This window comes from Quercus suber, unplaced genomic scaffold, assembly GCF_002906115.3.
Source record: "Quercus suber isolate HL8 unplaced genomic scaffold, Cork oak 2.0 scaffold_252, whole genome shotgun sequence".
NCBI classification, from domain to species: Eukaryota; Viridiplantae; Streptophyta; class Magnoliopsida; order Fagales; family Fagaceae; genus Quercus; species Quercus suber.
In genome coordinates this window covers 131,683-201,578 of record NW_027069708.1, presented here as the reverse complement: position 1 = coordinate 201,578, position 69,896 = coordinate 131,683, and the positions used below count along the sequence as shown (strand labels likewise).

Here is a 69,896-nt window from a genome sequence, read left to right as displayed (position 1 = left end):
AAATTCAATTTTTTTTTTTTTTTTTTTTTTTTTTTTTTTTTTTTTTTTTTTTGAAACCGGAACCAAATGAATATTGTGGGGGGAAAAAGGCCCAATCTAACATAGTGGGCCTAGAGCCCCATGTGAGGATTACTATGCATCCGAAGAGAAGGAGATGGTAAGGGCAAGGACCATCTGGAAGAAGGAACCCGGAAAGAAGGATGGTTGCCGTCCGAGGAGACTGCCTTTCGTCCGGAGATTATATTCCTCTGACGCGAATAGTATGTATCAATTGAACGTATAAAATGTCAAAATGATCTTTCGAGGACTCCTCCTGATCAAGATAAGCTCTGAGTATACTTGGAGACGATAAGGATGAAGAAATATCTAAAGAGAAAGCTGCTACCACCGTATTTAATGCTCTGCAGCAACTTTTCTGGCGCATTTATGTAGAGAAGACCCCTGAACAGTATACCTCACCTACCACCACTCACACAGAGCTAAAAGAGATGCTTGACATGACATATATTCAAGTAGGCTCACGGATGAAGTACAAGTGGACGATGGAGATGAGGAGAATGGAGGTTATATAAAGGAAAGAAGCTCCTAAAAAAAAAAAAAAAAAACTTTATTGTAATACTAAGATCTATATTCACCACATAATCAATAATATACCTTTTCGGACACCAAAAAAAAAAAAAAAAAAAAGGAGAAGAAAACAAAAAAGCTTTATTGTAACCCTAAGATCTGTATTCACCACATAATCAATAATATACCTCTTCGGACACCAATTCTTTATGTGTAAATTCATGTTGGTTTATGCTTGAGGGTTGTAATTAATTGTTGTCGATTCCATAATCAACCTAGCTCTTTCATCCATTCTCTACAAATTCATTGTTTTGGGCTTGGGCCACAAATCCTAACCCTACAAATATCATTAATGAAGAATACTAGAATCCAAATACAGAGCATCAACTGCTGGTGGAGGATCCTCCTCTAACCATACAATTTCATTATCAGATAATCTAGCAAATCTAGCCAACGCATGAGCAACACTATTGGCACTACGCCTAACACAATTGACTGAAAATGATCTAAAACCTGCAATCAAGTACCAAATATCTTCATAAATAAACCCAAGCCAAGCTAGATCTGGTTGAGCCTGTGCCACTGTCTTCAACACCCTTGCGTTGTCACCTTCCAAAATCACCTCTGTAAACCCAGCATCTATAGCAAATTCAAGAGCTTTACGGCAAGCCAATACCTCCACCTCTTCACTATCCCTTACAGCCCCACCCTGAAACCGGAACTGTCATAGGTACATTCAGATGCTCCTGTGCCTCATGAAACTCGCTCAAATAATCCAAAGCACCCTGGTATGACCGTGATGGATGTTGAAAAGCACCCCCATGCAAGACCGAGTTTTGCTGAAGCCAAATTTGCCAACAGATCACCCAAAATAAATCCAACTCCTCATGTGACAACCTTGGTATGAGACTAGCAACCAACTGCCCAAAACCCACTTGCACCGTACCAAAATTTTGACATAATTATCTCATAATTAGTATAAATATATTATTAATCTCAAATCTTCAGTCGCTCTAAATATTGCTACCCTTTGTGGTCACAACACTTAAAATTTGTTTTACTTGAAAAATCTATATCTTTCTTCTCTTGCGTGTCTCATGGTTTTAAAAAAAAAAAGTACCATTGTTTTCTTTGCTCTCTCACCAAGGTTTTCAGACTCGGACTGTTCATTGAACCGTAAAAGAGAGAGATTCAAGGTTTTTGAGGTTGAACCGAGGTCAAACCTGAGTCGAACCGTGATGACGTCATAATTAATTTAATAATTAATTAAAGCCTAAATATAGATATTAAATTTATAAAACTAGTAAAATTGACTAATATATCTATATATGTGAGGGAAATTTAATGATTTTCAAGCATATATTTAATAATTAAAGTCATAATTAATTTAATAATTAATTAAAGCCTAAATATAGATATTAAATTTATAAAACTAGTAAAATTGACTAATATATCTATATATGTGAGGGAAATTTAATGATTTTCAAGCATATATTTAATAATTAAATAAGAAAGTTAATAAAATAAAATAATAACCATGAAAACATTAAAATTTATGATTAATTTTTGAAGCAAAGTTGAATATCTTTGAAGGATTTTAATTATAATTTTTTTTTATTCCTTGTAAGAGATGGATAATTTAATTAAGTAGAATAAAATTATGTTAAGTTGTTTTTATAAAAAAAAAAAAAAAAATTAAAAAAAAATGCTAAGGGGTTGGACCACACGGTTCTTGCCACCGGTTCGTGCGGTCCAACCCCAATTTTAGGGGTTCACGGAATTAACTAAAAATCTGGTTCTTTATGCTTAAAAAATCAGTTTTCATCTCGATTCCCGGTTTTCACAGTTCGACCTCCCGGTCCGGTCCGGTTCTGAAAACCTTGTCTCTCACACACAAGACTTTTCTTTTTCTCCTCATTTGTTTGCATTAATCCAAACCTCACAATTTCTCATTGATTGATTCCTGCACTTTATATTAACCTCAGAGAAAACCCAAAACTGTCTCTCTCCTTGCATTATCTCCCAATCAAAAATCTATTTTTTGTCTTTTGGCTTCACACTCAATTTCAAGATTCTTCACCCCTCCCCATAGAGGATGCCTTTTGCAAGACCATCAAATGATTTGCATTATTTTCTATATATAATGCTTTAATTCCTATTTCTTTAGGAACAATGAATACATTAGTTTAAAAATATTATATATATATATATATAAATATAAACAAAGAATACATATTATTTATTTAGCATGAAAAAGACTTTCCTTTTCATATCAAGAAATAAAATTTCTTCTACATCAAGTAAATTCCAAAAATAACCAAATTAATTTTCCTTCTTCACCAAAAATACCCAAGTATTGTAGGTTCCAGTTAGCTTAAAATAGCAATCATCAGGAATTTGAAGCCATTTCTTAGTAAGTATGAAGTTTAAAAACTATGAGAGTTTGGTCCAAAACTTGAGAGATCAACATCTCATATTACCAATATTCAAGGAATTGACCCAAGATTCTAGGAAGTTTCCTAAAATTGTGCTATATGGTAAATTTGGCCTGAATTTCATCCTACTTATATATATATATATATATACATATAAGTTTTTATAATTAATGTAAGTCTGTTTTGGACATGTGCCTCCCCTGAAGAGAAAGCATACCTATATTCATTTTTTTTCCCAGAAAACAAGACAATTGGCATGCTCTCTTTTCTCTCACTCAGAGCAAGAGCAGAGTCATGAAGGATTGGTTGATTCATAGAGATCCTTTTGTTTTTAAAAACCACCTACGTAGGTGGTTTTTGTGAACAAAAGGATCTCTATGAATTGCAGAGAAAGAAAATTGCAACAAAAGAAAGAAAAGAAAATTGCAACAAAAGAAGAGAAGTAAAACCAAAAACCCATTAGTGTACCTATAGACAAGATGGAACAAGAAAAGAAAAGACAACAATGGGAGTGTAAGAAGATTATGGAGTAGGATAATTATAGTAAATAGTTAAGGACGTATATTGTAAAGGACACATAGAAGATAACATGTATATGAGGGATATAACACAACATAAGATACAACAAACCGAAGGATATTATTAGATTTAACAACCTTTTTACATCAGACATATGACACTCAGAGGAACTCAGAAGAACTTATAATAGCTATGAAGGCTTTCTTCACTCCCTCTTGCCTTCGCAGGCTTACAAGGACTCTACTTATAGACCATACAAGATACATTATACATTCCAGAAAGGCAGGGGCCTAATTCATGGATTTACAAGTGGCAAAAAGATAGAGAGCTGAGCTAGAGAAGTGTTCTCTGTCTGGTCGCGTTCTGCCATGGATAATAATGCTCATGTCAAGAAAAAATTCTGATGCTTGAAGAGGCCCTGGTGAGCAAACGCTGGAACTGATCAACAGGTGTTAAATTGAATAGGAGCTAGATCACATGGATGGATTGCCTTAGATACACTTCTGACAAATGGATAGATATGGGATTATTGAGGATAAGGGGTTACGTCTGAAGACGTTTCTAGGACTTTTTTTTTTTTTTTTAAATATAAAAGATGTCTAGTCTCATCCATCTCTTCCTTGGAACCATTCTTCATCAACATCATCATCTAGATCATGGTTATGATAGTGAGGGTCATCATATCCAATAAGGGGATTGGGCATTTCCCAATGATCTTCATGTGGCTATTATTGTCTGCAAACATCTGGATTAGTTGGTATTATTTTAGGAAAGATCACTCTTAAGGGATTCTGCCATTGTGAGAGCATGGAAACAGGATACTCAAGAAACATCCAAGTGTGTATGGAGGGTCCCATCTGAATTAGTAACCCAATGCATCTCTGCTGGGTGGAAAATTCCATCTGCCTGGATATCATTTTTGGAATTAAGTTTGGCTACTAAACACGCTGAAGTGATTTTATGACCAAATCTTAGGTGTTCTATTTTTTGGATACTTTATCCATTCACCATCTTGGGCATCATTTTTCAAAATCTCAAAATAGAATTTGTGAAAATATTTATTTCCATGAGGGAAAATATATCTGTAAAACGCTGGTTCAAAATGAAGACATAGGTAATACTCATTGAGTAAATACCACATGTAGAGGTAATGTGCAACATTCCAGTTGGTTATCCAAAAGGCAAAAAGGCTTTTCAATGGTTGGTCTATATCAGAGAAAATAGCAAGGAAGTGGCACTGGTGCTTTTTGAGTTAATCATGGAGAACTCTAATAATTCTTTTGGTTCTGGCTTCAAGGGTCGAAGTTTTTATTTGGTCTTTTATGTCTGCTGGAAGGATTTCTACCATTTTAAGAATATCATTAGGATTTGAATGAGAAGAGCCTGAAGAGGATGATGGGTCAGTAATTTTATATACACACAGGGGTGGAGGAATAATGGTGCTATTAAGGATTGGAAGTTTTCTAGAAAGGTAATCAGTGACAAGGTTATCTTTGCCTTTAATGTGTTTTACATGGAAAGACCATTGTAAAAACCAATTTGACCATCTAAGTAGCTGAGGATGTGAGAGCATTTTCCTTTTGAACTTGAGCATCTTGGGAAAGGAAGACATATCCATTTCTACTTAAAAATTACGCCTAAGGAGATAAAATTGGAATTTTTCAATCCCATGTTTAACTGCTAGGATCTCTTTGAAAGTGGAGTGGTAATGAAGTTCTGAAGGCTTGAATGCACCACTTTTATAACCACAAGTACTCCTCTTGCCATTAACTTCTTCAAAAAGAGCTGCTGCCCAGTATTCATCACTTGCATCTGTCTGTAGTATCTGTTTGCCCGATCCAAGAATCTGCAAAAGGGGGAGCCTTTCAGCTAATTTTTTCAGTTGTTGAACAGCTTCTATATGAACAGTATTCCATTCTGGAGGTGATTTCTTTAGCAATTGAGCCAAACAATTCCTGTATTTAGATATTTTTGGGATAAAGTCTGACATATAATTGACAATTCCAAGAAACTATTGTATTTGTTTAGCATTTATGAGCTTATCTGGGAATTCACCAAGAGAAACGGCTATGTGAGGCTGCAAAGTATACTTTCCATTTGAAATGTATACTCCCAAAAAATCTATGGAAGATTGTCCTATGACCATTTTCTTTTCCGAAAGCATTATCCCTTGAGATTTTACCAACTTATAAAATTCAGTGAGCAATTGTTGATGAGACTTTTCATCTTTTGAGAACAAGAGGATATCATCCACATATATCAATGCATTGGTTAAGAGGGGTTGGAACAATGTTACGATTGCTTTTTGGAATTGGGATGGAGCATTTTTAAGACCAAAAGGCATGACAGTCCATTGGTAATGTTGGTCTGGGATACAAAATGTCGTCTTGTACCTTTCTTCTGGATGAATTCCTAATTGCCAAAATTCTGCTTTAAGATCAAACTTTGAGAATACTCTGGCATTTGAAAGATGCTGAAAAAGAGCACTCTTATTTGGCAAAGGGAACTTATCATCTGCAAGGAAATGATTGAGATCCTAATAATTAATTACCAATCTGAGCTTTCCTCAGATTTGCTCAGCTTGCTTATTAACATAAAAGGCTTCACATGCCCATGGAGAGGTTATGGGTTCAATGAGGCCTTTTGAAAGGAGAGTAGATAGTTCTTGTTTGGCCAAGGTTAAGTGTTTTGGATTCATTCCTCTGTGACTGACTTTTGTGGGTTTAACATCTTCATTCTTCTTAAAGGGTAGATGGATGAAAAATTTTGGGTTTTTCCACAAAGGATTTAGGTTTTTAAGGAGGAATTCAGAGTGGCTGCTTGCACAACATTCATTGATAATCTGGAAAAGTGAGAAGATGTTGTTTATGCAAAAGTCCTTTTGAGGACCATCTGAGACTAGGTATTTGATGAAGGAGGTCAAATCCTATAAGAAGGTCTCTTCCTGTAAGAGGGGATCCAAGGACTTGATGTTTAATGGTGAGGGTTGGAAAAATTTTGATGAGGATAGGCTTGCTTTTCAGGGTGATCAGAAATGTTTCTCCATTTGCTGCCCTGAACATCTCGTGATGGGGTAGCCAAAATTCTCTAGGTAATATTTTAGGATGGAGAATTGTTGCTGCTGCTCCTATATCAAACAAGGCTATTACTGGAATAGGTCTGGCATATGTATCAAGGAGAATATTTACTTGGGCTATGGGTGTGGGACTGGTAAGAGGGGCTATGATGGGTTGGGATGTATTTATGGTTTGGATTTCTAGGTCTGAGTCTTCATCACTGTCTAGGTCTGAATCTTCATCAGAAGTAGAATAGGCCATAACTGCCAAGGCTTGGGGGGAATAATCATCATCTAGTGAAAAGAGTGACTTTACGTCTGAAAATGGAGTGTCATCTGCATGGATTTGGGCTTGCTCCAGGACTTTTGCTGCTTTTTCTTTTTTTGGACAATTTTTTGCAAAGTGGCCCGGTCTTCTGCATACAAAACAAACTTTTAAAGTTTTTCCTTTGAATTGCTTTCTTCTAAGGAACTTCCTTTTTTTCCTTCTGAAAGATTTCTTCTTTTGGGTTGCATAATGCTTTTTCTTCCAGGAATATTTCTTGAAGTGAGGTCTTCTTTTTGTTGGACAGGTACAATTCTTGTCATAGCACTTAATTTGCAAATCTTTTCTTTTACAGTTATCCTTGAGTTTGCTATGAATCTTGTCAATCTTTGAAAGAAATTTCCTCTTGTTGCAAAGTTTCTCCAAAGCAATAAGCACATGCTAATAAATTTCTCCCAAGGAAGTTTGCTGCAGTGTTATTTTTTGGAGATTCATCATGCAGAGAGTTTCGTCTCCCAATGGTTCTGGAAGGGAATTGAGAAAAGTGTGCTTGGAATTAACATCATCTGTACCATTAAAAGAGTAGTATCACCTTGACATTCTATCAAAATGTTTCTCCAAATCTTTTCTTTCAAATGAACAGCATTTCATTTGTAGAAATTCTTCCCGTGCTACTTCCGTGTAATGAGTCGCCAAGCCAAGAAATTCATTATGGACAACCATGAAAAAGTCTTCCAGTGTATTACATTGAGCTGCTTGTCTTTGCCTATATTCTCCTAAATTAATCTACCATTCTCTTAATCTTCCTGTAATCCTTGCAACAAATTTGGCAATAATCTGGAAGACAGTGGCATTTGGGGCCTGAAGTTCAGTTATGCACCACGAGTTTATATTAAAAAACTCTTCATGCCATCTAGAAGGAGGAACATTATCGAGAGTAAACAAATGTTTGGAGTCAATGGTTGATGAGTAAGTCAACCTTGTTTGGTTTTACTTCTCTTCTTTTGTTGCAATTTTCTTTTCTTTCTTTAATGAAAAAATAAAAAGCAAAAACAAAACGAAACTTGCCAAAAGAAATTGATAAGTAGGGGTTGAGATTGAGATGGGTGCGATGTCTAAGGAAAGAATAGGAAGAGATGGGAGTGAAAGAGATATTAAACAATGGAGACCATAATAATAGGATATTATTTTACTATTTATTTTAGGTTATTGAAATTATTCTATTTTATTTTTGGAGACATTACGATTGGATATGGATCTAATATTATGAAATAGGTGAATTCTTTTCTCAAAAAAAAAAAAGAAAAATTTAGGTGAATTTTTTTTTTCTCTAGTGATACATACTATATAAATTTATGCATTTGTTTATTAATAATTGGTCTTTATTATCAAACTAATATACTAGTCAGTTTTTTATGTATGTGAGATTTGAATTCTATATTTCTTATTCAATGACAAAAAACTTAGGCAATCTAACTAGAACTTACAAACATTGTAAAATTGTGAATTTTTAGTCCATTGTGTTGGTTGCTAAATTACTGGTCATTTTATTTTGGAGTATAAAGGAAGAGCAAAGCCATGCCTATAGAATTTTTTCTAAGCGTGTTTTTAAGCTTTTCTTGAAGTCACAAACACACACTAGAACATGTATTTTGGACAAGAAGTCATTTTTTAATGAATGTTTCCTTCAAAACAAACGCCGCCTAAGCTTGTTATGCATTATTCATTGGTCTATGTTCTCTTAATTTAGATTATACCAAATCTTTGATCATTGAACGCATAAATCAAGAGCACACGTTCTCAATCTCATTCAAGCCAAAATTATTATACAGATTCAAAAATATTTTATGAGTTATTTTAGGACTACAATCACTTTCACACCTATTTTTACAATTATTTTATGTGATAGACTGTAACTAGCTGTTTGTTACTTTCGCATATGAATTTATCATTTTTTTAACTATTCATAATCAGCTACATCAAATAATTGAGAAAATGGGTGTAAAATTGATTATGATCCTAGGATTTTTCATATTTTACCCTATGAACACAATGAAAGTGGGGGAGGTGCGATTAAGGGGATTAAATAATGTCATGCAACAACAGACAATTTTGCAGTCATAGACCCCAGCTAGGACTCACCTAAGATTTGACAAAGGGATCATCTAGTTCTGCATGAGGTCAAGTACAAGGCATATGGTTGATGGTGAACCAGCTTTCTAACATGTCTCGTACTGCTTGTCAATTAGGAAACCTAATGTTTTTTTGCAACATCTTCCATATGCATGTGGACATGTTGAATGGATGTGTCAAAAACTAGCTTGGTGGCCCTTGTGGAAGTGTAAAATCACTTCTTTCAAAATGACCCACATCTGCCCCAAGATGTTCTCGATTTCGATCGATATGACTCACTCAACCCATGTTCTCTACAAAGAGGCCATTCAAATGGGTCCAAAACTACTTTCATTTCATGGAATTGATGCTGTCATTGTGCGCTATATGAGGCCAACCTGTGATATTTGGAAGGTTATACGTAAAATTCCAAATTATTTTAACATATGCTTCCAATCATAGCACGCTACATTTTCCATTTTCTAACCAATGTGGAAGCTTATGAAAAAGAAAGACAATTTTTGTCAAATTTGACAAAGTTATGGAACATCAAATGTAATATGCAATTAACATTCTAATTATTTAGATATATTCTTCAATCAGTGTCATTAGTTATTATTTGCATCATTGGACTCACATTCCACATTATTGTTTTGTTATTTCTTTGGTCTGTTTTACCAACCAGAAGCATGTAATAGTAATAGACATTTGTGAAGTTCCAAAAGGAAAATAAAATGCACTCCTATATAATTCTTGAAATGACTGTCTGATTATTGTCAGAGGGGGCTGTATGTAGGTGGATCGTATACAGTGAGTCCTACGTGATAGATATGAGTCTAAGGAAAAGGATGATCATTAACAATCATTTACATTTTTTTTAATGCATCAGATGTAACCTATTAGAGACTATCAGTTAGGCAAATATACTGTCCTCAGAAGAAGCAATTTCATAAACTTCTCAACTTCTTCGGATATGTCAAAAGTGTGTACCATCAATTATATGAATGATTGATTCCAAATTTGACTATTGGAACTAGCATTTATTTCTATTATGTTGGTGATAAATTCAAGCTTGAAGTTACGTAAATTCCTCACCAGAATTATTCCAGGTTCCTTATATATTTTTTCATAGAGATATAATCGATGTGTTTGAATCCACTCACTGTATTAATGTTTCTATGACCACATATATGCTGCTATAGTACTATCAACTATCAAGTATCAACCTCAGAAGATGGCTTGAACAAAAACCAAATAGAAAAAGTACGTAATTGCCAGACATTGACTTTGAAATCACATTGATCTTGATCAACAACCTAGCTAGTAATTTTCGTAGATAGTCCCAACTCAAAGCCCTATATATATTAAAGGCTGAACATAAAAAGACTGGCTAGAGGGCCAAGTGGGCCTACGTAAGAAGGCATAGGCTTGTGACTCTAAAGAAAGCCCATACATGAGCTCATGTAGAGCATTGTGATATTTATGGCACCACGCATTAAATGTGTATAAAAGGAGGGAATAGAGAATAATTAGGCATATAGATGATGATACATCTATATCATAAAAATATCCCACAAATAAATTGAAAAATCCAAGTGGCTATACGACAAATTGCATTATTATGCTTATAAGGTCTTTGCTTAAGATAATGAGATATAGAACATAGCCAAACAAAACCAAACCTCAACTTTGGTGGGCAATGTTGTCATATCCAATGTATTTTACTGTTGACACACTTGAAGCTTTAAAAAACATAAAGATGACAAAAAGATGAAATTAGGAGTACGAAATTTGATAATATTTGTTTCTTAACAAAACCAATGGCATCAACTTACCTGAATCATTCTTGACATGCGTGTAATAAAATTGGAACATCCACCTATATTCCAAAAATTAACAAGTTTGATTTACAAGTCATTATGCAGACCGCACAAGAGATAATCAAAGGGAGGTAACAGTTGTCATACGAATTCTCTCCACATAATTAAATCTTTGAATTTGGCTCTTTGTTCACAACCCCATTTTTTCTATTCCATTAGGATTAAATAAACCAATTAGACAAAACTGACAAATCACACCTTAAAATCCTGAATGTGATGACCTAGATTGATTGGATATTAAATTGAATTAGTTGCATGTGTGTTTGCTAAGTCCCACATTGGGCATATAATAGATTGATAAATGCTTTATAAAGAACTACAGGGAGCTCAATTGTGACTTAGATTAGTTCATTTGAGGTTTAACATAGGTGTGACTTTTTTAACTCGAGAATATTTTGATGCTCCAAATTGATTGAATAATAAATTAAATTAGCTAAGCATGCCCTAATTTTCAAAATTAATTTCTCAAAGCATATATTCAAGGAGTACATATGAAGCACACTCTCAGGCACACGTTTTTTTTTTTTTTTTTTTTTTTTTTGAGAAATAATTACAACATGCTGCTAACCTCGCAGCTCGAATCATTTCCCCCTTAAACCTCCAAATACTTTCTACATGGGAATGTACCAATTCAACTATAAGGCCTTTGACTCAGGCACACATATTTAAGCCTCCAGTTGAATGTATCACAATTTTCTTACAAAACTCATTATATTGTAGCTATATTAGATACACAATTTAAATACAAAAATTTCTTTACTAGCAACTACAATATTGTCATTGTGAGTCGTGATAGTCAATACATTGGATAAGAGTTTTGAAGTTATATAATAATTATTCTTTTATCTATTTTTTATCAAGTAAAGTAGGCTAAAATATTGTTTTCATCTCTAAAGTTTGCATGAATTTTCTTTTTTATTCCTAAACTTTGTAAAAATATTTTTTCAATAGTTTAGCGGCAAAAATAGGAACAAGAAAGAACTTTTTTCAAAAGTTATGGGATAAAAAATATTTTCAAAATTTTAAGGATAGAAATTGAAACACTTTCAATAGTTTAGGGATGAAAAACAAAATTCATTCAAAATTTAAAGACAAATACAATATTTTAGTCAATAAATTAAATATATTATAAGTTCATGACCAAAATTGTGCAACACATGAGATTTCATCTAGTGAATATATAAAAATAACAATGTCATTCATAATAATACTAATTTCTAATTTGTAATAGTTATTTGGAGAAACTGCATAAAAGGTCTAGAATTTATATCAAGTTTTAGATTAGGTCTCAGGTTTTTAATATTGTCAATTAAAACTCTAAACTTTAGAAATCATTTCAATTTGGAGCTTTTGCCTATCTTCATTATTTTGGGCAGTAATGAAGTAGAGATAGTGTGAAAGTGTTGATAAAATATTGTGTTTCACTTAAGACTTGTTCAAAAATCAATTCGGCAGCTATTAAACCTCAAAGTCATAGAGAGAGAGAGAAAAAAAATCATTCAGAGAGATAAATTTTTGCTTCGAATGAAAATTTTTTTAAAAGAATATTCTATACCAAAAATCAAAGTTGTTTACCAAGTGTGGATTCATCAATGGTTTGTCCAAAATAATGAAAATGGATTGAGACTTCAAATTAAACGGTTTCATATAAGCATGATATCTAATATAAAATACACTTTTGTATTTCTATATATACCATGTTAAATTTTTAATTCAGCTTGGGAAACTTTACCCACCATGCATTGATAGTATTATTTTTCTTTAAACTTAACTTCAATGTAAAAACTTAGAGCTAGAAGTCACTTTCTCCAATGAAACATTAAAGAGAAAAACTGGAGGACCCGCATGATTCTAAAACTTATAGTTAGTCCAAGGAAGCACATTCATCCCACTTCCACCTTCATACAAATAAAATTTTCTCTCTCTCTTTCTAAATGATTGAGCCCAATTGCCGTCTCTGTTGACAAGCTTAATGAGTTCTGTAATTAATTTTCTTGATCAATGGGGATGCTTAGTTCTAATCAAAATCTTGGACTGTTGTGTTAGTCAGCTACTTCCAAGATCCACAAGAAAATATATTCTATAGACAAATGCTTTTTCAGTCCAATCACCCTTGATCATAAAAAGGAAAACTTTACCTATATTTGTGACCTTATAAAAATGCCTCAAATAGCAAAATTACGAGAACACGAGTGTCTTGGTTGAAACTAAAGGCCTTTCTTCCAAAAGCAGCAACTTTAACTATGTCTTAAATGATGGCATTGAGAATCAAGTTGACCCTTGTTCCAAAACACAGAAATGAAACCAAAAAAATGAAAAAAAGAATCTTGTTTGATTCCCTAAGCTGTTTATTTTTCACTTTTGCATTTGCTTTTTAACCAAAAGGAACATAGAACCAAACTCAGAACTCGATCACTTTGCTATGAAAGCGGTCTGCCATGAACAAACTTTAATTAAAATTTTCCATGCACAGCAAATGTACGGGATACGGGAAGCGCGTATTTACATATTTATATACTTCAAAAATGAAAAAGTTGAAGGAAAAAAAAAATCTTCCTGTAATGACTAATGGGACAAAATGATTTAGCTTCACATGGTATTGCTTTGAGTTTTGCTAATCCAAGGAACTTTTAAAGCTACTTGTTTCAGTTTATGTGCAGTAGCTAATTCCTTGGGACTCAAACCCTATAAGAATGTCCTCCAATTTTTTTGCCATTGAACTTTGCTATTGAGTATTTTCCTTCAACCAGTGGACCAGTGGATCTACTCGACCTATATGCTTCGGTTAAACTTAAATGAAAATAAAGAGAAGAAGTCAAAATATGTTTGGGGCTCGCATTAATAATCACTAATCCACTAAATTTTTATGCAAGGAGTGTATGAACCTTTAGCTCGGGTATTCCTTATATCTAGGATGGTAAATGGATCAAGTTACTTTTGAATAATTTAAGTTTAATTCGTAAATAATTTTATTTGTATTAGTTTATTTAACAAAATAGTCAAGCTAAACTCCAAGTTTAAACTTGACTATTACATGAGTCAAGTTCAATCATCATAATACATGTTTATGAACAGACTACTTGATTTAATATAATATATGTTATAACGTGTTTATGTACATACATGTATAAAAAAATTATTTATGTAAACTTTATATTAGATGGTGTAAGTTTGTAAATAAGTTCATATAATATCAAATTATTATTTTTAATTTATTGATAATATAAATAATCAATGTTGTAAATTATATATAAATTTGAACAATATAAAGTTGCTAAATATAATTTGTATATATAAGTTAATTAACAAAAATCATTATATCTAATTAAATTAAACAATAATTTTAACTATAATTTATTATGTATCATTCTCTTTGCTGACATAGTGAAAATCAATGCAACTCCTTAAATGTAGCCCTTGTGGTGAACCATGTAATTTTTGTTTTTTGCTAAAAAAAAAAAGGGTAGAGGATGGCAACTAGTGTGACTTCCTTATCTAAGCATGATCATAGTAGTACCTTACCCGCTGCCAGGAAAAACCTCATACTCTTGGTTTGTGTGAAAAACTCACTTATTTTTTAGGTCGACTGTTTGTGATAAAATGGGATATAAGGAGCACTAACATAGATGTAATTTTTTGAGACTCGAATCTAAGTCTTGAGACTTGTTGGCCCGGTATCTTACCAACTAAGCCACCCGAACGCTGGTGAACTATGTAAATTTTTTGTATCATGTTATTGTTATTTGTGTGTTCTTATATATTTTTGCTTCTCGCAATTTTTGGGAGTTAAAGCAAATTCCCTTCAAGAATTACATTAGAAATTACTTTTTTTTTTTATTATTATTATAGAAACATTAGAAATTACTTAATAATTATAATAAGGTAAAATTTCTTTAAAAAAAAAAAAAAAACTTAAAATTTGCCACTTGTAAGTTGTAACAAATCAAACAAACTTTTTAATTTTGTCATTTTGAACTCTAAACTTTTTAGGCAATGACAATCTAAACGCCTTATCCAATATCCACATGTGATGAAAGCTACTTTGGTACTCGTCTCCTTATTGATATTGTCCTACACCTTTGTTGTGGTTTACACTTTCTTCCACTCACAGAGTTTTTCTATTGTCCTATACGGCTATACCTTTATTGTGGTTTAAACTTTCTTCCACTCCCAAATTTTTTTCTCTGTAATGTGTGGACGAGAAGACTAATCCATAGCAAAGCTGTGGTTTGCGTGTAATAGGCACCAGTCAAAATTTTGCACCAAATAAGTTAAGCGCGGGATTTGAATAACAGAAATAAGACACCACCAAATATATCATTACTTCTGAATCATGACTTGAACTTTGAAAAGTGCTAATATTACTCAAATTTAAATATAAACGTGTAAATAAAAAAATGAAATAAAAACAGTGCTCATGGCATTACAATAATATATATATATATATATATTTTTTTTGATGAACACATTACAATAATATGTTGTGCTGGGCAGTGGGCACGCACATGCTACGGTGCTACGGCTACCTCAAGTAACGCCGTAACAAAAAATAATAATAATAATAAGAAAATTAGCTATAGCTAGCAATTGTAAGCATGCTAATGATTTTTTAGGCCTACATGGGTAGCCCGCAATCTGATTTATAAATTATTGCACCATAAAGGTGGTGTTTTACGGGTGTCTTTTATGAATATGACATAAGATGTATATAGTTTTAACTTTTTTTAATTATAATATGGTTGTTGTAATAGAACTAGACAGAAAACAAATTATGAATAATCGTCCTTTCTTTGAAATATGGATAAGGAATGTTGAATGTCCTTGTACAGTGCTGCGTTGATTGAAAACAAAGCAAAATTAAAATATAAGTGAAGCTAGCATGCCCAAATTTTCTATCTTCTGTGCCCAGATCAAGAATAAGGTAATGGAAATAAACAAATGGTTTAATGTCATCCACTTTGTTGTTAAGACTCATGAACCTTTTTTTTGTACCCTTGGCTTTATGTTCGATACTAAAATGGCTAAAATACCCCGTCTTTTAATTGAGAAGGAGAATTAAAAAAATGATTCAATAGTTAAGAGGGGAATTGCAATAGATCGACATTTTCGTATCATTCCATTCAAGGAAACCAAAAGATGCCTTGATGCAAAAAAAGCAATTGGCAAGCAGGAATTGAAATGACATCAAAGGATAAGTTGTTTAGAACCACAAGAATGGAAATTCAACTATTCAAGAGCACTAGAACTTAGGATAGAAAGCCTACAATTTGTATTCTCGTCAAAACTGAATAAATTGTACAGTTTAGGACTATTTATACATGTTGTGATCAAGTACCAACTACCCTAGCCTTTAACTAACTCAACACATAGCTCTAGGCCTAGATTGGCCAACCTCTCTAACAACCTACTAACCCATTTAGCTAACTGAAACTAGCTTCTAAAAACAGCCCTGGCTATTAATTGAGATTCTGTAACAAAAGCCCTAGCTGCTACATTCTCTAGTTGTTACTAAAAGAAATTACTATTTCTAATAGTATTACAATTCACAATCATATGCTACTTCATGATTAAGCCAATAGTTGATGCTGATTAACACTCCAAGTTGTGACTGCATCAAGTTGACTGCTACAGTGCTACTGCTACCGCTACCGCTGCATTAATCTGTTGTTGTTGCTGCCTCATGGATAAAAGCAAGGTTACTTGATTATGTTATTTTGCGAAATTCATGGGATTTTTCATTACTAAAAACACTTTTTCCCAAAAACCCATGATAGCTTTGCAATGCTTTCTAACTTTCTAAAGAGACCCTTGAAAATTTGTTTTCCAACCCATGGATTTTCTCCTTCCAAAGAATGTCTTTTCCAAACCACGGGGTTGCTATTTGAAAATTGATTTTCAAAACCATGGGGGTTTCCCCTTTAGAAAATTTTTTCTCATGAATTGAGATTTGTTACTCCAAAAGTAAATTTCTAAAACACAAGGTCTCAAATTCTATAGAATTTTCCAAAAGAGTTAAATTTCTCTTTAAAAAATCATTTTCCCAAAAACTCATGAGAAATTGCATCTTTTTTAATATACCTTCTCCAAAATTTCATGAGATTTTGAAACCCACTTTAAAAATATATTTTATTTCAGTATATCTAGAAAAAAAAAATTCCCTTTTAAAGAAACCCTAAAGATAATTTTCCTTTACAAGAATAAAAAAAGTAATATATTTTATTAAAAAAATAAAATTTCATTTTCTAAAAACTCTCTAAAAGATATGAAATTCTTTTTTTTTTAATACAAAAATTATTTCAACGTGAGATTTGTCCATGGTTCAAATCAATGGGCTTATGGAAACCAACAGTTTTGATGTGTTAGAGTTGATTACCTTACTCCCTAAGGCGGTTAAGATTTCTGGATTATCAAGTTGGATAAAGATAAGTCTACCTCTCTAAATGCTTATCGACATTTGCAAAGATAGTCCAAGCATCGATCATCACTTGGACTTCTGATTAAAGTCCCGATCAACACTTTGACCTAGAGTCTTGATTTGATTCATTTTCGATTTGTGCCACAACTTACGTTTTTCTGATCAATTTTTTAGTTCAATATGACTTTGGAACATAAATTTTAGCTTTCTTGAGATCAGATAACATTAATGGATATTTTGAGAATTTTTTATTTTAATTAAAAATCTTATTTCTAAAATGTTTAATTAAAGTTAAAAAATAATATAATTATCCATTGCCATTAAATAATCTCATGCTTATTCGTGCATCCTTGTTACATGTGCTTACTCTAAATCACAAGAACATGTATTGACTGTTAAATCTTGATTCCACAATAACTTTTAATTTGGTGGTCCAAGTTAAGCATGAGAGATGTCGTTTTGATCTTTGGAACTTTTAGATTTGTTTTCAATTAAGTATTAAACTAGTATGTAGCCCCATGCTACCGCACGGGAATAGATATATTACTAATCATGAGTTTATTCATGTTTAAAAGGCTTAAGTCTAAATTCATATTATTAACCAGAAAATTTCATTAACAAAAACTTAGTAGTATATATATTTTACACAGAAAGATGAACCTTGGTGACAATGTTTATCCAAAAGATCCATTTACGCTTTTGAATCTTCAATCTCTATTGATGATTGAAATTTTCATAGCTTAAAAAATTTAAAATTAAAAAAAAAAAAAAAAAACCCTCAGAATTGTACTCATTTTGTAGTTTTACGATAGGTCATTTTGCAACATGATGGGCATTTGTGTGAAGAAAAATCCTTTGAAGTTCCATGGCTAATAAAAGAAATTCTCCCAATCTCTTTTTATAGAGAGATGGGTTTATGCGTGTTTTTATACATCCTTCATAGTTGTATTATCATGAAGCAGGTCCAATGGATTTAGATTGGTACTACCGATTCCCAAAGCATGAGTGTTTAATGTGTTATTAATTTCATCTCATTAGCTTCTACACATGACAGCAAAATTAAAAATAATTAGATTATACACGTGTATAGTAAAATTGGACTCTAATTTCAGATTCTAATTGAACAATTTGAATAATAATATATGATAATAACAACAATAAGAAAATCAAATAAAATTTCGAATTAAATTGTAACAATCTGAATAAAAAATTCCAATAGAAAAACAGGGTGGAGTGATCCACTCCAAGAATGCGACCAAACTTGCGTAAATATAGAATAATAAATTTCTTTCCGGAAAATTTAAATTGTTCATAACCTTTACCTTCACTGAAAATTTTAAAATCATAGTGACTTACATCTACCATCCAGACATCTACAGCCAGGTCCTCTCCAATTCGCATGAGATTCCATTGATCACTAAGTTCCTTTGCAGCCTGCAAAAAGTATCATCCCTCGATCCACAGTAGTGCTTTCTTCATTGTTATAGGTGCCAAACCTGAACAAAAAGCCAAATATAAGGATAGTGAATTTTAGGCATAATGTGCATCTAATCACATATTAGTAATTTATAACAAATGTAAAGATACAAACTTTATAAGTGAATAGTAAAAAAAACTCAGTGTCAAAACCAAGAAGAATGCCCTTTAATCAGAAACTCAGTGCAAATGTAAAGATGCAAATTTTGTAAGCAATTTATAACAAAGATGCAAACTTTGGCTTTGCTATCTTTTTGGAAGTAATGCAATGTACCCAAACCAAGTTCTTATCACCGATATTAATCTCTTTGGTTTTCACGTTTGACTGCAAAATCAATAAAAAACTTAATTAGCACAGTAACTCACTTGACCCAATACGTAAAAGTGGTTTTAATGAGAATGAGCTCACATACATTTAGCCACATGATGCAAAATTCAACTTCAATTTCACCGATATTAATCTCTTTGGTTTTCACGTTTGATTGCAAAATCAATAAAAAACTTAATTAGCACATAACTCACTTGACCCGATACATAAAAGTGGTTTTAATAAGAATGAGCCCACATACATTTAGCCACATGAATGCAAAATTCAACTTCAATTTCACCGATATTAATCTCTTTGGTTTTCACGTTTGACTGCAAAATCAAGAAAAAACTTAATTAGCACAGTAACTCACTTGACACGATACATAGAAGTGGTTTTAATGAGAATGAGCTCATATACATTTAACCACATGATGCAAAATTCAACTTCAATTTCAGATTCTAGACACATGGCACAAAATTAGAACTCTAATTAGGAATACACGTGGCACACAATTAGAGTTCTAATTTGGAATTCAATTTCACACTCTTTCTGCTTCACCTATTATTATATATATAGATAATTCAAAGGTTAAAATTACTATTTTACTCTTACATTCTTAAATGATAATTTTGTCGTTGGTGAAGTTAAAGTATGGTTGCCAAATGAAATGTCTCCAATGATGTAAATGACAACTTTTATACCAAGTCCTTATTGGATTTAATCTTTTTGGATTAGTCTATCGTACGTCCTCTGGCTTATCTTATATGCTAATTCTCATTTTGATAATAAGATATCATATTGTTTTGGCCTGGCCATTAAAGAGAAAACGACTTTTGAATTTAGAATGAAAGGGAAAGAAGGATTAACAGTCAATGTGAACTGTGGAAGAACATGAGCGGCAGATTGCCAGGGTTCAGCGGCTCTTTTGACTTTGGTAAACCTAACTTCTGAGTGAATTTGAAATTATGAGACACCACCAACTCTCTCTCTCTCTCTCCAGTTGTTTAATAAGTAATTTACGTCTCTTTCTCCAAGGCAAAAAAATTTAGTCCACATGCAAATCGTTTAGGATTTTATTTCAAATGCAATAGAAACATCATCATTCATCATCAGTTCATGCAATTTTTTATTCAATTGGACATAGAAAATAAATGGGACTACTCAGTCTAATTTGAAGTTTGATATACTCTTGTTTGCTTTTCAAAAAAAAAAAAAAAAAGAAAGAAAGAAAGAAAGAAACGAAATGCATGACACATTATAAATATTGGATTAATGGAAGTTTGTAACACTTCTATAAATTATTAAGAAAAAAAATTATGTTCTCTAATTTTATTATTATTTTTATAATATAGGCATATACCGTTTCTTTATTCTCTGATAGACCTAAATTCCAGTTGTTGCGATTCCATAACTTTCTGAGGGTTTAGTTAGCCCGCGTGGAATTAAATGCAATCATAGGAAAAGGTCTATAAATACCAAAAAAAAAAAAATTAACAAGTGTTAATGTGACAAGTTGTTAATAATATATAAAAATGAAATCAATGATGGACTTAAATAAAAATTCATTCTTAAAATAATAATAATAATAATAATAAAGCCAGTACAAACTTCCCAACTCAACTATTATAAATAATGTTGTTTGTGTCAAAAAAAAAAAACTATTATAAATAATGTTGTTAATTTTTTATGCACGTAGTATTACTCTTACCCAATGAAGTCTCATTTTCTCCATCTTGCTAAGCAACTTTTGTATCCTTTTTAGAGTGATTTATTTTTTAACCTTCATTATATGTTCTTTGACTGTTCCAATCATTGAATAGGGTTTGTCAAGTTTTTGGAATATGGTAAATTTAATCATTTAATCACATATTTCTAACACTCCTCCTCATATTAATCATTTAAGGGCCGCATAGATTGATGTTTTATTATCGGATACCATTCACCGCCTATTCCAACATCTTCAAGATGTCCACAACTTTTTATTTTTCTTTTCTTTTTGTCTTTTGATGAAGCTGAGAAGTTCACCAATGAGTCACACAATGCCTTCACGCTCGTATGTTAACCTACACAAGACAAAGGAGAAAACCTATCAAAGGGCACCGGTGTGGTGCCGGCCAAATACCCTCTGAAGGTCAAGTCAGAAAGTATTCTCACAACTTTAGAGTGCTAGAGAGGATAAAAATAATGTGTACCTTGGTTGGCGAGGGTATTGGGGCTTTTATAGTAGTAGAGGGTTGACATCTCTTCCTTGGCGCGGAAGTCTTTTCCTTATAGAATTCTTCTTGTAGAATCATAAATGTGATGGACAGATCTTCTCCTTATAGGGAATATCTTTACCAAATATATGAGATTTCTAGAGTCCAAGTAGCGCAAGGACTCTGTTTAGGACCTTATGAGAATGGGTCAAAATATTCCCACTAAGGGGTCCAACAGGCCCACGGTCAACCAGCCCATCTTTCTTTGCTCCGTCCGTATCAGGTCCGTCCACATGAGAACCGTCCACTTAAGGCCCCGTGCAAATGACGAGCTCGTCCATTCTGACGTCTGCGGACTGTAGCCGGCCCGTACAATCACAATAGGCATCCTAGCGTGTATTTTCTCCCTTTCACCTTTAATTAACAGGGAAAAAAAATATACTGTCAACACTTTATACATTTTGGTCCTCCTAAAAATAATTCGCCACCACTGTGTATGTCACATATGTGACAGAATTTGGAAACCCTGAGGCTTTAAATGTTTGATTTGATCACTTTTTAAGACAAAATAAACACAAATCAGCAAGGTTTGCAGTTTTTCAATCATTATACTCTTTCCTAATTCTTTTTTTTTTCTTTTTTCTTTTTTTCCACTTTGCTTGTTTGTGTGTGATTTTGTCTTGAAAAGCCACTAATTGAGGGTTTAAGGGCTTAGGGTTCCTAAAGTATTTCATACATTACATGGCATACACGTGTAATTCCATGGAAAACTGTCATATCGACAGAGATTGCATGATCAATATCTTGAGGAATATCTTCTAACCAAGCTAAAACTTCAGGATGAAACTTTGTTCGTTAAGTAAAGGAGTGAGCAGTTATGTTGCCCTGCCTGCGAACATAGGCGTAATGCAACCATTGAAAGGATGATGCTAGAGCTAACGCATCATTAATAAGATGGCCAAACTGTGCGAAACAGGTCTTGCCGTTGCACAAGGCTTTTAAGATGGTCTACGAGTCACCCTCTAAATCTGCATTGGTAAAGTATACATTAATTAGAAAAATCTACTCGGTAAAGTGAACTCTCTATAAATACAAGGAGCAAAATGTATTTTTACCAAATTTGATTAAGGGATGTATAGTGCATAAGTGTTTAAAATTGGTGACGGGTCACATCCAATGCACTGGAGGAGCAGCACTTGACGGAAAGATTTTATATCAATGAAAAATATCATTCATTTTACAAAGTGCACACAAACTACGGCTCTAAAGTCTCGGAGATTTTAATTATAGGCATTGAAGTTTCAGAATTTTAATTTTACCCATTGAAGTTATATTCCATTTGCATTAATAGTAGCTCATTTCATATTTTCCTTTAAATGTCACATAAACTTGTCACATGTGTTTTTAATTCATCAAATAAAATGATGCCAAGTCATTTTTGGACGCTAAAAAATACTTCAAATAATTAAAACAAAAATGGTGTGACATTGTTTTATTAGACAAATTAAAGACATGTGACAAGTTTATGTGGCATTAACAAAAACTTTGGATAGAAGGGCTTTTAATGCAAATAAAATATAGATTTAGGGATAAAATTCAAATTAGAGTATAAAATCCAAAGATCCCTAAATTTTAGGAGTGTAGTTTGCATTTTAGTTTTTTTTTTTTTTTTTAAATTACCAAACTTTGGTTAGATTCTTTATGTCAAGTTCCCTAGGTTATTGAAAGACAATCAAATGAATAAGTATAGTTTTATCAAAAAAAAAAAAAAAAGAATAAGTATAGAATATGAATACTTATATGTGTATGTATATATATATATATATATAGACACATATAAGGAGAGATGTTACGTCTACAACAATTTTACAACATTTTTACAACAAATCACAGGTGGTTAGTTGTTATTGGTTCAAATTTGAAACTAATACTAAGATTACTTTTTTGCCTCAACAATAACAACTAGTAATAACCTGTTACTTAGAATTTGTTGTAAAAATATTGTAGACATATCATTTCTTTTTTCAGATAGTAAATTCCTATGAGATTTAATGGTTAAACAAGGTCAATTGTCTATGTCATCATTAAACATTTATTACTTGCCACACCAGCTAACCGAATTAGTTTTAGAAAATATTATATTACTTTCTCTCTCTCCCTAATTAATTTATTTGTAACCTTGCACAAGTGTTATTCCTAACTTTTCTGAGTTGCAGATCTTCTTTAGCATGGCCTTATTCTTTTTTAATACGTACGTATTGGTCATCTATTAGCTAGAAAATAATTTTTTTGTCTAGATTTTGATTTCATTCACGGTTCTAGCCGTCCAAGCAATAAGCCAATAATTGATTATTACTTAGGATTGGTTTTGTGAATATATTGTAATTGTTCTTTTAAGCAACATTTTCTCCGGATCGTTTCGGTTTGATATTTTTTTTATTCCAACCTTCTTGCTATAGCGACTATTGTGTAGCATCACAACCCTGATCCTTAGAGATAAAGATAGAAATAATCTTAATTTTTTTTTTTTTTTTTGAGGGGGATCTTAAATATTGTTTTTTGTTTTTACACATCTTAAATATTGTTTTAATCGGTCAAAAAAGTTCAAACCAAATCCAATCCTTAGAGATAAAGATATAAATGATCGAATGTAAATATTATGATAAGATAAAAATGATCATTTTTTTTAATGTTTTTTGAGAAGAAAAAACTATCTATTCCTCAATGTTAGTAATTAGCATTTGTTTTTAATTCAAATTCATCTTCTACACAGATCGATTCTAATATTTTCATAATTAAAAAAAAAAATCGTTAGTGATAAATCTCTCTCTCTCTAAACATGTAAAGAGGTTGTAATAAATATTACATAATCTTCTCTCTTTAAATGAGATTGTAATAAATAATGGAGATGGGTTCAAGTTTCACCTGGTGTAACTCTTATAAACTTACACCTTTTTTACACCGTAAATTTCTAAGAAATCTAACGGTTAAAAAAACATCATTAAATGCTATTGTTTTCTACTTTATTACCTAATTAATACTAGCATTCTCTCTCTCTTTTTCTCTCTCCTTATTTATTACTTTCCACCATATACTATTTTCTTCTACACAATCTAACAAAAAAAATTAAAAAATAATCCCATAATCATTGATTTCACAAAACTACCCAAGTCAAATGACTGAGACAATTCGGCCTTTCTAGTGCACCATTTCTTCGATACTAGACTGCCTATGCCACTTCACATTATTGTTTTTTTTTTTTTTTTTTTTTTGAGAATGCACTTCACATTATTGTTGATATAAGATTATCAAATTGCAAAAAGAACAATATAAAATAAAAAGAAACGGTGGCACATTCCATTATAAACGTGCCAGAATGACCACAAATGGCATAGTTTTCAACCTCCAAATTTTCCTCAGGCAAATCTAAAGCAAGTGGAGACTTTGGCTTGGATAAACCTACAAATTACTCCAAAGGGTCATAGCATATCACACACTAAACAATCAAATCGGAGGTTTATCCAATGACCCTTTGGATAAGGTGAAACTGTAGAGATGATGGAGACTTGAAAGTATAGTGCAAAAAGAAAGACTAGAGGAAGAAGATAATGATATGGATTGGAAAAAAAAAAAAAGTTAATGCTGTGGTTTTTTTTTTTTTTTTAATAAGAAGAGTTAATGCTTAAATTACTAATTTCTAGGGAGTAATAATGATACTAGTATGAGTGTTTTTTGACCCTTAGATCTAATAGTAATCAATGGTTCACAAAAAGTGTAACTCTTGTGAAGTTACACCAGGTGTAACTTGAACCCATCTCTAAATAATGTGTAGACAGAGGAAAAAATAGCTTTTGAATTAATTTAGCTAGTGTGTGGTAAGCAATAAATGTTTAATGATGATATGAATAGTTGACATTTTTTAACATTATATTTCATAGAAATTTATGGTCTAAAATTGATATAACTCTTTTAAAGTTATACCAGGTGTGTGACTTGAACACATCGCATAAAATAAAGATCATTCTTAAAATAAATACATAAATAAAGAATAAAGAATAAAGAATCATCCTTCTACAAGTCTCACCAAATATATTGACTTTTTCCACAAATATTCATCATTATAGATATTATAATGAGTAATTTTTAAGTACTCTTAGAGCACAGAGAATGGTCACTATACTCCAAGAGTACCTAAAAATTTTCCCATTATAATGAGGTTTTTTTTTTTTAATTATTTAAATGTCAGTTGTAATGAGTTTAATTTTATAGCTTGATTTCAACTCTCACATTTAAAATATTAGGACCAGTTTTGTTGTTCTTGCTGTTGACAAAATAATAATAAAACCTATATTTTTAGGGAAAAAGAACAATAAAGTCTGGTGCAATATTAGGAAATGAAACTTTTCCAAACTAAAAAGTATCAATGTCTTTATTATTTTAAAACTCTTTCCCTTTCCAATTTTTATTTTTATTTTTATAATTTGATAGTTAAAGATGGAGGATTTCAATCATGGATGTTATAAAAACTATGCGGTGACAATTGAGTTATAGGTCTCTTGACTTTTTCAAATTATTTGAAAATAATGCTAAATCATGAAAATATATTTTAGAAGCAAGTAGTACTTTCTAGTTTCCATATTTAATTTTTTGGTTTTTTGCAGCAGCTAGTTTCTACATTCTAATTTCTAATCATGAAAGTAGATTTTTTTTTCTCTGAGAAAAATGATGAAAGTAGATTTGACTCTAGCTTTAGGATCACACTTTGAATATTTGGAGGTTGTGCTTGTGATTACTAACACAAAATTACGGGTTTTTATTCTTATAAAATGAAAATCATACAATTGAGTTATAGGTCTCTTGACTTTTTCAAATTATTTGAAAATAATGCTAAATCATGAAAATATATTTTAGAAGCAAGTAGTACTTTCTAGTTTCCATATTTAATTTTTTGGTTTTTTGCAGCAGCTAGTTTCTACATTCTAATTTCTAATCATGAAAGTAGATTTTTTTTTCTCTGAGAAAAATGATGAAAGTAGATTTGACTCTAGCTTTAGGATCACACTTTGAATATTTGGAGGTTGTGCTTGTGATTACTAACACAAAATTACGGGTTTTTATTCTTATAAAATGAAAATCATATGTTACATCGAAATATACTCTGCCAATTCATGCCTAAATGGGATCCCTATAATTATGGGTTCCTAAACTTTTGGCTCATCATTATAAGAAGGATCATTAGTTACTTAAGTTCCCTCCAAAACTGTAGTAGTCAATGTGTAATAATATAAAAAAAGGTCATCCGTACATTGAACAATGCATAGAGCCAGCCCAAAAAAGGGTAAAAATATATTTAAAAATTAAACTTTAACCTTTCTCTTAAGAAAAGCTTGTTCATGACATTTTTATAACAAATTTTAAATGATAGGTTGTTATAGGCTGTTACTAATAGACAAGTAATTAATTTCAATGATGAATTCAAATTAAAAACCTGTAACAATGTGTAAACTATGATTTTTTATGAAAATATTATGAACGTAACACTTTTTTTTAATAGTGCTACCTACATAATAGTTTTACAACAAATCATAAATGCAAACTGGTATTAGTCCTTATCCATAATTATTATCAATCTTTTACCTATCGTTAATAACTTGACTCTTAGGCTTTTGATGTATACATATTATACCTTTATTTTTTTCTTTTGGTTTTGTTAACGAATGTCTTTAAGATATTTGTTAATGAATTATTTTAGAAAAAGTTTGATAATACTTTCTTGAACAATATAAAAAAGTTGTCAAAAAGTATTTTTTTTTAATCTAAATGAAAAGTTTCTAAATATATTTTCTAAAGCAATTAATTTTTTTTAAGAATATTATTTTTTGAGAAAAACTTTGAACACAATTGAACAAACATAAGAAAAGGGTAGGATTTTTGGAAAATTAAAAATTAAAAAAAAAAAAAAACCCTAAGAAAAGTGTAAAAACTAAAGGACAATAAAGCATGTGGTAAAATGGTTGTCAAACAGATAAATAGCGCATGTGATATGGAGTACACGTGCATATGGGTTTAGTTTACTTATTTTAAAACCCCCTTTTGTGTGTGTGTCTCTCTCTCTCTTTCTCTCTCTGCACGACTTACGAAGTGAACAAACAGTGATGGAAGAAACAGATTCACTACTAGTGTAGTATAAACACATTACATGGAGTCCCTTTATTATAAAACAAAGGTATCCCAGAGAAAGAAAGAGAGAGAGAGGAAAAGTCTCTTTCTTTCTTTCTTTCTTTCTGTCTAGTTTCTAGTTTATACTCTCAAAAATATTTATGCTCTGCGCAAAGCACCAGCAGAGGAAGCATCTTCTTCTTCTTCGGTACTGCATGCTTAGCTCTCACACATTCTGCTTTTTTTTTTTTTTTCCTTTTTTTTTCCTGGTTGAGAAATTGGGATTTCTCTTCTAATATTTCAAAAGATTGTGGTTGAAATTGATAGTTCTGGTTTCCAAAGCTTTGACTTGATTCTTACAGTCAACAGTTCTGGAGTCGGGGATCACACAGGAGAATTTACTTCTATGACAGTACTATGATCATTGATGAAGGCTTCACCTCTTATTGAATGAAATAATCTGCAACCATGAGAGTATATTTTGATGCAATCTCAGTCACTGACTTCAGACTCTGTTTGTTTTTATTTTTTTTAGGATGTATTTACTTATTTTCTGACCAATTATTTGTCATTTTTTTAGTTATAGCCTTATAGGTTCACACAATAATGTTTAAAAATTCTGAAATTGACACAATCCACTTTTAATCAGAATTGAGAGAGATTGAGATGATAGGATCTAAAGCTTACTGTTAGTTTATGTAAAAAATTAAAGAGGTGGGGAGGTGAGGGAATTGAAATGCTTTATTTTCCCTCCAATTTATTGAGATGTTTTATTTGGTTGTTTCATTTCTGAGGCTTCCAAGATTTCAAAACTTAAAGAGTTTTCATTTTTGCCAAAATATGTGCTTGGTAGAAGAAGGGCATATGTTAATTTTAAGTAATTGGGGGATGGTTCCTCTCTCTCCCCTCTTGCTGAAAACTTATTGTGCTAGTCTGTGCAGGCAATTTTATCCATAAAGAAGGGTGCACACCTTTTGAAGTGTGGAAGAAGAGGGAAGCCCAAACTTTGCCCTTTCAGACTTTCTACGGTGTGTACATATGCCACTGTATCTTTTTTGAGAATTATAAGAGTATTTCACTTTAAATACAGGTTTGTAATAGTCCATCATTAAATATAATGATATTTATTTGATCAGTGTTAATAAATTGTGTTCAAGCAGCTTGGTCCTGTATGAATGAACGACCTAACCAACTTATCTATCTCGTCATAGTCTGCAATCTCTTAAAGTTTGTTTCTTGAACCAAGTATGGGATTTATTATACAAAATAGTTAGTAATGTCCTGTAACATATCCATACAGGTAATAATGACTTTATTAAAAACTGACATGACTTAGATATTGCCAACCCGGGAAATGTTCTTCCATGTAGTTCAAACTTCCTGATTTAGAAACCACCCCCCCCCCCCCCCCCCAAAACTGAGAAAGATTANTGTTGAGGTTTCCTTGTTGGAAACCAAGGTTCTCCCATTCTGCTTCTTTTGTCTGCCATGAAATTCTCTTCTAAACATGGGTGAAGCATCCTTAGCTACAGTACCCTTTGACAGAGCAGTTGAACAGGTCTACTTTTGCTTTTCTTACATTTTTTTTCCCTTGGAGAAATCCAAACAAATAAATAAAAATGATGCCCATTTTGGTTTAATTTGGAATCATTTCAAATTTTCTATCTTGTTGGTATAGTTTTTTAATATTGTTATGTTATTGAATGTGGTTAAAGTGTATATATTTATCTTTCTTTTTTCTATTATTTTTGTATGAAATAATTATCTTTGGTATGTAATGGTTCCAATCCCCCAAAACTGAGAAAGATTATGAAGACAAGAGATATGTAATAAATTTTGTTATCAGGATAACTTCAATCTGGAGTTGATGTAAGATATTTGAAGAACATGAGATGATGCTGCAACAGTACTGATGATGCTCAAATTTTTGATATGAAGTGATGATGACTCATCCTTAAAATTTAATATATTATGTGGACTTCTGTCACTTCTTTTGTCTGCATAAGAAAGTTGGCTTCTCTCTTGTGTTCTTTGTTTCTTAGTGAAGAATTACTGATGTTACTTCTTGTTGTTTATTATGTAGGAAGTATGTTTTATGCTCTTGAGATGTATGGCATATCTTCGCAGTGCAGATGTAATTTATGAAGTGGGGTTTATGCTCTTGAAATGTATTATTTGTCATAGGTATTTACAGCAGAGTCAAAATTTTAGTTTGGGGGGACAAGATTAAAATACAAGGTTGAAAAAAAAAATTTTGGAAAATATAAATGAATATAAGTAATAAAATAAATAAAAATTTAATTTTCACACAAAAATATGACATAAGTATAAATCATGCCTACTGTTAATTAAAAAATATAAACAAAAATATTAATATGTTTCTTGCCTAGTGTCAATTAGAAGATCTAAACAAAAGTATCAACATATATTTCTCAACAGATTAACTTAAAAGAATAATCCAATGTAAGAATTTTATACAGATATTTTAATTACTTAAGAATAAATTAAGAAAACAAATCAATGTACAATCATTAAAAGTTTGACAATATACCTGCAAACTTTTAAGAAATTTTGAAGCACTTTGGATTCTATTAAGAAGTGCACAAAAAGTTCTAAAAAGGTGGTGCAGTATCACAAAAATAATTAAAAAAAGAAACTGAATTTTGAAAAAGAAGAAGGTATTATTCATGACAATTGGCAGTTCACCGATGCCATGAACTGCTTTTGTTTCTGTTTTATTTTTTATTTTTTATGTAGTGATGCCCCATTAAAAACAGCATAAGTGTAACTCATTAGAAAAAAATGTGAAAGAAATTAAGAAATGTAAAATTTTTTGTTGGGTTGTTGGTGGAATATATGTATATATGTATATATATATATATGTATATATATAAAATGTTTCAATGTGGGCCAGACCACAAATTATTTAATAACTTGGCAAAACTATTTGTTGGGTTGTTGGGGAGGCTGTTGGTTGGGGGCTCCCTCCCTTTCAAAAACCTTGTCTCTTGCCTTGGCAGTGCAGATGTAACTTATTAGAACATAATTGTGGTTTTGCTCTACATGGGTTCTTGTATACCGGTGTAATGCAGACCAACCAATATAAGAACCAATAACCTTAGTAAGACATATAAACTAGGGTCAATTCATTGTCTCATACATTTGATAATTTAATGATATGCAATAACAATATAAAATTGATATGCTATAACAAAATGCAATTCATTGAAGTTGAAATGAAATGTTATGTTTAAAAAAAAAATCAAGCATGCTTTTAACTTTTTAGTAGTTAAGCATACTTTTTGGAGGAACAGAGGAAAATAAAGTTGTAATGCTTGTTATAGAAGTTTGAAACTACCTATTAATATCTAAAATAAATCATGTCTGCATAGTTTTCCTTTTTGGCCTAAATCATTTCTGTACGATATTTGTGGTACTCTAGCCAAAACTAAAACATCCAATTCCCATGCAAAACACCATAAAAATATGATAATCATGTTGTTTCAGTTTATTTACTTCACACTCTCTCTCTCTCTCCCCTGCTTGAAGTAAAATTTTGTTTGTCATTGATAATCAGGACTTCTATTTGTTTTTAAAATTCAGGATGAGAAATACTTGATTTGGTATTCCAGCCAGAAGGAAAAACAATTAAAATTGAGCTCTGTTACTGAGATAATTTCTGGACAGGTATGTTCAAAATGCTAATGGGTATTTGTTTGTCTTGGTTATACTTTGATTTTTGGGACCCCCCCCCAACTGAGAAAGATTATGAAGACAAGAGATATGTAATAAATTTTGTTATCAGGATAACTTCAATCTGGAGTTGATGTAAGATATTTGAAGAACATGAGATGATGCTGCAACAGTACTGATGATGCTCAAATTTTTGATATGAAGTGATGATGACTCATCCTTAAAATTTAATATATTATGTAGACTTCTGTCACTTCTTTTGTCTGCATAAGAAAGTTGGCTTCTCTCTTGTGTTCTTTGTTTCTTAGTGAAGAATTACTGATGTCACTTCTTGTTGTTTATTATGTAGGAAGTATGTTTTATGCTCTTGAGATGTATGGCATATCTTAGCAGTGCAGATGTAATATATGAAGTGGGGTTTATGCTCTTGAAATGTATTATTTGTCATAGGTATTTACAGCAGAGTCAAAATTTTAGTTTGGGGGGACAAGATTAAAATACAAGGTTGAAAAAAAAAAATATTTTGGAAAATATAAATGAATATAAGTAATAAAATAAATAAAAATTTAATTTTCACACAAAAATATGACATAAGTATAAATCATGCCTACTGTTAATTAAAAGATATAAACAAAAATATTAATATGTTTCTTGCCTAGTGTCAATTAGAAGATCTAAACAAAAGTATCAACATATATTTCTCAACAGATTAACTTAAAAGAATAATCCAATGTAAGAATTTTATACAGATAATTTGATTACTTAAGAATAAATTAAGAAAACAAATCAATGTACAATCATTAAAAGTTTGACAATATACCTGCAAACTTTTAAGAAATTTTGAAGTACTTTGGATTCTATTAAGAAGTGCACAAAAAGTTCTAAAAAGGTGGTGCAGTATCACAAAAATAATTAAAAAAAGAAACTGAATTTTGAAACAGAAGAAGGTATTATTCATGACAATTGGCAGTTCACCGATGCCATGAACTGCTTTTGTTTCTGTTTTATTTTTTATTTTTTACGTAGTGATGCCCCATTAAAAACAGCATAAGTGTAACTCATTAGAAAAAAATGTGAAAGAAATTAAGAAATGTAAAATTTTTTGATGGGTTGTTGGTGGAATATATGTATATATGTATATATATAAAATGTTTCAATGTGGGCCAGACCACAAATTATTTAATAACTTGGCAAAACAATTTGTTGGGTTGTTGGGGAGGCTGTTGGTTGGGGGCTCCCTCCCCTTCAAAAACCTTTTCTCTTGCCTTGGCAGTGCAGATGTAACTTATTAGAACATAATTGTGGTTTTGCTCTACATGGGTTCTTGTATACTAGTGTAATGCAGACCAACCAATATAAGAACCAATAACCTTAGTAAGACATATAAACTAGGGTCAATTAATTGTCTCATACATTTGATAATTTAATGATATGCAATAACAATATAAAATTGATATGCTATAACAAAATGCAATTCATTGAAGTTGAAATGAAATGTTATGTTTAAAAAAAAAAAATCAAGCATGCTTTTAACTTTTTAGTAGTTAAGCATACTTTTTGGAGGAACAGAGGAAAATAAAGTTGTAATGCTTGTTATAGAAGTTTGAAACTACCTATTAATATCTAAAATAAATCACGTCTGCATAGTTTTCCTTTTTGGCCTAAATCATTTCTGTACGATATTTGTGGTACTCTAGTCAAAACTAAAACATCCAATTCCCATGCAAAACACCATAAAAATATGATAATCATGTTGTTTCAGCTTATTTACTTCACACTCTCTCTCTCTCTCTCTCCCCTGCTTCAAGTAAAATTTTGTTTGTCGTTGATAATCAGGACTTCTATTTGTTTTTAAAATTCAGGATGAGAAATACTTGATTTGGTATTCCAGCCAGAAGGAAAAACAATTAAAATTGAGCTCTGTTACTGAGATAATTTCTGGACAGGTATGTTCAAAATGCTAATGGGTATTTGTTTGTCTTGGTTATACTTTGATTTTTGGGGATTAAATATTTCCCTATTCATTATTCAAACGATAACTCTACTTATCACAGGTAAGCTTTCAGAGGCAACTTCAACCTGGAAGGGAATGTCAGTCATTTTCGCTTATCTATGGTGAATGCTCACTTGATCTGGTAATCTTTGTATCCATGGTTAATATATGACAAGTTATTTTACTTTGCCAGTTTGAGTTATCCTTCTTAGGCTAAGGCTTACTGCTTCATTTCTCTCTCTCTCTCTCTCTCTCTTTTCTTTTTTTTCTTTTTTTTTTTTTTTTTTTTTTTTTTTTTTTTTTTTTTTTTTTTTTTTTTTGTCTATTAAATAGATATGCAAGGACAAATTGCAGGCTGATTGTTGGTATGTGGGCTTGAGAGCTGTAATATCTAGGTGTCACCATCCAAGACCGCTAAGCAGTTCGAGGAGCCGCAGAGGGATACAAACTTGTGTCAACAGTCCTGCTGGTTTTTTTCGGAGAAAGCATCATCTAGGAATTCTGGAGGATACAACTGAACTTTCGCAGGTTTTGAATTCTGAGCTTTCTAATTATTGCTTGCCACAGTTCTTTCCAAACAAAGTCTTGATTGAGTAATTTCTAAAATAGTTTGAAAATTTTTAAATTATGCGGGAAAGTTTTGTAAATTATTAAATGTGATCACAAAATGTGCAAATAATCCAAAAGATAATCAAGACAACAATTAAACGATTTTCCAAAGGTGGCAAACTGTCTATCCTAATAAATGGACAATAATTGATAGTTACTCGTTATAATATGCACCTTCAATTGGCCAAGAATTCCTCATATTGTGAAAAACAGTTTGCAATGAAGTGTTCTATGGATGCTAAATTTAGCATTCAACTCCATTTAACAAAGCCCTAGTTTCAAGTCCATATCATTTAGTATATGGTATATGTGTCTCTTCTCATGGATTCTTTCCATGTCCTCCTAGGCTTTCCTCCTATCCTTTGGGTTCCATCAACTTCAGTTTTAATATTGGATTGAATTTCATACAAGAAACTGTAAGTGAATGTCTCTGACTTGCACCTGTTGTTCATCCCATTTGAAATAAAAAATTGCATGTATTGATATGAAAATATTTGGTAGATGAATCAATGACACAGAAGGTAAAGTTATATAAATTCTATAATATTAAATATTAAATCCCATGTGACATGTTGTTTTATATATAAATACATTCCATTTTAAAATTTCCTTAATTGCATGTGTATATATACAAAACAATATTGCATGGATATGTAAACATATATGTGTATTATATAATTATATAGATAGAAATGGATCATATCTTGTGTTCTGGAATAAAAAGAAATATATTTACACATGTATATTTAAATGGGTCATATCTTGTGTTCCCCTTACCTGATACATGGTTCTGGCTTGTGGGGTCGTGTATCCATGGTTTATCTTGGTTTATTTTTACTTAACTTACACTCCATGTGTTCATTTTCAGTACTAAACCAAAAGCCTTTATATTCTAAAACATCCTTTCCAATCCCTCAAAATTTCCAATTTGGCGTTGACTCCACATCTAGTTCTATCCACTTGTAAGGAGTAATTTGATTCAAGGTGATGAAACAAAAGGTGGTAGAAAATGACTTAAAAATAACATTGGTAGAAGTAGTAAAAAAGAAAATGTTAATTAAGGAGTTGACAAAGAGTGATTTTGGATATGATAGAATATCGGAGAATAGTACATGTGCTTGACCTCAATTAGTCTGTTGAGGACTCAAGATTAAGATTTTGTTACTATTCTTGTAGAGGATGTGAAAGAAGCCTCTATAAGATGTTGAGCTGAACAAGTGAGAGCCGCCATGTATATAGAGGAACTTGGGATAAGTGGGGGAAAATGGATTGTTTGCAAGTCACAATAACTCATTTGTCCTCTCATTACTTGAGATGCAAAATAACACAGGCATGCATGGTAAGTTAACCAACATGCCAAATGGATGGGTGTAGTTAATTTTTATTTTTTGGTATTTGATTAAACTATCTTCAAGAGTGTGATGCACAAATTTAGAAGAATTATTTGGTCTAGGCAGGCCAAAGAAGATGACGTGTATCGATCATCTCATGACTGTTATGCTTCTTGAAGGTGCGCAGTGTATGTGGGAGTCCTAGTCTATCACTTTCAGAGAGGTGCTTTTCTGATGGCTTATCATATTCTTCTGATTGCTTTTATTCATCGGAGTCAATCCTATCAAATATGCGAAATGCAATGGCTATCTCAGTTCCAAATTCTCCGTATATTGAAGCAGATAATATGAACAAGAAAGGATCAATTCATGCTAATGCAGAATATGGAAAGAATGTGCCTCATAGGCATGTTATGCCTTGTGGATCTCAGCAAAAAGAAAAGAACAATATTTTGAAGGATGTTATGATTTGGGGTGAAGGAGTAGGAGGGATTGTTGGTGGTTGGGTGGATAAGTTTTCTCATCATGATGGAATGCAAGTAGATGCTGTATTACCCAAATTGTTGGAATCCACCATGATGTTTGATGTGCAGAACATATCTTTAGGAGGGAAACATGCTGCCTTAGTTACCAAAAATGGGGAAGTATTTTGTTGGGGTGAGGAGAAGGGGGGTAGACTTGGGCACAAAATTAATATAGATGTGAGCTTTCCCAAAATTGTTGAACCCCTTATAGGGTTCCATGTAAAATCTGTTGCCTGTGGTGAATATCAAACATGTGCCGTGACAGACTCTGGTGAGCTATATACATGGGGTGATAATGGTTGTGGTGCTGATTTAATGGGTGAGGGGAGAAACAGAAGTTCGTGGTTGCCATGTAAACTTTCTGGCCCTTTGGAGGGTGTAAATATATCACATGTTGCTTGTGGGGAATGGCATACGGCGATAGTTTCCACTTCTGGGCAGTTATTTACATATGGAGATGGGACTTTTGGAGTTCTTGGGCATGGTAATCTTCAAAGTGTTTCTCAACCAAAAGAAGTGGAATCTCTCAAAGGTTTGTGGGTAAAATCTGTTGCATGTGGATCATGGCATACAGCTGCTATTGTTGATGTCTTGGTTGACCGTTTCAAGTTTAATGCTAAAGTTGGGAAATTATTTACATGGGGTGATGGGGATGAAGGAAAGCTTGGGCATGCTACTCAAGGGAGAAAGCTTTTACCAACATGTGTTACACAACTTTTAGATCATGATTTTGTTCAAGTTTCTTGTGGGAGAATGTTGACAGTTGGGCTTACCAATTTGGGTACAGTTTATACAATGGGAAGTGTGGTTCATGGGCAGTTAGGGAATCCACAGGCCAAAGATAAATCAATCACAATTGTTGAAGGGAAGCTTAAAGAAGAGTTTATTAAGGAGATATCATCTGGTTCAAATCATATCGCTGTCTTGACATCTAGTGGAAGTGTGTTTACATGGGGAAAAGGTGCAAATGGGCAGTTAGGATTAGGTGATTTAGAAGATAGATACTCACCAACTTTAGTGGAGACCTTGAGGGACAGAAAGGTGGAAAGTATCTCTTGTGGATCAAGTTTCACAGCTGCAATCTGCCTACACAAATCTGTTTCTGTTAGTGACCAATCAGCCTGTAAGGGATGTACATTGCCCTTTGGGTTTACCAGGAAGAAGCATAACTGTTATAACTGTGGTCTCTTGTTCTGCCGTGCATGTTGTAGCAAGAAGGTTACAAATGCCTCTCTGGCACCTGATTCAAGCAAGGCTTTTCGAGTCTGTAATCCATGTTTTACTAATTTGCAGAAAATTACACATTCAGGTAGGCTATTAAAACTAGAAAGTGGCAGTCCAAGGCAACTATTGACCCAACGAAAAGTATTCATTGATGAGAAAGAAGAAAGGGGAGATGTAACTCCCAAATGGAGTCAAATGTTGTCAATTAGACAATCTTGTACCAGAGGAAGCCAATATGGTGGAAGGAAGAAATTAGAAAACCAAGGGGAAAACCAGTACCATTCAGAACCTGTTTCTTCTTCAGGTGGGCTGTCACAATGGGGGCAAGTCCCATGCCCTCCTCTGTTTAAAACGAGTCCAAAAAATGCTGGAGCAATTATTCCTCTAGCAGAAAATCAGTTATCTTCTGTTTTGCCACTTCATTCTGTATCTGCTGTTTCCAGTGACTTAAATGCAGAGAAAGGTAAATCTAAGTCAGATGAGATGCTCATGGAAGAAGTGCAGAGGCTGAGGGCTGAGGTATTTTTTTTTCCATTTATTTTTATATTTTTCTTTCATGGTTGCATTGCATATTCCTTTCTCATTTTTCAGCATGTGCATGTACACAAGAAGACAATGTCTGATACCTAAATTTGAAATTACTAAGACAGCCAACAAATAAAACTAGTTTTAATCTGTATACATCCAGGAAAGTGGATGAAACCGAAAAGTACTGGCCACACCTATACCACTTTTATTTTAGCCCTGTGCACACATTTTGGTCTCCAGCCAGACAGTAACTTAATTTGTTCGTGTAGAATATAATTTCACTTCAGTGCAATCAAGGATTATGAACTCTGATCGCTTATATGAATGTATAAATATTAAAGGTTTTTGTTTAAATTGCTGTAATTTGGAAAAAATATCACCAGAAGAGGTTCGATAATCAATAAGAGATAACATGTTCTCTCGAAGAAATAATTTTCATAAAGAAAATAAATTTTTTTTTTTAGAAGAATTTTTAGTAGACTACATATCCAGAAGACATTATTCGAAGAAGCAATGCATATTGCAATAAACACGCCCACCCCTTGATTATGTAATTTGAAGGTGATTATTAACTTTGTTTTGCTTAGATGTTTCAATGTCAGTCTCTTTTTTTTTTTATATGAGTTCATCCGGATTTTCACCACTTTTTATTACACTTATTCTTATTAAACACACACACACACACACACACACACAAATCATTCTCATATTGTCAAAATCATTCATATATTGTCAAAGACATTCTTATATTGTCAAAGTCAAAACAATTATTTCCACACTTGCACTCATGCTTCTAATTAATTAATTGGTCTAGAGAAATATAGTACAACTCAACTTCAAAAGAATCCCCTCTTATCTTGGCAATTTCCTTTCAAATCTAATAAGTACAAGTATAACTACATAAAGCTTTCAAATTGATGTGGCAATGAATGTGATTGGTGGGCTCATCCACTTCATAAATGAATATTTGAATTGTCTTTTTGTGATTGGTGACACATTAGTTTGTAAGCTCAATGTAGAAAAATTTGTAGAACCTGTAGCACTACTCTAAGCAATAACATTGGAAGAAAAGAAACATAAACCTACATTTCATTGAAGCTAAGTTACTCTGAGATGATTTTCGTAGCAAAAATGAGATTTTAACTAAAAAGTATGACTGTTGAAAACTTGAGGTTCGACTAATCAACTGTTTATAAAATGTTTGATTCAATGCCAAATATATATGCAAAAGAAAAGCATACATTTAATTATTTAAAAAATCCAAAAATTACTTGATATAGAGAATATACTCCTTGGTACCTGGTTTAAGGATCTGCAAGCTGGTCCAATTGCTAATGACAAATGAAAAATATAATCCCACAAAGGGCCTAATGGCGAAAGGAAACTTGTTTTATCCGCCCCTAAAATCTGGTGCTAGGCGTTTCTAGAAGTTGAGTTTTACTGCTGAAAATGTTATTTTATAGTTGGCATAATATCTACTAGGCCTCTGCCTAATTTTTACTTCATCTTGTTTCTACAAAACAATTTTTATGTTCTGCCCCTTTTAATATGAAATTTGTGCAGGGACATAATTATCTTATCATCTTGTGTTTTTGTTTGAATGTTTTTTATTCTATTATGTTCCCAAGAACATGCCATAACAATGAATGTATAAGGGGCACATGATATTCATGATGATAGGCTGGATACATTGTGTATATGTAGATTTTTTTCTCTTATTTATATATATTTTTATCCAAGTTTTGAAGACAAAGCAGAAAGCAGAACAAAAGGCTTGTATTTGCTTTATAACATTCTGCATGTAAATACTCTCAGAGGAGTGTCAGGAGTTGGGGGGAGGGAAGGTTCCCACAATCCCTCCCTTTAGCAAAGTGTTTTAGATGTGTCCTTCGATCCCATTCTGGATTAAATTGTTTGACATTCCTTGTAGTTGTCCTCATACGTCATACCTTCCTTCTACACTATGTTTTGTTTTGTGGAAGGGGAGGAAAGAGGAGAGAAAAGAATTAGGAAAGGGAAAGGAAAAAGAAAGGGGAAAGAAAATACTTTTTTTATGCGTATTTGGATGTAGAAGGGAAGAGAAATGAGAGAAATGGAATAAAATAATAGTACTCCAATAATTAAAGAATATTTTACAATTTTATCCTTGTAAATTATAAATTAATAATTACATATGAGGATATAAAAGTGACTTTGGAGAGAGAAGTAAAAAATAAAAAAGTGGTGGGACCTATGGAAACCATTTTTCTCCACATCTCCTTTCTCTCCTCTTTTCTTTTAACCAAACAAAGGAAACTGAGTCTTTTCTCTTCCCTTCTAAGCAAGCATCGTGTTAAGCTTTTATTTAGATAAGGTTTTTTTGTTTGTTTGTTTGTTTGTTTGTATTTACCTTCTTTTATTCTCTTGATTATATGTATATGTTTTATTTTGGCCGTATGGTTGAAATTGCTTTGTCCTTACAAGCTTAGATGGATTTTTTTCTTTCTTACAGGCTAGGAGTCTTGAAAAGCAATGTGAGACTAGAAGCCAGAAGATTCAAGAATGTCAACAACAAATTGAGGAAACTTGGTCCCTGGCAAAGGAAGAAGCTTCCAAGTGTAAGGCAGCAAAAGAGGTCATAAAAGCTTTGGCACTAAGGGTAAATTTGTTTATGTTTCATTATTTCGAGTTGGTTGAATGCTTCAGTTCTTATACATATACATGTTTCCAATTTAGCACCACTCTAAGCTTCATTTCACTTTAGGATGTTTGAGCTGTGATTATATCACTTGACCTACCTATATCCTCTTTCCATCTTAAGAAATTGTTAAGGTAAAAGAATAATATATAATTTTAAAGATCTTTTTATTAAATTATCCCATTGTTATTGAAAGCACTGATGTTCGTTGAGGTTTGTAATGAGTAACATCAAAGGTGCCTTCAAACAAAGAGTGAAACTATTCCTCACTTCAAACACAAACAAAATTTAAATTCTCATTCAATTATCAATAGCTTCCTTAATAAGGACATAGCATTGCTATTTATATGACAAAGTAAGGTATGATGACATCATAGTAATATGTCATCATACCTAACTAACTAATTACTAAGCACATGTAAATGAATTTGGCACATGCTAAAATAATCACAAACTTATCTAATTCCGACATGTCTAAATCAATAAAGCACATGGTCTAAATGATAGCTTTGCTTGTAGGTAGGACTTGTCCACAATGGCTTTGCTTGAATGACAATGCTTACTCCAAATTCTCTTATCACTTTGTGTCCTGGAAAGTTGGGCATTCTTCTTTATCAGAATGGTGTTGTCAATTGTTATTGGGCTGTTGTTGCAACTGGCAAGTCATAAATACAGTCTAAAGGGTTTGCTTTGTCTATTTTGTAAAGAAAGCTACAGAAAGATTAAGATATTGGTTACTCTAATTATTAACTAATAGACTTCTTTTCTTGCTTCTTGCATTTCTTCTGTTTGTGTATGCATTCAATATTTGTATAGTAGGAACCAACCCTATAATTGTCTCTGCTCCACTGAGATTATGCAGACTAGCCTTGCTCCTGCTTTGATTAGATTGCATCTGACTAAGATGTTCATGTATATTACATACATATATATTCAGCAAAGTGCTACATTTATGGAAATGATTCTGATATAGTTATGATATAATTGTTCTAGGTTTTAAACAGGTGATCACCTATCTAGTTATCATCATTCTGGTTGCTTAGGTGGTTCCTATTTTACACGAACAATATATTGGTATAAATAAAATTGAGTGTTTCTATTTGTGTCTCTTCTTTATAAGGCTTCCATTATTGGAAAAAAGACACTTGTTTATTGGCTCACCATAGTTAATCAATGGTATAACTATAGATTTGGGTGCATTTGGTCATCTCATGAAAGTTGAAGGGGTCCATTTAATTTAAGTAGGATTATAGCTCAAGACAAAATTAATTGCATGGGATATTTTTTATGATTTCATGAAATATTATCATTTCATGCTGCTACTACTACCATTCTACATGTGCTAATGATTGCCATTGCAACGCCCTCTTTAAGTTTGAGGAATTTGCCCACATTCCATACAAAGTAAACTGTCCAATACAACTCTTACTGGACAACCCTCTAAGCCTTTACTTAATTCATTGGTCTATATATTATTACAGTGGGCCCCATTTGTCTTTATTTGAGAAGTACTTGATACAAATAATATTGCTGCAGCTTCATACTATGTCAGAGAAAGCCTCTTCTAAAAAGGAAGGCAAGGATGGAATTCATGTGAGTCTGCCTCAAATCGCACCAGTATATGCAGATCACATTGAGGGTGTGCACCATATGATTGTGGCTACACATTTGCCTCCTGAAGTAGGATTATCAAAAGACAGACAAGTAGATAGTCTATCTAATACACCTATTGTATTCTCTGATGCATTAAAATCCAAGTATGGGAGACAAATTTGCCATGAAAAAACTAGATCAGTGGAGAACTCACATGACACAAGAACTGAATCTCCACAGAATGGAATTAATGCATTGAAGCCTGAATGGGTGGAACAGTATGAACCTGGGGTATATATTACATTTACAAGTTTGCCAAGCGGGCAAAAGGGGCTGAAGCGAGTGAGATTTAGGTAAGTACTTCCAAGTTGATCATTCCACGTGACTAGGATATTGTTTTGAAACATATGGTAATGGAAAGTTATGCGTGTGTGTGTACAAGTGCTTGCATGCAAATCAAACTAATTGGGCTTTTTTATGATGTTAACAGTTATTAGACATGTGACCTTAAATAGATATTTATTGTAAAAACCCTATTGTGAGTTGTCATTGTTTTCCAGTCATTTTACTTTAAATTTTGTTAGTTCTTTCTATATTATTTCTCTTGCTATCCAGATGATTGCATTGTTAGCTATGTTTTTATCTGAATATCAGTGCTACTTGCTGCTGTGTTTTGCAGCCGAAAGCGATTCACTGAGAGGGAAGCTGTGCGATGGTGGGAGGAGAACCAAGTTATTGTGTATCAAAAATATGACATTGAAGGATATAGCAACTCGTCATAATCAGAGGAAGAGATAATTTTAACTTGCCCTTTATAGTTGATGGTCTTGTCTACTTTCTTCCATAGCCAGTGGAGAATGTTAAATGTTACAAGGAAGTTGCAGAGGATGGAAAAGTTCTTCTATCATTGTAGGTGTCATTCATATATGTGAAGTACCTTTGCGTTTGTCAACCTGTGTACAGTTTTCAATAAAAAAGCAGCTCTCTCTTTCTCTCTCTCTCTCTCTCTCTCTCTCTTGTGTGTGTGTGTGTCTCTCTCTCAAAGCTTACAACAAAATTGCAAAGGGTGTCAGCAGAAGAAGATTTTGCAGAATTCACTTGGAACCACTGTTATAAATGTTTTCTGTTGTCATTACTTGTTTGCTTATTTGTTGGATTGAAGAACCATATTGTGAAATGATATCATCGAGGACTAGGGGAGTCTGACAATTGGTGACTGCTGCGATGGGTGAGGATACTAGCAAAAAAAACAGTGTCTATGACAACTGAGCAACAGAATAGGAATCCCACTTTAACTCTCAATGCCTGTGAAAGAAGTGCAGGTCAAAGTATGTGTCCCCTAGATGGTTCTTCGATTTCATGATAACCCCAACTGTTGTTTTAGACCTTATATGAAAATCTGCTGGAAGAGAAGAATAAAAAAGACGGTTGCAGATGTTCTGAAGATGGATTTGGCCTGCTTCTAAGTTCAAACTTATTCTTGCTGAGCTTGTGAGAAATCTGAAGCTGCTCTTAATATGTTTTGATGGCCACTAACGTAGGATTTGGAAGGGCTCTTAATATGTTATGTTAAACCCTCCTAATTGTAACGTATCCTTGATTGTGTTGCAACATCTACAAAGCAACACAACTTGACTCCTGTAAATACAAAATATGGATGTGTTATCAAATAGTCTTCCTCTGCCCTCCTGCTAGCTTTGGTTCAATTGCTTTCCCAGTCATGTCTGTTTAGACTGCATCATTCACAGCCATAGACAACATGCTGGCACACCAATCACTAAATTCTTCTACCTCGTAACGTGGTCAAGGTCACATATGGCATTTTGGGGTCTAAGTAATGACCCATGGTCCCATAGGACTCCCATATTCACTCGCCTCCTGTAGTAGTCGAAAAGGCACATGTATGAATTGCAGTGTACAATCCTAGTCTTGACACTATCCAACTGCTTAAAATGAGTCCTCTATTTGCTGGCTCCCTAAGTGCAAAATTAATGTCTTGCATTTGACTTATGATAGGTTACATGGATTGAATTTGTGGGTTTTCCATGCACGATTTTAATCAACAAGATTATCAGTGGCCTCATCTTAGTCCAAACTAAGGTGACATCTATATGTATATGTCTCATCTTCTTTTATTCTCAAGTATCAAAGGAATCTCATATTAAATTTGCACGTTTCCAAAGCACAAAATGACACAATGACTCATTTCTAGTCGCTACCTAAGCGCCAGAGTAATTGCTAGTGCGAGGGAGTCGATTTAAGCCTGTCAACATACTTTTTCACCATGAAATCCAAAAACATGGCGAGTGTGTATACTCTCTAAATGGCTGCAATGATTATAGAACATATCAGGTATCATGTGCATAATACTTATGAATGACCTATATCATCGACGAGAGGTACCAATTTTACTATATGGTCAATCACAAATACTTATTCTACATGTTCAAGTAGTGTTCTAAGACCATTACTCTCAATTAGCTAGCATGTATGGTGACTTTTGCACTTACTTCGATCATTAAAGATACTCCACTCAAAAGTAAATGACAAAACTATTTTAACTTATTCCAACAAAATCTGAAACTCTTATTGGAATTTTTGGTTTCAATTAGCAAGCTCATCTTGCGACCATGAGGCATTTCATAAATCCCTCTTTGAAGACTCTAATGCATAAATGCAAAAATGCTGATTGAAATGAAATGAGAGACTCCCTATTTATAGCCACACTTGCACCGGTTTAAAAAAGATGCAATAAAAAATACACATATTATTCCACTACCTAGAGTAGAAAGAAAGAGTAATAGTTTTTTGAACCTTCTTGAAAGAATGAAAACTTTAAATTTAGAAAAAGATAGAGAATTTAAACCTTATCATAAATCACCTTTAGTAAAAACTATGACAGATAATTGGCAAAATGATAACTTAGTAAGTACCGACAGATCAATGAATATGACAGATATAAAAAAATGGTAAAAAAGATAGCCTAATAGAGACAAGGGATGAACAGATTAACTTGAAGACACTAAAAACAACTCTGATAGAAAAGAAAGAAAGTAGTGCTATAGAAATAATATAAAAGAAGAAGCTAGATATAATGGATGAAGACAAAGAAAAAAGAATGATAAGGAAATGTATAGTAAAAGAGATGTTAAAGAAAATTGAAAGACAAAATAATAACACTTTAAAGCTAGCCAATATAAAAACTCTACTTAAGAAGTTACATATAGAAAGAAACATGGAAAAAGAAAGACACATGACAAAGAAAGATTTACTAGTTCCTGTTTTTATTTTCCATATTCCTCGTTTCGGATACTCATAGTAAATAGACACTAAATAAAATAATAATAATTAAATACTAGTTTGACTGGGCTTAGCCCAAATGCACACGCAACTGTACCCAAGCCCACCTAACCCGACTTGCCTTAGCTCGATGAAGGCAATGCATGCTCGTTTGTGGTGGAAGTGCATGCTCCTTGGTTAGGTTCTGCCCCCTTCATTAAAGTTGGGTGCCCATTGGGGCCTAACACAATAGCCAATTTCCTTGTATATAAACCATATGAAATGAACTATTTAGACCTCTTGGTTTATTTTAACATGATTAAATCTACTTTATTGCATTAACCAATTATGATGTACAATGGAAATATGGAATTCTCATTAATTAGCTACAATAAACTAAATAACACAGGTGATTTGTTGATGAAGTAGAAAACCAATGGACACTTCCAAAAAAAAAAAAAAAAAAAAAAAAAAAAAAAAAAACATAAGGGTTATCACCAACCTAAGAAAAATTTCACCATCAAAATCGAAGTTGTAAACAATTGAAATAAACCCTTATTTCTATTTATTAACTCTAGTAGTACTTATAGATGTGATCCTACATTGCTCTAAGTCTCTTGGACACTACTAATATGGAATTCTCCACACGAACCCCATCTGTGACTCCTAAGACTGCTTTGAAAGTTTGATCTCCATAACAAAACATTGGCAATAGACTTTGTGGCTTCAACTTTTGATTTGCCCCATGGCAATATCAATACCATAGAAAATCATCTCTAAACAACACAAGCTTATTTTCCACTACAACGTTATGAAAGTCGTGCTTAATGGACCTTTAAATATGCTATATAATTAGGGTTACAATGGCTCATATCATTAGTTGACTTAAAATAAAATGTGTTAGGGGAAAAAAAATTGATTTCATGAGTCTCGATCGATCAAGATTCAGTCAAAAGTTTATTAAGTGAGGCCAAAGCAGTAAGGCATGTCAGCAAAATCTACGAGAACACATTATGTTAAACGGGAAATTCTTACATAGTCCTGGACTACAAGGTCACCCAAGCTGCCCTTGTAGTCCCAACTAATAAGAACAACACAGGTCAGATAATAAATGCTGATATCATTTAAATTATCCAGCTCAACAACCATAGCTAAATGACCTTAGTGTGCTGGTTTTCCGTTAACATTGGGCGTTAGCAAGCTGTTTTTAAAAATTTTCGGGACCCGCCTCAATTTCAAATTTCAAATATCAATCCATCACTTGTTTCTCATATTTCATTTCTCCTTTGAAACATAAAAATGAAAATCACTTTCTTGTAGCTCTCTCCCAGTCCGAAACAGCCACAGTCCCGCTGAAAGCCTCTGCTTCCCAGTCCCCCGCTTTGCCATTATGGTTATGGAAGGGGATGAGCTCGAAAGTGAAAATGAGGACAGAGAAGATGTCTCTGGAAAACTACCTTGATTTCGTTCTCTCTAACAAGCAAATCGATCTTATCATCAAGGTTTGTTTGTGTGTGTGTTTTTCCAGTCTTTCACCTTGTTTCTTAGTACTATAGTCACCTATGAATGATAATAGAAATGAAATTTGTAAAAGATGATGAAAATTTTGCATAAGTTGGGAAAATTTTATGGCTTTAGAATCGTTCATAGATGACTATAGAAAGGTCAATTGGAGTTTTTTTTTTTGGGCTAGAGATACGGGTTTTTGTTTATGGCTGTGGTAATATAAGTTTTGACTGATTCTTTCTAAAATTTTAAATGGAAAGTCAAATTGATAGGCTTAGTCCATATGATTGATCTCTTGAAAAGTTGAAATATTGTCTGTAAAGCATTTGTGAAACTGCTTGTTGTTTGCTTTTAATTCTCTGTTGGCTTACGCTCACACTTCTGGTGGATGGTGTCATTTGTGGTGGTATTGTTTTAGCTATGTGGTTTTCCTGGAGCTATGGGAAGGGGGTTTAGAAAAGGGCAAAGTGGTATTCTTTTATTTTCTTGTGTTCATGTGTTTAATATTCTGCAAATGAGGTATATGAGAAAATGCAACTTAATGAATGAATGTTTGCACTGTTCCCTTCCATGTAGCAGAAAATTAGATAATACATCCAAAGTTTACTAGATTACTAAATGGTAATATCATATTGGCTTTGCTACTTAACAATATCTTCGGATTAGTCCTCTTCCCTCCTCAAGAGCGATGAATTATAAATCCTTCTGCTCTACTATATACAAAATATTTAATATTATTTTTGGTTTCCATTATGAAAAGCCAGGCACTAGAGAATTTTTAGGTGCAGCAACGCAGCCCATTTGTAAAAAAAGGTCTAAATATAAGGTATAGTTCATGAAGTCAAGCGCAAGCGTTATCCAAGCATCATGTACCAAATGTTGCTCCTTTGTCATCAAGGAAAGGCTTTGAAGTATTCAAGGATCGATTGAAGTCAATGCATCCTGAAGTTGGCAAGGCTAAATTTTAGGCTATTGACAACAATTCAAATTTGATATTTCTAGTTTGTAGGACAATTTAGACAATTGTTTGCACACTTTGCAGCGGCTTTTTGGATAGTTTTTGACTTTTTGTAGTTGGTTTTTTATATGTACAGGTTTGAGTACCTTCTACTCAAACATTGATGTGATGCTATTAACATAATGAAGATATGTTCAAAGAAGTTTTTTTTTTTTCCTAGTAATTGCTTAGAAAAAAATGTGTTTAATGAAGATGTATTTTATTTTCTTTGTAGTTGCTTTGAAGTGTCATTTGCGGATATGATTTGATCACATTACCTCTTTAATCTTTTGGCGAAATTATCATTTACCATTAAAGATGGTTCTACATCTTGTAACTACCCTATAAGTTGAAAAATGAAAACATGGACAAACGTGTTGTTTTAAAGAAACCAAAAACCAAAGCAATGACTATAAGTTCCTGAAGTATTATAAACAGTTACTTCAAGTTTAACAATTTGATGTCTTGCATTATATTGAAATTTGATTAAAGAGAAAGGTAGACAATAAAAGATATTGATAAAAAATGAACAAAATTTTGTTAAAATGTACACTTTTATCACAATGCCATGATAACAAGAGTCTTACAGTATTAAAATACAAATTCTTTTTGTTAAAAGGCTATAATAATATGATAGTTCCACATTTGATGTATCTCTTTCTTTTTGATCAAACATTCCATCCAAAATCTGCAATTTTCAATCTGCAAACTCCATTGGCTCTTAGCTAGCTCACTTTGACCTGGTATCAAAGCTTGCTCTAGAATCCATTGAAGCTTCCCGCTGCCACAAAATCAAATGCCAAGCAACATGAGAGAGATTAACAAAGTATCACATCAGATACTATAATCTCAAAACACAAGACCAAGCAAGCGCCTTAACTCCAAGTTTTTGGTCTTCTGTAGATAATGGGATGCTGCAAAAAGAGAAGAATTAAGACAAGTAAATAAAGATAAGGGGAAACAACAGTTTGGAAACCAGGACCATTTTAAAAAATAAAATAAAATTGACAAATAATAAACTTAGATAAAATCAAAGTTGAATAAAAGCAAGCAATCCCACTTACTGGATAATACCAGAAATCCAACATTTTCTAATATATAAATTAACTAATGCCAAGAGGTTCCAATATACTACAGACTAAGAGCATAGAATTCAATCACTGTAACAATTACCTTGTAGAAACTAGATTTCACATATTCCCCCTTTAAAAAATTTGTTAGAGACAGCAGATCTAAACTGTACAAGTTTGTTATATGGACAAAGACCAACTTCAAAGATCAACTTCAAACAGTGGTTAATGCTAAGTGACTCCTTTATGGAAAAAGATAAATTTGATTTTAGTTCATCTTGTCTTTTCTTTCTTCCATTTTCTCTGGACCAAACAAAAGTTAAGAACTTCATCAATAATTCAGAGCAGTAAAGATAGAAACGTAAAACAACACCTAATTGAGTAAATGTGTTACACACTTACTGAGCTTTTGAAATGAGAAAAAAAATCGTACAGCAATGGAAACAGCAAAACGAAAATTATTAGAAAAAACAAATAAATGTTCATCAAAAAAAGAAAAAACAAATAAATAACATCTCCTATTCTTTGCTACATTCTCTCGGCAGCCAAACAGTGGTTAATTAAGACATTTACAATTGATTCCACCTCCAATTCCTGGGCAATCAAACAGAGGCTAATATTAATATACATGTTCAGTAATTTAGAAACAAGGTGAAAGACTGGAAAAACACACACACAAACCTTGATAGTGAGATTGGTTTGCTTGTTAGAGAGAATGAAATCGAGGTAGTTTTCCAGGGACATTTTCTCTGTCCTCATTTTCACTTTCGAGCTCATCCCCTTCCATAACCATAATGGCAAGGCGGGGGACTGAGGAGCAGAGGCTTTCAGCGGGACTGTGGCTGCTTCGGACTAGGAGAGAGCTACAAGAAAGTGATTTTCATTTTTATGTTTCAGAGGAGAAATGAAATATGAGAGACAAGTGATGGATTGATATTTGAAATTTGAAATTGAGGCAGGTTCCAAAATTTTTTGAAAATAGCTTGTTAACGCCCAATGTAAACAGAAGACCAGCACACTAACGTCATTTAGCTATGGTTACTGAGTTGGATAATTTAAATGATGTCAGCATTTTTATCTTACTTGTGTTGTTCTTATTGGTTGGGACTACAAGGTCAGCTTGGTGACCTTGTAGTACGGGACTAGGTAAGAATTTCCCATGTTAAACGCATGAAACCCGAGATATTTGTCCCTAATTCTAGCCTTGACACACTCCCTAAGCCCAATCATAGGATATGGTGAAAATCATGGAATAATATATGTCTGATCAATGTGGGTTTTAATTAACGAATTTATAAATAACCCGAAAGGTTCAAATGCATGATCTGATCACCCTTACCTTAATAATGATACTAATACTAATATTATATTTTTGGCATATTCATAATAATGTGAGAAGAAGACAACCAGTCAAACACCTTGGAGAAGCATGAAACCCAGAAAAGGAGAAAAGCACCAAAAGATGGATTGATGGAAAGGAAAAGTAAGAGAGAGAAATACTGAAATACGGGGAAAAGGATGAGAAAACTTACAAGTGATCCTGCTCTGCCGCGTGGAAACTTTACTTCACGTGGCCAAAGCTGGCCCCACATGGGCCCCTGCTGCTGGACCGTAGTCTTTCGTTTCCTCGCGACCTTTTGCCGCTCACGTTGTTTTATTAGGATTTCATTTGGGACAGTACGGTTAGTTTGAAAAAAAAAAAAAATTGGACTCAACACACTTTTGTGACACAATTTTTTCACAATTTTGTTGTAACATGTTGTAAATAATTTTTTTAAAAAAAATAGATTTATGTGAAAGTAATAAGTAACTAATTACAATTTATTATATAAAATAATTATAAAAAATGTGTACTTACCCACAGTATTAAAAAAAAAAAGAAAAAAAAAGTTACAATGACTTGCAATAATAATTCCTTATTCTTGATATTGTTATCATGAGTTAGTTGTAGGAAAAGCAGAGAAAGGTCTTATATAGATTGTCATTCAAACTGAATATATTGGGTAAAAGATCTAGGAAACCAATGTTAACCAATTCAAAGTAATCGAAAGTAGACAGAATTTAAGTATAAAATGTGTGTTCTAATTTTATAGCATTTGACTTTTAAATGTCATAATTTACTCTAATAACCTTAATTTTTCTTATTGTTAAAACACTTTCAATTAGATTTTATTTTTGAATGGAAAAGTGAATTGTTAAAATTTCGGCTGCACAAGATTAGGCCCATTGTATTGCATTTCTATTATTTGTACAACATATATACTCTGCTATATAAAGATGCAGTCGATTGTACAATGTTTCACACTCAATACAATAAGATTTTAGTCTTTAATATGATATCAATGTCACTGCTTTGATTTTTTGGTATCTCAAGGTAAGTAACAACAGTCTGTTTCTTACTTCACCAAAAGATAAGAGAGCTGCCAAAAGAAAGGAATACCCTATAGTAGATCGGTAATTAGTGGGATTGCCAATCTAGTTACCTTGGAGAGTCAATGGTGATTGAGCAAAAAAGTGAAATGCATGAAATATGGTGCCTTTCAAATATCAAAGGATTTTGAGAACAATGGTTGAGGATTGTGGTGTAGTCATAAATTGACTAAAATATGGACCACATAGAAAATGTTTAGGCGAGTGGTAGTGAAATGGTAAACTAATAAAGATTAGCATAAGGGAGAGGTTCTTCATCGAGTACAATAGTTGTCTGAATACTAACGATGTAAAATCTATTCCTTATGCTACTCTCTATAGACAACTAATCTGGAAATTTAGATGATCTATTTCTTGTCACTCGCTCAAACATCTCCTATATATGCAGTATACACATTGTTAGTTAGTTTATGACTACACCACAGTCCTCTTACTATGTCGTAGTTCTCAAAATCCCTCGGTATCTAAAATGCATTATGTTTCATGGACTTCACCTTGAAAAATATATTCCTTATTTAAATATATATATATATATATATTAGATTAATATCAAAATGGTTTTGGTTTTCAGGTTGTGAAAATCCCAAGCTAAAACTAAATCCACCCCTTCAATTTATGAAATCAAACCAAACTAACCCAAACATGAGAAAGCCTAATTAAGCTTGTCCGTTTAGGTTGCATCGGTAAGACCAATTGGTTTTCAATTTGAATGCACATCCATAGCAGTATTCCTTGTAAGGATTTTATTCTAGGTTTCCTTTGTCAGTCATTATTAAGCCTATTGGCTCCTGTAATTCGTGTATATATAATGGTTTTGCTAACCCTTGTTGCTTGTTTGGTAATATTGTTTGTACTGTACGTAGTACTGATAACAGAAGATTGATTAAATGAGCATGTGAACATGACATTCTTCAGTTAGAATGCCGCCGAAATTCGTTTTCCACAGTTTCTCGTTAATCATGTGGAAAAGGCCGGTAATGCATCCAATCATACGTTACCACGTGGACCACTGATTCCGAGAAAGGACAAGAACGAAGTATGGGATAATTGGAGAATTTGAGAGAGAGAGAGAGAGAGAGATGGAAAAGTTGCTAAAATGGTAGCTTCAAAAGAAAGATAACAAGAATCATTGTTTGATTTGTGAAAAAACAAATGAAAAGTTAAAGGTGGCGGCAGCCTCCCATTACTTTTGTTTCTCTCTTTCTTTTTGTCTTTTTTCTCTTATCAAAACCCCAAGCAACTCCCACATTCCACCTCTCTCTCCCCTTTTTATTTTCCTCATCAACTCTCTCCTCTCTGTCTCCTTCTCTCTCTTTTGGATCTTCTTCTGTCTAAGGTCTCTCTCTCTCTATCCATCTCTACGTATGCATGTTTGTTTCATTAACATGCATGGTTTTTATCTAATGCGCTTACTAACTTCTTCAGGGTTTTGATTTGTTTTTGTTGTGGTACAGTTTTAATTGTTGTACAGTTGTTTGAATTCAAAGGGCTGGTCTTGTTTTTTTGAATACGAGGCTGGTCATTATTTTCTTTCATTTTTGTTAAAAAAAGGACAAGAAGAAGTTCCAATTAAGAAGGTGATCATATATAATATGGCTCCTGTTTCATTGCCTCCTGGTTTCCGCTTCCACCCTACCGATGAGGAACTCGTCGCTTACTATCTCAAAAGAAAGATCAATGGCCGTAAGATTGATTTGGAGATCATCCCTGAGGTTGATCTATACAAGTGTGAACCTTGGGACTTACCAGGTATATCCCTTTTTCCCAGTGTTCCTCTTTTTTGTTTTCTTATTCTATTTTTAATTTTTTGCATATTTTTATTTCATTTTAAATGAAAAACAAAAACTTTTTTTGCATTATTATTATGAAGTTGTTCATTGGGCCATATATTTGGTTTACATGCCATCCACAATATTGCTTGATACCAATGATAAACGGGGAAAGAAAAGAATAAGCGGTTGGTAAAAGAAAAATCAAGGAATATTGTTTGCTTCTTGAAAAGTTGTCGAATTATGAAGTTAATTAATTACATATATGTGTGATAAAAAATAAAAAAAAAATTAAAAAAAAAAAAACCTTTTTTCTTAAATAGGGTTTGAATGATAATTCTTAGCTGCTTTCTCCTTCTCTCTTTTGGATCTTCTTCCTACCTCACTGTGCATAAAGAATATGAAAAATTTTCCTTGGCTTTTGCACTACACATCATTACTAAATGACCTACCACTGAAATTATAATAAGATTTTGGAGAATAATATATAATCAGGGTCATTTTTCACTAAGTGCGTATCTAGTTCATTAGAAATCTGACAAAGAAAAGGCCGAAAGAGTTCATCATGAAACCTTTTTCAAAAGGTGACCACACCCATATTGAACCTAACCATTGCTTTAGACACGATTTAGCTTCTTTTTCCATTTCTCTATTTATGAAAATTACTTAAACTCATTGAACATGCTTTATATACTAGTCAAATATCTTAACTTTAACATAAAATATAGCTCATTCCACCTTGGTTTTTTTGTTTTCACTGGAAAAAGGAATGGTACTTGGGACGCTAAGGCATGGTCCCTCCTTTTTAGATTTTTTTTTTTTTGGTTGTGTACATGAAGAACTGTAGTGAGACAACTCGGGTGACCCAAGTCAAAAGACAATATGGAAAGTAAAAGCATTGCATTGTCTTGGAGATGATGAGTTTCAAACAATGTACCAATGCTTTTTGTAGCTTTAAAATTTAATATTTTAAATACATATATTTTGACTATCATGAGCTAAATGACTAATTCCCAACTCCCAAGGGTATATAAACATATAAATTATTACATATTCTAGTTCACAGAAGCCCTATGATTTTCTTATATCTCAAGTTCTCACCAAGTTCATATCTAAGAAATGAACCCTAGTAATATGTTGAATGCTTTAATAATTATTCCTGTTGGTGCATGCAAAATTTGTAAATGTTTTGAGTTTAAGTTATTCACGACATGAAAAACCTTTGTTCAACTCGTTGAGAACATGAAAAAATCAAAGGCCTGTGTTTAATGGCTTTCATTATGGTTGCTCCTAAAAATGGAAGTACTCTCTCTTTGGAGTCTACCTACACACGGTCACTGCAAGTGCTATGGCATTGTAAATTTAACAGACCTAAACGTTACAGGAAAATCATTATTGCCTAGCAAAGACCTGGAGTGGTATTTCTTTAGTCCAAGGGATCGGAAGTACCCGAATGGATCAAGGACTAATCGTGCAACTAAAGCTGGATATTGGAAGGCCACCGGGAAGGATCGAAAAGTGAACTCTCAGACGCGTGCCGTGGGCATGAAGAAAACCCTAGTTTACTATCGAGGGAGAGCACCTCACGGTGCTCGAACAGATTGGGTTATGCATGAATATCGTCTAGACGAGAGAGAATGTGAAATTCCTTCAGGCTTGCAGGTACACTAACCTGTTTTCTTATTTTTCTCATTCATATGCCCTCAAAATCATTTGATTTGTGTATAATTCTCATCCCACTTGATGACCAAATACATATTAATTTGTAAATTAATATTTGCAGGATGCATATGCGCTTTGTCGTGTGTTCAAAAAGAGTGCAACTGGCCCAAAAATAGGAGAGCATTATGCTATCCCTACTACCAGTTATCAACTAACTAGTGACCATTCATCTAGCATTGAACTGTATTCCGAAGGAAGATGTGAAGACTTGGAGAGCACGGATTATCGAATGCCATATGATAATTCATGCTCGCCCAACATGGTAGCTGGATCATCACATGATATCAGTGGAACTAGAGATGGGAAATGGATGCAGTTCTTATCAGAAGATGCATTTAATTTCACACCTCCACCATTTCCAAATTATGGATCCGTTTCATACCCTCCATCTAAGGTAAAATTTTCTAATATAAGACATTTTAATCAACATATGCTGTGTTTAAAGCATTTTTACATATTTGGTTACGTACTGCTTTTTAAAGCCTTACATTTTCTAGGTTTAACTATTCTTTAACCAACCTTCAGTGAATAAGCAAATGAATATTCAGCAAAATGTTACATCCAAATGCGCTCCTGATCATACTATTTTCTTATGCCTTTGCAGGTAGATATAACATTAGAGTGTGCAAGGTTGCAGCATCGGTTCTCACTTCCTTCATTGGAGGTGGAGGACTTCCCTCAAGTTGGATTCACTGACTTTAAAGTGTCACAATTAACACCCATATGCGAAAGTGCAAGTGAAACTGATATTTTGCAGGAAATTCTTTCAGTTGCTCAAGCTTCTCAGGGACTGACAAATCAAAATAACTTTCCGGGGACATGGGGTGGAAATTATGCCCCGGATGATGATTTTTCCTTTATGGTTGGCAGAGATACTTACAATCAAGTTAATGATGTGAGTGCTGAGAGATATATAGACAAACCCTGGGAAGATCCAAATGCAAGGTCAATACAGATTGGAGATCTAGATGAAGATTTTAAGACAGAAAGGATGACAGAGAACTTAAGATGGGTCGGAATGTCAGACAAAGAACTAGAGAAGGTACCTTTATTTTATTTGATAGATATGGTGGATTTATCTTGTTAGTTTTTTTTTTCTTTTACAAAAAATTTCTAAAAGTAATTGATAAAAATGTTAAGAAAAATAAAAGAAAAATGCTAAAACTTCTATAACATTGTCGCTACAAAATATTTACAAACTGGTTTAATAATAAATATGATTGTCACTAGAAAACATTTACAAACTAATTTAATAATAAATATAATTGATGTCATTTAATAAATATATATATATATATATATTTGGGTAATTAGTGATTTATAGTTTATAAGACATTTATAGTATAATTTATAGTATCACTAACAACCCCCACAAGCATAAACCATTAACACAAAATGATGACTAGTCAAAATATGCCGACTATGGAAAGGCATACAAGTAAGGAACCATACATATATAATAGAAACTGCCACTGCACTAGGAACCAATATCATTGTGAACCCTGGTTGCATCGCATCAAAGTATATATCCTTACGTATTATAGTTTTTTTCTTTCTTTTTTAATACTTAATGGACAGAGTTTTACTGAAGAACACAAGGTCGTTCCAATAGAAGATATTTCAAACTTTCCAAGAAGAGAAGAGCATGAGTTTCAAGGTATCTAAATGGCAGTTGCTTCTTTTCCTTCTTTTCTATATTCTGACCACTTCATTTTCCTTTATTACATTAACAAGCGTTTAATTGCAGGAGAAAGTGGGTATGACAAAAGCTGTAAGGAATTCAATGATTCAGAGATGAATAACTTCCAACTTGGATTCATCGATGAGCCAAATGAGAACTTTCTTGATGATGGAAACTTGGAAGATTATTCAAGCTCTCCGAGCTTTGAGGTCATCGAGGAAGTTAAAGTTAATCATGGAATGTTCATTTCAACTCGCCAGGTAGCCGAGACATTCTTTCAACAAATAGTGCCTTCACAAACAGTTAAGGTCCACCTAAACCCCGTGCTGGTGAGTAGCTTCTCAATAGAGAAAGAAGATGCACAAATTACAGCTGAGAATAGAGCTTCCTTACTTAGAAAGTTCAAGGCATTCGCGAGAGGGAAGTTTGTGGCATTCACCAAAGCAGTGAATCCATGTGCAATCATGTGCATGGTCACACTTCTTTTGGTGCACATATATCTTGGGGAGCATGTGGAAGAAGAGAAATTGATGGATGGCTTTAGCTCAACTGGCAGTGTGAAAGAAGAAGGTTGCTCTAACAATGGGAACAGCAAGAAAATACCAGGCAGAATCAAGTGCAATGACAAGAGGGGACAGGTTTCAGTGGTGACTAACACAGAAGGGGGGAATAGCTTTAGCGCTTTTTTCAAGAGAATAGAGATTTTCCTCACCGTTTCTTTGGCTCTTTTTACCATGTGGGCTAACCACATTATACCTAGGGATTGATTGATTGATTTTTTTTTTACTTCATTTCTAACCATAGTTGCTAATTTGGGAGGGCAAAAGTTAGCCTTCTCCATATTATAGGCAGCTACATCTCAATATACTTGTACTTCTTATCGACTCTAAATTATTTGATAATTAATTGTTCATTTCTATTAATAGAATTTTCACATATCTGTTTCAGGATAAGTTGGCTGCAGTATTGACATTATCTCATCTCTTGTATTTGACTTACGCATTTATGAATTCTTGTAATATTTATCATAATATAAATTTGTACTATGTAAATAAAATACATCAAACACTCAATAGATTGAGTGAGTGAACAATTAACCCAAACCAACTTGTGTTTCAATTTTGGTATCAGAGCCATCTCAACCCTCATGGCTTCCAACTTCTCTCTTCATCTCCTTCATCTTCCTCCACACTTCAACCAACTGATACTTCTCCACAAACTACATATGTTCTTTCTTTGTCCAATGCTCACCATGTTTTATCCCTCAAACTTACCAACAAAAATTACCTTTATTGAATGACTAAAGTGATTCCATATCCCAAAGGCCAAGATCTTATGGGTTTTATTTATGGCTCCAACCTTTGTCCACCTTCCACGATATGTGTTCACAATGTCTCGACTCCAAATCATGCCTTCATCTCTTAGACTTGCCAAGATCAACTTCTAAATATTTCTTTTATCTTGGATGAGACTCCACCTCTTGTTGTTGGTCTCAATAACCCTCAAGACATTTGGGCTACTCTTGAATCCTCGCTGGCTTCTGCTTCCAACATCCAAAATTTTTGTATTCACATGCAACTCTAAAGTCTCAAGCATGCATGGTGATTGACGGTACTGACGAAGTTCATGTACACACGGACGATCCCATCGATACGGACGAATCCAAACTCTGGCTGGGTGAGTCGATTATATGCTTTACTGACGAATATATCCAGACCATTCAATGCAGGCAATCAAACCCAAAACGGTAACAGAAACAACTGTGCAAACCGTTGAAGGACAGTGATGGCACATTAAACAGCCCCAGACGTTACTAAAAGGAGCATAAAGACCTCCATAACTACCCCAACGGCTAGGAGCCATAAGAAGATATATAAGTCTTCCACATTGCTGAAGAACAGGTACAGACACATAAAAAAAACACTAAGAGATCTTTCTGATTCTTTCCAATTACATTGTTCCTTTCCTAGAAAGCTTCTTTTACTGACTTTGGCATCAGAGGCGTTGTGGCAGGCACCACACCGGTGACCATCTCCAAGGGTTGAAGAATCATCTCCGTCCGACGAACAGTACTAACGAGTTCACACTCATCAGTTTGGCGCCGTCTGTGGGAACGACATTTTTTCGTGTTCAAAACTCGAAATAGTGGTTCCTTATTCTTGTTCTATTTAGGATGGAGTCTAATCAAGATTCTGCAGCCCTAACTCAACAAGTTCAAGCCCTTGCAACCACAGTTGAAGAACTGACTAGGCAAAACTAAGAAATGAGATTACGGCTTCAGCAGGAGGAAAATCGTTTGAAGGGAAATCAGGAAGATGAGGGGGATAGCAACAGAAGAAGTGACCATCGAAGGCCAAACACTCCCGTCGAGCAAAATTCAGATATTCTTCGGGAGATGAGGAGGGAGATGGACGAACTAAGGAATGCCATCAAAGAAAAAACGGAGCGGAGCGTGGATCGGATGGTCCGGGCGACGGATTCACCATTCACAACAGCGGTCCTCGACTGCCCAGTGCCGCCAAAATTCCGGTTACCTCAGCTCGAGCCCTTCGATGGGCTGAAGGACCCTCAAGATCACCTAAACACCTTCAAGACGACCCTGGGACTTCAACAGCCCCCAGATGAAATATTATGTCGTTCCTTCCCAACTACACTCAGGGGAGCTGCCTGAGAATGGTTCACAAAGTTGCCAACATCGTCAATCGATACGTTCGAGCAGTTGAGCAACGCCTTCCTGCGTCACTTTATTGGAGGACAACGACCAAAGAGGACCGCTGACCACTTGCTTACCATCAGGCAGGGAGAAAAGGAAACCCTGAGGTCGTACGTAAAACGTTTCACGAGGGAAACGCTGGAGGTAGACGAAGCCGACGATATGGTGCAGCTGACGACCTTCAAGGCAGAGCTGAGGTCCAGGGATCTCGTCAGCTCACTCGCGAAGAACCCCCCAAAGACGATGGTCGAAATGCTCCTCAAGGCGCAGAAGTACATGAACGCTGAAGACGCATTGGCTGCTATCAAGGACGTGGATAGACCAAGGGACAAAGGAAGAAAAGAAGACGATCGTAGAGGGCAGAAGCGGGACCGACCAGATCGTCGAATCAATAACGGAGTCAGAAGGAAGGATGACAAAAATCCACGAACGGTAAAATTCACTCCTCTCGTTATGCCTGTTGACAAAATTTTAGCGCAGATTAAAGACGAGCATTACCTTAAGTGGCCACGACCACTACACTCATCTCCTAACGTCCGTGACAAAAGTAAGTACTGCCGATTCCACAAAAATCATGGCCACTACACTGAAGATTGTAGGGATCTCAAAGAGCAGATAGAAGAATTGATACGAAGGGGGAAGCTGCAGAAATTCGTGAAGAAGGGGGAACACAACAAATTCTGAGATGAAAACAAAGGACAACATGGGTCCTCATCCAGGAATAACGGCCGTCAATCACAACCTCCTCAAAATGTGGTCAGGGAGATACAGACGATCGCAGGGGGGCCTACCACCGGGGGCTCATTCAAGTCACTCAAGAAAATACATCAACGACAAGTGAATAGCGTCCATATGACACCCCTGCCGAAGTACAGACGAACTGATCAGGATGTGACCTTCAACGAGAGTGACTCCAGAGGAGTGAAACAGCCTCACAATGACCCGTTGGTCATAATGCTCACCATAGAATGGTTCAAGACCAAAAGAATCCTCGTGGACAATGGTAGCTCTGCCGATATCATTTACTTTTCCGCATTCCAACAATTGAAGCTGGATTCCAAAAGACTTCGTCCGTTCGATTCTCCGCTCGTTAGTTTCAGTGGTGACAGGCTGTATCCAAGAGGCATAGTGACACTGACAGTAACAGCGGGAACGTACCCAAGGCAGTTGACTCGTCAAATAGACTTTTTGGTAGTAGATTGTCCCTCATCCTATAATGTCATCATCGGAAGGCCAGCACTCAACAAGTGGAAGGCGTCCACATCCACCTACTGCTTGAAGGTGAAATTTCCAACAGAAGATGGTATTGGTGAAGTTAAAGGAGACCAAGTTCTAGCTCGAGAATGCTATCAAGCTGTTTTAGCAGCTAAGGAGAACCACACGTGGATAGTGGAAGAAAAAGAGGAAGAAAAGATGGAAGCACTGGAATTGTAGTGGAGTTGATCGAGGGGGAAAAGATGAAAACGACTAGAATAGGGACGACCTTGAGTCCTAAGATGAGAGCGAGGCTAATTCAATTTCTCAGGGAGAACTTGGACGTCTTTGCTTGGAGTCATGACGACATGCCGGGCATATCCCCAGAAGTTATCCAACACAGGTTGAATGTGGACCCAGAGAGGAAACCCATCAAGCAGAGACGAAGAACTTTTGCGCCCGAAAGAGACCAAGCCATTGCTGACGAGGTAAGTAAACTCTTGACGGCGGGCTTTATCAGGGAAGTGTACTATCCAGACTGGCTGGCAAATGTCGTCCTAGTAAAGAAAGCAAATGGAAAATGGAGAATGTGCGTGGACTTCACGAACCTAAACAAGGCCTGCCCGAAGGACAGTTTCCCTCTTCCAAGAATAGACCAGCTAGTAGATTCTACGGCCGGGCACAAGCTGTTGATGTTCATGGACGCATTCTCAGGGTACAACCAGATAAAAATGGCTGACGAGGATCAGGATAAAACTGCCTTCATCACCAGCCAGGGCCTCTACTGCTACAAGGTAATGCCCTTCGGACTGAAGAACCCAGGAGCGACGTATCAAAGGCTGGTGAATAAAATGTTCGTCAAGCAGATAGGCAGGAATATGGAAGTGTACGTCAACGATATGCTTGTTAAAAGCAAGGAAGAACTTGCTCATCTGGACGACCTTAAGGAGACATTCGATACCCTCAAGCAATACCAAATGAAGCTAAACCCTGGTAAGTGTGTTTTTGGTGTCGCCTCCGGAAAATTCCTCGGATTCATGGTGTCTCAGAGAGGAATAGAAGTAAATCCTAAGAAGGTACAAGCTATACTCAACATGGCATCACCCAAGACCGTCAAGGAGGTCCAGAAGCTTACAGGCCGGATTGCAGCTCTTAACAGATTCGTGTCTAGAGCAACGGACAAATGCTTACCATTCTTTAAGACCCTGAAACAAGCCTTTGAATGGACCGAAGAATGTGAAGCGGCCTTCCAAGAGCTCAAGCGTTACCTTAGCAATCCACCACTCCTAAGCCCGTCCAAAGAAGGAGAAAACTTGTACTTGTACCTGGCAGTTTCGTCTACAGCCGTCAGTGCAGCCTTAATACGAGAAGAAGATAGGAAACAGCTCCCAGTGTACTACGTCAGCCAGGCTTTCCAAGGAGCTGAATTCAAGTACCCAAAGATCGAGAAAATCACCTTTACATTGATAGTAGCCTCGCGCAAGCTCAGGCAATACTTCCAGGCAAACCCGATCTTAGTGATGACGGACCAACCCATCAAGAAGTCTATAAATAAACCCGAGGCAGCCGGGAGGATGGTCCAATGGGCAATTGAACTCAGCCAATTCGACGTGGAGTACCATCCCAAGACGGCCATCAAAGCACAAGCTCTGGCTGACTTCATCGCCAAGTTTACTCACCCAGACGAGCCGAGCATTGCCAACATGGGCGAGACATGGGTGATACAGACCGACGGCTCGTCAGCCCAAAAAAGAGGGGGAGTAGGGGTTGTCATAACCACCCCAGATGAAGAAACATTGAAATATGGAGTCCAGCTGAAATTTCCAGCCACCAATAACGAAGCTGAGTACGAAGGAATTCTGACGGGTTTAAGACTCGGAAGAGAGCTTGGGGCCAGGAACCTGCTAGTCCAGAATGACTCAAAGCCAATAATTGGGCAAATTAGAGGAGAGTACGAAGCAAAAGAAGAAAGAATGCAGAAATACCTCAAGTTGATGAGACGCTTGACTCAAGAGTTCGAGAAAGTAGAGTTCGTCCAGATTCCGAAAAGCCAGAATATGGCTGCAGACGAAGTTTCAAAGATAGCCTCATCAGAAGAGACGGAATCAAGGATGGACTTGATGATGGAGATACAAAGAAACCCCAGCATAGAAGAAATTTCAACATTCGCAGTCGAGGGCACAAATAGCTGGATGACACCAATCATGTCCTTTCTCCAAGATGGCCATCTGCCCCAAAACACAGATGAAGCTAGAAAGATCAAGAAAAGATCCGCCAGATTCACAATTCTCAATGATACCTTGTACAAAAGAGGTTTCTCTATGCCCTACTTGAAGTGTGTTGACGAAGGGGAGGCCGAATACGTCCTGAGGGAGGTCCATGAAGGGATCTGTGGAGATCATGCAGGCCCAAAATCCCTGGTAAGAAAAATTATGCGAGCAGGTTACTTATGGCCGACCATGCAAGATGACTCAGCAAGGTTTGTCCAGAGATGTGACAAATGTCAAAGGTTCGGGAACGTTCAACGGCTCCCATCAGAAAAGCTGACGACGATAACGTCTCCATGGCCATTCGCACAGTGAGGAATCGACATCGTTGGCCCACTACCTCAAGGCAAAGGTCAGGTAAAATTCTTACTAGTTGCTATTGATTATTTCAGTAAATGGGTTGAGGTAGAGGCATTGGCAACCATCACCGAGGCTAGAATCCAGGGGTTCGTATGGAGGAACATAATTTGTAGGTTCGGGATCCCACGGACGATTATATCGGACAACGGACGACAGTTCGATAGCCAGAGTTTCAAGGACTTCTGCTCAGGCTTGGGCATCAAGAACCAGTTCTCGTCACCAGGCCACCCACAGGCGAATGGACAGACGGAAGTAACGAACCGCACATTGCTCAAGATCATAAAGACCAAACTAGACGACGCGAAAGGAGCTTGGCCAGAAGAACTACCCAACGTCTTGTGGGCCTACAGAACCACGGCTAGAACCCCAACAGGAGAGACCCCCTTCAGACTCACCTACGGTACTGAAGCAGTAATCCCTGTCGAAGTGGGAATAACCAGCACCAGGAGAGAAGCATTCAATGAAGAAGAAAATGACGACCTGCTATGAGTTGACCTAGACTGTCTTGAAGAAGTACGAGACAAAGCCCTCAGCAAGATAACAGAATACCAGAGAAAGATGACAGACTACTACAATAGAAGGTGAAGCTCAGGAGACTCAACGTAGGGGACCTCGTCCTGCGCAAGGTAACCCAGGCAACCAAAGATCCAGTTCAAGGAAAGCTCGGCCCCACGTGGGAGGGGCCATACAAAGTCGTTCACTACTCCAGACAAGGCAGCTACCACCTGGAGACCCTAGACGGACAAAGGCTCCCAAGACCGTGGAACATTGAGCACTTGAAGAAATATCATCAGTAGATGTAATGGAAAAACACATTCATCATTCACGATCAATAAATGAATTATTCAGCCAACATTTGTGTATAAAACATGCCTGGGAAAACTAACGAAGGCCAAAAAATGGCTAAGTAACAAGATTCCGCCTAGACGGATGTAAGTTTTTGACGACTACAATGTCACTAAGGGTGATTGAAAAGCCAAAAAAAAAATGGCTAAGTAACAAGATTCCGCCTAGACGGATGTAAGTTACTGACGACTACAATGTACTAAGGTGATTGAAAAGCCAAAAAATGGCTAAGTAACAAGATTCCGCCTAGACGGATGTAAGTTACTGACGACTACAAAACCCTGAAAAAAGGTGTAAGTCATGTGAAGCTGAAAATATAACTAAGTAACAAGATTCCGCAAAGACGGATGTAGGTTACTAACGAGATAATGTCACGAAGGGTGATTGAAAAGCCAAAAAATGGCTAAGTAGTAATATTCCGCGTTGACGGATGTAAACTACTAATAATCACAACGCCATATCATGACAAATATAAACTGTTGACGCTCACAGATCCAAAGGAGGTATGTCTCATAGAAATAGAAAATGTTTCACCAAACACATCACACATGCAATTAAAAGCATATAACTTGCAAACACAGGTAAGATGCAAAAAGTAAATTAAAACAAAGAAATCACCATTGTTTCTTTTGCAAACCCATAAACACTAGGTTTAAGCATTATTCCCCCAAAAAAGAAAAAAGAAAAATGTTTCTGAATAAGATTTACAAAAAGCCATCACAGGCAAATAGACAAAAGAAATATTTTTGATAACAACTAAGTAACAGGCTCAGGCGTCAGGAGCAGGAGGGGCATCAACGGCAGTAGCATCGTCAGCGGGGGCATCTCCTGGAGCATCATCAGCAGGGACCACGGACAAAGCAGCTTTGTCAGCAGCCATCTCCCTGTCCACCTCTTCCAAGTCCAGGTTCCCCATGTCGACGCCGGTTGGGTGTTTGACCATATATCTCTGCAGAAGCTCAAAGCCTTTAAAATACCAGCTGAAAAGCACAGTATTGTACTCTTCAGTGGTCTGAAAGGCATCAACGGACCTCGCCGCAATGGTCTTCAGCATTTCTTTAGAGCTCTGGAGCTGCTCATCTTTCTCCAAGTTCAGCTGGCGCTCGACTCTAAGGTCGTCACCTAAACCCTTGACCTTCTCCTTTAAAGTAGTGGCCTCGTCCATAGAATCAATAAGGTTCTTCTTCAGCTGTGAGTTCTCATTCTCCAGAGCTTGCACCTTTGACAAAAGGGATACCAGCTTAGCCTCTTGAGTGAGATACTCAGAGGCAATGTGCAAGCTCTCTCCCAGTGCCTGAAAAGAAGTGCCAATCCTTCAGTAAAAAAAAAAAAAAAGGGATTGCTCATGAATTGGCGCCGTCTGTGGGAACGACATTTTTTCGTGTTCAAAACTCGAAATAGTGGTTCCTTATTCTTGTTCTATTTAGGATGGAGTCTAATCAAGATTCTGCAGCCCTAACTCAACAAGTTCAAGCCCTTGCAACCACAGTTGAAGAACTGACTAGGCAAAACTAAGAAATGAGATTACGGCTTCAGCAGGAGGAAAATCGTTTGAAGGGAAATCAGGAAGATGAGGGGGATAGCAACAGAAGAAGTGACCATCGAAGGCCAAACACTCCCGTCGAGCAAAATTCAGATATTCTTCGGGAGATGAGGAGGGAGATGGACGAACTAAGGAATGCCATCAAAGAAAAAAACGGAGCGGAGCGTGGATCGGATGGTCCGGGCGACGGATTCACCATTCACAACAGCGGTCCTCGACTGCCCAGTGCCGCCAAAATTCGGTTACCTCAGCTCGAGCCTTCGATGGGCTGAAGGACCCTCAAGATCACCTAAACACCTTCAAGACGACCCTGGGACTTCAACAGCCCCAGATGAAATATTATGTCGTTCCTTCCCAACTACACTCAGGGGAGCTGCCTGAGAATGGTTCACAAAGTTGCCAACATCGTCAATCGATACGTTCGAGCAGTTGAGCAACGCCTTCCTGCGTCACTTTATTGGAGGACAACGACCAAAGAGGACCGCTGACCACTTGCTTACCATCAGGCAGGGAGAAAAGGAAACCCTGAGGTCGTACGTAAAACGTTTCACGAGGGAAACGCTGGAGGTAGACGAAGCCGACGATATGGTGCAGCTGACGACCTTCAAGGCAGAGCTGAGGTCCAGGGCTCGTCAGCTCACTCGCGAAGAACCCCCCAAAGACGATGGTCGAAATGCTCCTCAAGGCGCAGAAGTACATGAACGCTGAAGACGCATTGGCTGCTATCAAGGACGTGGATAGACCAAGGGACAAAGGAAGAAAAGAAGACGATCGTAGAGGGCAGAAGCGGGACCGACCAGATCGTCGAATCAATAACGGAGTCAGAAGGAAGGATGACAAAAATCCACGAACGGTAAATTCACTCCTCTCGTTATGCCTGTTGACAAAATTTTAGCGCAGATTAAAGACGAGCATTACCTTAAGTGGCCACGACCACTACACTCATCTCCTAACGTCCGTGACAAAAGTAAGTACTGCCGATTCCACAAAAATCATGGCCACTACACTGAAGATTGTAGGGATCTCAAAGAGCAGATAGAAGAATTGATACGAAGGGGGAAGCTGCAGAAATTCGTGAAGAAGGGGGAACACAACAAATTCTGAGATGAAAACAAAGGACAACATGGGTCCTCATCCAGGAATAACGGCCGTCAATCACAACCTCCTCAAAATGTGGTCAGGGAGATACAGACGATCGCAGGGGGCTACCACCGGGGGCTCATTCAAGTCACTCAAGAAAATACATCAACGACAAGTGAATAGCGTCCATATGACACCCCTGCCGAAGTACAGACGAACTGATCAGGATGTGACCTTCAACGAGAGTGACTCCAGAGGAGTGAAACAGCCTCACAATGACCCGTGGTCATAATGCTCACCATAGAATGGTTCAAGACCAAAAGAATCCTCGTGGACAATGGTAGCTCTGCCGATATCATTTACTTTTCCGCATTCCAACAATTGAAGCTGGATTCCAAAAGACTTCGTCCGTTCGATTCTCCGCTCGTTAGTTTCAGTGGTGACAGGCTGTATCCAAGAGGCATAGTGACACTGACAGTAACAGCGGGAACGTACCCAAGGCAGTTGACTCGTCAAATAGACTTTTTGGTAGTAGATTGTCCCTCATCCTATAATGTCATCATCGGAAGGCCAGCACTCAACAAGTGGAAGGCGTCCACATCCACCTACTGCTTGAAGGTGAAATTTCCAACAGAAGATGGTATTGGTGAAGTTAAAGGAGACCAAGTTCTAGCTCGAGAATGCTATCAAGCTGTTTTAGCAGCTAAGGAGAACCACACGTGGATAGTGGAAGAAAAAGAGGAAGAAAATGGAAGCACTGGAATTGTAGTGGAGTTGATCGAGGGGGAAAAGATGAAAACGACTAGAATAGGGACGACCTTGAGTCCTAAGATGAGAGCGAGGCTAATTCAATTTCTCAGGGAGAACTTGGACGTCTTTGCTTGGAGTCATGACGACATGCCGGGCATATCCCCAGAAGTTATCCAACACAGGTTGAATGTGGACCCAGAGAGGAAACCCATCAAGCAGAGACGAAGAACTTTTGCGCCCGAAAGAGACCAAGCCATTGCTGACGAGGTAAGTAAACTCTTGACGGCGGCTTTATCAGGGAAGTGTACTATCCAGACTGGCTGGCAAATGTCGTCCTAGTAAAGAAAGCAAATGGAAAATGGAGAATGTGCGTGGACTTCACGAACCTAAACAAGGCCTGCCCGAAGGACAGTTTCCCTCTTCCAAGAATAGACCAGCTAGTAGATTCTACGGCCGGGCACAAGCTGTTGATGTTCATGGACGCATTCTCAGGGTACAACCAGATAAAAATGGCTGACGAGGATCAGGATAAAACTGCCTTCATCACCAGCCAGGGCCTCTACTGCTACAAGGTAATGCCCTTCGGACTGAAGAACCCAGGAGCGACGTATCAAAGGCTGGTGAATAAAATGTTCGTCAAGCAGATAGGCAGGAATATGGAAGTGTACGTCAACGATATGCTTGTTAAAGCAAGGAAGAACTTGCTCATCTGGACGACCTTAAGGAGACATTCGATACCCTCAAGCAATACCAAATGAAGCTAAACCCTGGTAAGTGTGTTTTTGGTGTCGCCTCCGGAAAATTCCTCGGATTCATGGTGTCTCAGAGAGGAATAGAAGTAAATCCTAAGAAGGTACAAGCTATACTCAACATGGCATCACCCAAGACCGTCAAGGAGGTCCAGAAGCTTACAGGCCGGATTGCAGCTCTTAACAGATTCGTGTCTAGAGCAACGGACAAATGCTTACCATTCTTTAAGACCCTGAAACAAGCCTTTGAATGGACCGAAGAATGTGAAGCGGCCTTCCAAGAGCTCAAGCGTTACCTTAGCAATCCACCACTCCTAAGCCCGTCCAAAGAAGGAGAAACTTGTACTTGTACCTGGCAGTTTCGTCTACAGCCGTCAGTGCAGCCTTAATACGAGAAGAAGATAGGAAACAGCTCCCAGTGTACTACGTCAGCCAGGCTTTCCAAGGAGCTGAATTCAAGTACCCAAAGATCGAGAAAATCACCTTTACATTGATAGTAGCCTCGCGCAAGCTCAGGCAATACTTCCAGGCAAACCCGATCTTAGTGATGACGGACCAACCCATCAAGAAGTCTATAAATAAACCCGAGGCAGCCGGGAGGATGGTCCAATGGGCAATTGAACTCAGCCAATTCGACGTGGAGTACCATCCCAAGACGGCCATCAAAGCACAAGCTCTGGCTGACTTCATCGCCAAGTTTACTCACCCAGACGAGCCGAGCATTGCCAACATGGGCGAGACATGGGTGATACAGACCGACGGCTCGTCAGCCCAAAAAAGAGGGGGAGTAGGGGTTGTCATAACCACCCCAGATGAAGAAACATTGAAATATGGAGTCCAGCTGAAATTTCCAGCCACCAATAACGAAGCTGAGTACGAAGGAATTCTGACGGGTTTAAGACTCGGAAGAGAGCTTGGGGCCAGGAACCTGCTAGTCCAGAATGACTCAAAGCCAATAATTGGGCAAATTAGAGGAGAGTACGAAGCAAAAGAAGAAAGAATGCAGAAATACCTCAAGTTGATGAGACGCTTGACTCAAGAGTTCGAGAAAGTAGAGTTCGTCCAGATTCCGAAAAGCCAGAATATGGCTGCAGACGAAGTTTCAAAGATAGCCTCATCAGAAGAGACGGAATCAAGGATGGACTTGATGATGGAGATACAAAGAAACCCCAGCATAGAAGAAATTTCAACATTCGCAGTCGAGGGCACAAATAGCTGGATGACACCAATCATGTCCTTTCTCCAAGATGGCCATCTGCCCCAAAACACAGATGAAGCTAGAAAGATCAAGAAAAGATCCGCCAGATTCACAATTCTCAATGATACCTTGTACAAAAGAGGTTTCTCTATTTGAAGGACAGTGATGGCACATTAAACAGCCCCAGACGTTACTAAAAGGAGCATAAAGACCTCCATAACTACCCCAACGGCTAGGAGCCATAAGAAGATATATAAGTCTTCCACATTGCTGAAGAACAGGTACAGACACACAAAAAAAACACTAAGAGATCTTTCTGATTCTTTCCAATTACATTGTTCCTTTCCTAGAAAGCTTCTTTTACTGACTTTGGCATCGGAGGCGTTGTGGCAGGCACCACACCGGTGACCATCTCCAAGGGTTGAAGAATCATCTCCGTCCGACGAACAGTACTGGCGAGTTCACACTCATCAGTGATCTCTGTATTGCACACTTTTTACGTATGGTAAAATCTCTTGTTGATGAACTTATTACTATTGGTCGTCCTCTCTCAACTCAAGACTTCAACATTTGTGTTTCTTGAAAAGATGGCGAAGATCGGCCCATACACAAGGGCCCACAATGCTTAGGGCTAAGGAAATAGTAATAAATGGGTTAAGCCCGGCTGAATTGTGTTACAATCAAGGGAGTCGATTCTGTACCGTACCAGCTAGTATATACCGTACCGGCAAGTAAACCGGTACATATAACCCCCTGTTTTGTACTTAAAAAAATATCAGCCGTACTAGAAAAAATACCGACTGTAGCAGCCAATTTTGGGCAATACCGGTCGGTATAGAAAAAAGTTTTTTTTTTTTTTTTAAGTTTTGTAATTTTTGAATTTTTGTTAGGGTAGAATGGTAACTTATTTGCATTAACTTATTAGTATTATTTATTTTCTTAGTATACAATGATAACTTTTAAGCTTTCTATTTTTCATATTGTGTTTTTTTTTTCTTTTAATTGATACTAAAGTCTAAAACCATGAATAATTAGTTCTGAATTAAGGAAATGTTTTATGCTAAACTTTTATATTTATAATAATAATAATAATATATATATATATTATTTAAAAATATAAAAAATAGCGATAAATCTGAAACGGTATATCGGTATTGACCGATATTCGAAATATATCATACC

General features: G+C 35.2%; 3 protein-coding genes across 4 annotated transcripts; all 3 read left to right on the top strand.

Moving 5' to 3' along the window:
• The first annotated feature begins 9,202 nt into the window (after window positions 1-9,202).
• On the top strand, window positions 9,203-42,556 carry LOC111984885 (PH, RCC1 and FYVE domains-containing protein 1). Its single transcript, XM_065780966.1, has 8 exons — window positions 9,203-9,374; window positions 32,918-33,027; window positions 33,136-33,216; window positions 33,408-33,602; window positions 35,194-37,281; window positions 39,782-39,928; window positions 41,504-41,913; window positions 42,240-42,556. Exons 1-8 carry the CDS (start codon window positions 9,203-9,205, stop codon window positions 42,340-42,342), a joined length of 3,306 nt encoding a protein of 1,101 aa, XP_065637038.1. The 3' UTR covers window positions 42,343-42,556.
• Window positions 42,557-52,061: 9,505 nt separating this feature from the next.
• Window positions 52,062-56,961, top strand: LOC111984890 (NAC domain-containing protein 54). Of its 2 annotated transcripts, XM_065780945.1 has the most exons (7): window positions 52,062-52,178; window positions 52,297-52,591; window positions 53,996-54,273; window positions 54,395-54,727; window positions 54,938-55,375; window positions 55,912-55,990; window positions 56,081-56,961. In XM_065780945.1, exons 2-7 carry the CDS (start codon window positions 52,435-52,437, stop codon window positions 56,779-56,781), a joined length of 1,986 nt encoding a protein of 661 aa, XP_065637017.1. In that variant the 5' UTR covers window positions 52,062-52,178; window positions 52,297-52,434; the 3' UTR covers window positions 56,782-56,961. The 2 variants fall into 2 exon arrangements, with proteins under 2 accessions (XP_065637017.1, XP_023872288.1); XM_024016520.2 differs by having other exon boundaries at window positions 52,062-52,591.
• Window positions 56,962-58,889: 1,928 nt separating this feature from the next.
• On the top strand, window positions 58,890-59,411 carry LOC136070685 (uncharacterized). The gene has a single exon (XM_065780965.1). It carries the CDS (start codon window positions 58,890-58,892, stop codon window positions 59,409-59,411), a length of 522 nt encoding a protein of 173 aa, XP_065637037.1.
• The last annotated feature ends 10,485 nt before the right edge of the window (window positions 59,412-69,896 follow it).

Bases quoted from the DNA above. Each gene is read 5' to 3' on its own strand.
- LOC111984885 (XM_065780966.1), top strand. From the start codon at position 9,203: ATGACCCACATCTGCCCCAAGATGTTCTCGATTTCGATCGATATGACT. The intron at 33,603-35,193 runs GTTTTGAATTCT...TGCTTCTTGAAG, and splicing joins ATACAACTGAACTTTCGCAG to GTGCGCAGTGTATGTGGGAG. The intron at 39,929-41,503 runs GTAAATTTGTTT...ATATTGCTGCAG, and splicing joins TAAAAGCTTTGGCACTAAGG to CTTCATACTATGTCAGAGAA.
- LOC111984890 (XM_065780945.1), top strand. From the start codon at position 52,435: ATGGCTCCTGTTTCATTGCCTCCTGGTTTCCGCTTCCACCCTACCGAT. The intron at 54,274-54,394 runs GTACACTAACCT...TAATATTTGCAG, and splicing joins AAATTCCTTCAGGCTTGCAG to GATGCATATGCGCTTTGTCG. The intron at 55,376-55,911 runs GTACCTTTATTT...CTTAATGGACAG, and splicing joins CAGACAAAGAACTAGAGAAG to AGTTTTACTGAAGAACACAA.
- LOC136070685 (XM_065780965.1), top strand. From the start codon at position 58,890: ATGGTGCAGCTGACGACCTTCAAGGCAGAGCTGAGGTCCAGGGATCTC.